This window comes from Cryptomeria japonica, chromosome 3, assembly GCF_030272615.1.
Source record: "Cryptomeria japonica chromosome 3, Sugi_1.0, whole genome shotgun sequence".
NCBI lineage: Eukaryota > Viridiplantae > Streptophyta > Pinopsida > Cupressales > Cupressaceae > Cryptomeria > Cryptomeria japonica.
In genome coordinates, this window is record NC_081407.1 from 255586320 (window position 1) to 255658408 (window position 72089).

Sequence of the window (72089 nt, forward strand, 5' to 3'; positions counted from 1 at the left end):
TTACTTCCTATCGGACCTTTAGGTACTATTCTAGAAAATAGGGCTTCAAGTTGCTCAAACTCTTCATCTTATTTCCTAATTTCCTCTAGTTCCTTAGCATATAAGGCTTTCCAATCACTCTTCCCAATAGATGATGTAGATGCATGAAAAGAAGGTTCAGATTTTGCAACTCTAGAAGAACCAAATTCCTCAAGCTCAAAAGCAGATAGCTTCCCAACCAAGGTATCTCTATTAATAAAGGTGTTGGCCATTATTCTTAACTCATTAATTGTAGTAGCCTTCATCTTGTAAGCCGGTGTAAATGCTCTCAATACTTTGGAAACTATCTCATCTTTGCTTAGAGATCCACCACACCACTCTATTCCCAGAACAATTTCATTAACTCTCTCCATAAAAGTAGTAATTCCTTCATCTTCTTCCATCTTCAAGTTCTTATGTCTCGTCCAGTAACCATCAAGTTTAGCAGTTTTAACAATAGGGTCACCTTCATTCAGAGTCTCCAATTTATCCCATATAGCCTTTGCAGTTGATTTGTCGGTTAGTCCCATGATTTACTGATCAAAAAGTGCACACAAAAGGGCTTATCTAGCTCTACAATCATTTTCAATGTCCTTATCCAAGCTTGCCAGAGGAGGATTGCCTGATGCCAAATTATGAGGTATATATCTTTTCTTAGTGATCTCCCAAATATCCTTGCCAAGACATCTCAGATGAGTCTCAATTCGAATCTTCCATACTCTGTAATTTGTTCCATCAAGCCTAGGAATTTCTCTCCAAAAAATAGCTGTAGATGAACTTGATGAACTTGAACTATTGATGCCATAGGATCTTACTCAAGTAGTTAAGCTTTTGCAGAGAGGGCCAAGCTTTGATACCAATTGTTAGACAGCTCAGATAACCATTGAACAATAGAGAGGGGGGGTGAATCATTTGTTAACAAATTATAGAAATTTAAGCATTAAAAGCTTATTTCTAGAATACATAAACCAAATACCAGAATAACAGATATAACAGTCAAGCACAAATATAATCCACAAAACATTTACCAACCATCCACAAAAGATAACACCAAGATTTGTATGTGGAAAACCCAGTAAAGAAAAAAAACCACTGTGGGAAGCCTACCCATGGTCAGATAATACTTCTATAGTAAGTATGTGATTACATAAAGAGGGGCCTGCACATGTAGGAAGGCCAACAGCCTAGAGTGCACTGCTCATCACAAAAGGAGCCTCACTGAATACAAAATAAATCCAGACTACAATCCGGAAAGAATAATGAACTGCAAGAATAGCATCTCCTATGTCTGAATACAGTTCCGGTTAAGCTTAATACTGGAGGTCTTAAACCTCTTTCACCAACCCAAATCGATCATCTATGATCGACCAAAACCTCTTCATATGGTTACAACCTTATTCAGACACAGATAAACCTATATCCCAAAAACCCACGAATATGCCCATATGCCCATGATCTACAAAGAGATCTTACATCATATTTATACCAACCCAGGACCTAAACAATTAGCTCGGCAACCTAAAAGATAATACAATAAATTCATAACATAAACTCACAATCCAATGATCAACCAAGTCGGCCTAAGACCGAAACAACATAATCCAATCAATATATCCAACCGGAAATGCATCAGGATCATCCACCAACATGCTACATAAATTGGTCCATAACCTAGCCAAATAAGATAGCATTAGGTCCAGACCCAAATCCAACACCACCAATCAACAGGAACATGAACAAGATAACCACCAGCATCCCAAAAGCCATCTAGAAGTTGTGCCAACACCACTTATCACATGCATCAAAAGATCTTCAATAAAGCTTTGCGGGTAGAACCCTTACCGGTGACCAAAAGGCTTACTAGAACAAATGATAGCTCTTGAGTCATCAAATCCTGAACCAACTGATCATGATACATATCTAAATAGCATGAATGATAGATCCAAACCGATTCCACAAACCTAAGCATAACGGAGCATACCGGATCAATATCATAATCCAACCGCTCTATCAAAACCTACCGAAAACCGGTTGTGATGATAAAAATGTGGTATATAAGAGGCATACACATATAATGAGACAATAAAATGTAATTGAAAATCTTAACTTCAAAAATAGATTAGAAATACAAACCACAAACCTTCCTTGAAATGTCTCATTTTCCTCTATTCTTGAGGACCTTGAAGTTGTTGGATTGAAGGGCTCTCAGTAGAGAAATGACCTCCAAAGTGACAACTCAAGAGTTGAGTAGCTATTTGATCATGATTGACTATGGAGATGATATGAAATGCATAATTTAAGAAACTAGATTAACATGCTATGATTAATCCAAAATCTAATTACTAGATAATTGAAATGCAAATTGCCTATAGTAATGATGCCTAAATTGATATGAGATGGGATCCATATTGCTCCAAAATGGGGGATATTTATAGGAATTCCAAGGCCAAAGCTGAGGTGGCAGGAATCGACAGTACAGATTTGATTTGAAGATATCAAGGGCCAAGATTGAGGAAGTTGGAGAAGAGGTTGAAGGAAGGGACACTTGTCATCTCTGTGGTAACAAGTGTCAAGGAGCCTTGCTCATGAGAGGGAAAGTGTCCAAGGGAGGAGACATGTGGCAAAAGTGCCATGTGTCTCAAGGAGAGAATATCCACACCATGGGAGGTTAGGATAAGGAGGTTAGAATGTGCAAGATAGGATAGGGTTAGTTAGACCCAAGATTAGATTGAATGGGTTAAGTTAGGGGATGGTTATATTGGGTGGTTAAAGTTAGGAGCCATGTGCTCATTTGAATTTAGAAATTCAAATAATTGGAAAATGATAATTAATCTCAACAAACTTGGGTTTGTTAATCTTAATTAGGGATTAGAAGAATTGATTAATATGGGGAGACATTAATTAATTGAATTAATTAATCAAAGGGGGATATGAGATGAGCTATATAAATAAATCATTTAGATTTATTTACTAGTAGATGAATAGAGAAATTAATTAAATTGCTTGTGAATTCAGTTAATTGGGAAGGGGAATTAATCAAATAACTGTGTATTTAATTAACTATCTTCAGACCAGTTTTAGGTGTATACATCGGCAAACAACCAAAACTATCGGTGTTGCCATCAATGACAAAACATCAATGAAACACATAATAAATTCCTCCAATTTGCCAATAGTGAATGGGTACCCACATGTCAATGGCCCAAGGACCCAAATTTAGCCACTAATTGTGAAAATATTTTAAATTGCCATAACCTTTTGCTATAATACCTATTTTTAAAAATGATATATCATTAAAATACTAACCTAATGTAATTTGTAATGGAATAAGTTATTTTTCTACATTATAATTTTTTTTTATCATTAATTACTATTTCAAATTAGATTTTTATTTTTTCCTCCCAAACTCATAATGTTTTTCCATAATCTTCTTTTTTTATGTTTTTTTACGATATTGGAAAGGTATTAGGGAGCTATCCAAGCCATCTGTGCACTTTTCTTAGATTCAATCCTAGGGACAACTTATTTAATTATTTTCATATTGATATCCTAAAGGGTAACTTGAACATTTTGCACTTGTGAAGGTGTTTTAATTATCAAATCACTTCATTTCAATCTCAAATCATACATCAATCTCTTGTCACTTCAATTAGATTTTATAAGTTGTTCCATTGAGATTTTCCAAAGTTTTCTTCAGTGAGAGTTTCTAGAGTTTTCTCCAGTGAGAGTTGTTAGTGATTCTTTACAGCAATACAATCAATCCAATATTTTGTTGTTACATCAAATTCTAGAGTTTACTCCAAGGATAGCTTCTAGTGTTTATTTGCAATAGCATATTACACTTTGTGCGGGAACTACATAGTCTCTCTTTTCTTCCTATAGGGGGATAATTGACTATATACTTCTAATGGATCGCACCGTTGGGGGGTATTGTGTCCTCCATTCATCACTCTTTCATCACTTGTTTAAGTTTTTTGGCACCTTGTCTCTCTTTTACAGAAGAGTTTAATCTCATTAGGTTTTCTTCTTTTTTTAATTTGTGATAGATTGAATTGTAAATGGGTATCCAACATTCTCTAGTATTTGGGAACCATATGATAATCTTCATGTTTTACATCATTTATATAATAATCTACTACTTCCTAGGTTACACTTAAGGGGGGCTATTGGTGTGAATTAGATATTTTATTTAACAAGTTCACTAGTAAATCATATTCACATGTTAAGTTTACTTTGGTCATAGGAATATTTTCCAAAGTTTTAGTTGGAAATTAGATCTTATCTTATCTTTTTAAATTTAATTCTCGATTCATAGTTCATTTAATAATTATAAAGTTAGTTGTCTAAAGTTGTCGAATTAAGATGTTAATTGGTAGTCAGTCATGGTAGCTAGACAAATTCTAAATTTATGGTCATCCTTGGAGTATATCTCTTTTAGTCATATCCCTCATGAATGGAATAAAGTTGTGGATTGTTTGGCCAAATGCACCATGGAGAACTCGGGGGGCTGGAATGTTGAAGACCAAGAGCTCCTATCTCCAGAATATTCAAACATTTTGGATAGTTTGATAGAAGATGACCAGGAGAGGTAGTTATTTTTGGGGAGGTTCCTTGGGACCTTTTCCCTTTGGATTGTTTGGATCTATGTGTGGGCTTTCTACCCTAGCTTTGTACTCTTGATATTTTTTTGAATAAATTTTACCCTTTTTTCAAAAAAAAAAAAAAAGTTGGATTAATACACATGTCACAATGTTGTTTAATCCTACCTATCAACCTTACCTCTATAAGAAAGGCCTTATATGTACATTATAATATATATTTAATCTCACATCCATAATTAAGCAAGTTATTCGTGTCATTCTCTCTTTTGGAAGGATAATGTCATTTTGCAGGTGATCCTAAGGTGTGAGGAGTTCAAAATAAACTCCTACAATCAAATGGTTTATGTCTCACATGTTTGAAGCTCATTGTGGTAAGTTTTAATTTTTATGATTATGAGTGAATAAAGAGCATTATTATTTTATTTTTCTCTTGAGTTTATTATTATTCATATAATTGACTACTTTGTTGGATAATTGTTCATTAGACCCTTTGGCCATGACTACATCAACCCTATTTGATTGAGTGTCACTAATTTCCCGTCCTTCTTCCAACAAGAGCTAGTCCCCTTTGTGAGGGTGGCAGTCTAATAGAAGTTAGAATAATTGTGAACATTATGATTCTAATGCTTCCTAACACAACACAAAGCCTGTGACCACAATATAATCTTAGTCATCTTGCAAGTGCTCGTAATCTTCCAAACAACACTTCATAAGAAGAAAATCTCCTTGCTTAGTCTAAGAAATTTCTCCCATTACGGTTGCTATTCAACCACGTAAGAACCACATAAGAATGTGCAAACTAATAAAGATAAATACATGACACTTTCAGTAGCTAGAAACGTACTCTTTATGCACTAGATAATTTGTATATGTAGAAACCGAACAACAATAACCTGCATATGCTATTAATTCCATAGCTCTTTCTCGAGATTTGATGTATATAATTTTTATTATGTTTTGACTTTTCTGCTTGATTATTTCCATATATTTTCTATCGATTTACTGTATTTTCAAAAACCTTTGTACTTAATATAAATGGGTAGATTCTCAACTGTAATATTAAATAAAGTGCTTGAAACTCCGTGTAACAAATATGCCGCAACTTTACCGAGTTAATGAAGAAAATTTTGATGCATGAAAATATCTTTGATTTTAAAGAATGTAGCCAACTTAGTGATAGGTAGGCCAAGAAGGAGTTGCAAACTATTAGGTTCTCACTTCATCTCCCAATGTATTATGAGGGGGTCCTCTTTATTCCTTGTTATTAAAGGTTACAGAACAAAAACTTAAAGTGCCAGTTGGAAGCTGTCCCTTTGAGACATCAGTTGATAAGTCTACAGTTCTTTCTAATCTCCCCCTTCTTTCCGGTGAGAGGTTTGATATTACCCAATTTAATCATTGCAGCTGCGAAATCATTGAAGAAGGTATTTTGATCAGCACTGTATTTAGTAACTTGAGCATCCGCTGAGCCATTATTAAATAATTCCTGGTCAGAGTGGAAAAGACCCTCAAAATTTCTCAGATCTTGGTAGTAGCTATTATCGAATAGAGTGGGAGTTTTGACATCTAAGAACGCGAGATTGTTGTCAGTAGGACCACTATTGCTGGAACAATTTGCTTGAAGAGAAGTTGCAAAATTCTGGTCTATGTTGGTTTCGCTGTAGATACGAAATCTATAGAAAATGCAACGGGATTGACCGATTGTATGGGCACCTATTCATATAAACATACCATCAACAAGTTATCAGATAATCTCATAACAGCAATGAAATTATTTACAGTCCAAATTAAAAAAAAAATATGAATCATGGTTACCAGAAAGTGTAACCATATCGGTGGCATTCATTCCTTGGGCCTTAAATGCTGAGATAAGATTGCGGAGGCTGGAACTAGGGCCTGGAAGGTTCCTGTTTGCAGCGTTTATGCTTGCAGTCGTCGCATCTCGCCTTCCCAGCAGCACTTGCCATGTTCGACCTCCCAACTGCAAATAGTAGGGAATAAAAAATTACAAGGCATAATGTTGAGAAACTTGCATTAGTAAACACGACAACTTTTTATTGCTTTCTGAATAAATATTACATACTGAGTTGTAGAATCTAATTGAAGTCTTCCTTGTAGATTCCGTACTACCCGTTTAAGAATAATAATATCTCAGATTTCCATTAAAACCTATCTTACATAATTGTTAGTATTACTCATCAAAAAAATTCATTAAACCAACGAACCCTAATTCGTAATATATGAAAAGTCTTTAATCATAGTTACAGTAATTTCACTTCACATTTTTTCATTACAAAGAAAGATTATTCCATACGTTGTGCAGTTTAAAATTAGGCTTTAAAAAAAGATTAGAAATCCAAAGGTTTTACCTGTACAACAGAATCGCGAGCGGCTACTGCCACAATATCAGCGCAAGAAACCACGCCGCTGCACGCACTCTCAATTTGCGACTTAATGTTATCAATGACATCGAAACCTCTGAGCGAATTGAAGTTTGGTGCTGCACCTTTCTCTCCTGTGAAATTCGCTGTATCATCCAACAGTACGGACCCATCACAGCCCTGCAATTGGAAAGAAAGATCAGAAACACCATTACAATGCCTGTGCGAAACTAAATAAATGGGAAGGACAGAAACTAATGGTGGAAAAGAAATATATGTTACTTTAACAAAGCAATCGTGAAAAAAGAGGCGAAGTAAGGAAGCGCCCATTCTTGTTTCATTGGCCAAAGCTTGTGCTACTGTTGCATTTATTATCGACAATGCTTTCGGACACTTAGCATCGTAAAAGGTAGAGGTAAGCTTCGCCGCAGACACCCCACTAAAGCAAAACACCAGAGCAGTACAAAAAACAATCATATTTACTGAAGAAGACATGGAAGCCATCGTTTTCAATAGCATACAAACAAGTCTAACGCAGAGAAATTGATGGGTCTTACCAAGCTCGGTGACAGCTTATATAGCACCAGCGATACTCGTCTTTCATGGATTAGGACGTTAGATAGACATATAAATTACTTCAAAATTAAGAGAAGTGCATCTTAAATGTGTTTTGCAGTTGACACCATGGCTTTAAAGGGATAATTTGGAGTTGTCAAAGGTGTAATGATATAGTGATCGTTTGTTTTGAACGCCACTCTCTCCCACGTTCTTATACTGAATATTTAATCTCCTGGGGTTATGGCATTGCTACAATATAAGCTCGCCCTTTACTCAATTCTGGCTTTATCAGTGTGAATGTGTACATAAGTTATCGACTATTTTAGAATTGTATTTATCTGCTCAGCTATGAGGAGAAGATGAGCTGTCACATTGTGCTGGATTTCTAACACTTACAAATACTAAAGAAAGGTAACTTCATTAGAACATTTCCTCGTTCACCAACACATTGTAGTCGAAGTTTATCTCTTTAAATATTACATATTAAACATTTAAGAGAGAAATTTTCGAAGTGGGTGATCACTTAAACGTGTTAAACACTGAACATTTCTAGAGAAAAAAATATAAATTTTGAAGAGGAGCGATAAGTTTGACAAGACGACTCTATCAATCTTTCTATTGTCTTATAGATTAAAAAAATGAATAGTCACCTTGATCGCTAAGTTCTCATAGAGTTCGTATATACAAAGGTTATAGTAGGGTATGTCAACCCCATCATATATTAAATAGGATTCATTTTTAAAAAGTAATTAGAAAAAAAGGTGATTAATTCTTAATGCTTGCCATTTAGGGCAGAAAATATTCATTCATGATTTAAAAACATCTTCATTACTGTTGTAGGAGACTTTGTGCTTTTTATATAACAAGATGGTGTTGTTGCAGAGTTCCTCCCGTCAAATGCTAGTACAACTGTTTTGCAGCATTCTACTACTCTTATTTTTAATATTATATTTCTAAATTTCTCCTTGTACTAGTTTCTAAAGTTTCTAATCTGGTCGGTTCAAGTTATACATGTGGTAGGCGAAATCAAGGTATTCTTGATCCTGTTTTTGAGCTGCTAGAAAAGAATAACTTTTATTATTTCCCTCCCAAATCAATATCTCCTTTACAGCCATACAAGAAGTTATCCTGGAGAAAGATCACCTATTCCTAGCAAAGCATCGAGTGCTCCCAAACCCTTGGTATTATCACAAGTTCATAGGTTTTTTATTCCACCTTTTCAACCAGTGGTCATGGCTACATGAGGTGGTCAACCTACTCAAGGTCCGTGGGGACAAAATTTTGGTCCTCTCAATTTACTTCTTCCACTTTATCCACTTCCATAGGGTTCTAGGAAGAATATTCCTCAATTCTATGGAGATGGAAAACAGCATCCCGACAAGCAAATCATTGCTTCTTACATTGCATGCAATATTCTTGGGGTTGAACATGAAGATGTTTCAGTGAGATTGTTCATTGACATATTACAAGGTCTAGATGCTGATTGATTTTATCATTTCATAACTCAAACCATAACAAATTGGGATACCCTCAAAACTCATTTTGAGGCTAGATTCAAGCCAGCTAAAGATGCTTGCGCCCTCTTGACACAACTTACACCGATGAATAAAGAACCTCATGAGCCTATGCACGATTTTATCATGAAGTTCAACAACTTGCAGAACCGCATTCCCACGGTTGCTCAGCCAACTATTGAGAATCTCAAGTGTTTCTTTGTCAAGCCCCAGTTGCTAGAGCTAAGTTTCCTATTGAGAAGACCACTAGTGATGGGCTTGGCGCATGCACAAAGGGTAGCAACTAAAGTGGAAGATGATCTCATCCTTGCTAGTAAAATCAAGAAAGACCCAAATAAGTCTAAAACTTCTCTTGGTTTGTCTGAATCAACCTCTTCAGGTACTATTGATTTAATGGTGCAACTATTAGCAAATGAGCTTCTTTCCCTTAAGAAATAAATTTCTTAGAATTCTTTCTCTACTCCTTACAAAGATATCCTAAGGAGGCCCTACCCAAACAATGCTAACAATTATGCTATTGAGAATCAAGCTAACCTTCCTCCTCCGCCAGAAAGGTTGGCCCTTGAAGCTCCAACTTCTAATTCAACAGTGGGGTATTTTGAAGCTGAACAAATCAATTTTATATCTTCTAAAGAAGATGTTGCAAATATTTTCCAAGAGCATAAAGAAGATGTTATTCATGACTCTATGATTAGATACATGCATTTTGAAGAATCTCCTGAGGCAATAGATGCAAGCATTAACACAATTCTTACTCATTCTTAGAATTAGCCTGATTATACTAGAGATTATGGGGCGAAGAAGAAGGATCCTCCTCAACTACCAATCGTCATTGCAAAGAGAGTGTGATATTTTGCCAAGCTCATGAGCTCAATGAAAAGTACAATAGAGAGACAAAATATTTATAGGAATAAACTATATTCTATCAAGATGAAAATACTAATCAACTGGATCATCAAACGTTACATACAATGAATGTGAGCCTGCTTATATAGGCAAGGCTATATGGATATGTGAGCACACAAACATGACATGTGGCTCAATAAGAAACAAGGGTAGATAGGAAATAGGTGTGTTAAGTAGGAGAAACAATATAATACTCCACATGAGGTGGATCATCTATTGAAGGTGGAATGTAACAATAAGATAAGACCATAAAAGGTGGGAATTCTCCTACACACACTATCCCAATGTGGCACAATCACCCAAGTGTCTCATACCCAAACTACTATGATATGCATGTACCTAAGTAAACTTAATTAAGGCGTAATAATATCCAACATGAATAATTAATTACACCAACACCCCCCCTTAAGTGCAACTTAGGGGAATGCACTTAAGTGTACAATGCAACTAAGCAATGCAAGATGGGTCCCAGATACATGGCCATGTTAGGTACCCCCATGCACGCAAACCAATGAAATGAAATATCTCACAAAGTGAGAAAAGAGAAGAAAAACCAATGGGAAAAAACCCTCCCCCATAAGAAAGATGAAAACTATACAAGAGAACTCTCATAGAAGTATGTGAAGGACAAAACCCCACGTGAGGAAAAAGTCCCTCCCATATGAGAGAAGAAGAAGAGAGACTAGGTAGCCCCCCCTCAATGTAGAATCTGCACCAATGATAGAAGCTCGATGATGAATGAATAAACTTCTCCATCAACATTGATCAACGTTCCTCCCCTTCGGAATAAACAAAACCAAAGGTGTATCCATGAAGTCTCCCCAATCATGAAGGGAAGATGTAGGAAAAATACTCATGAAGAATGGAATCTTTGAAAAACTGCTCAAGTGTCCCCATGTCGATGCTAAAAGGTACCCCCTCCAAAGGTGGTGAACTGCTCCACACTACTAAAAAAGGCACTCCAAGACCTAGTGGAGAACAATGTAGAAAAAAATCCAAAGATGCCCATGTCTCCTATAAACATAAAGAGACCTCCTCTAGCTGATGTACAAAAGTATCCACAATCATGTCTACCTCTAAAGAATGATCATGTAGAGAATGCACAAGATGGTCAGAGTGTTCCCTCACAACAATCGAAGAAGGTTCATCTTCATCTTCATCAAAGATGAATGTCATCAATGATGTCTCCCAAATCTGCAATGTAGGTCTCCACAAACAAATCCGCAATGTCTGTCAAGTAGTCATCCCAAAGAACTGAAGTTGGAAGATAAGGAATATCCTGTTGCACTGAATCACAAGAAGGCAAAACTGTCGCACTAGCTGCATCATCATGTGCAATAGGTTATGTGATATCAAGAGGAGGAGATGAAATAGAAGGCTCAATAACGGGTTCACATGTGAGAATCCCCAAGTTCAAGTACCCAAAGTTCTCCTCAAAATCTAAATCATCAATAGGACCAAAATGTGAAAAAGAGTACAACTGAGATGCATGATTAACCACCCCAGCCGCAATGATAGCTCTAGTCTCCAAGTCTCTAATGATAATTGAATCAGGTGTGAACTCCATAGTTTTCCTAGTTTCCCCATGTGTGATTTGATAGATGGAAAGAAGATTGTTTGTCAAGTGGGGTACACACAACACATCATTGAAGGAGTTATCCTCAATGGTAATAGATCCTTTCCCAATCACATCCATGTATGTATGATTTCCCATCAAAATCTGGCATGTGGCAAGGCTCAAATGAAGAGAATATAGACTACGAAGATTTCATATGATGAGAAGCCCCTGAATCTAGAAGCCATCTCCTTGAATCATGACTTGTAGTAGCACAAAGAGCTTGTCCCTTTCCTTTATCTATCCCAAAAGAGTGATCCTTTATCCTTTTCTTTGGAAGCTGAAGTAGACATTCTAGAAGGTAGGTTGATTTTGTTCTTCTCAAGAAGATGCTTCACTTCATCAATATCCTTCTTGCAACAATGTTGTTCATCATGTCCCGACTTCTTGTAATATGCACAAAAACGATTTTCCTTATATGATTTCCTCTTAGGTGAGTCACCTTGTTGTGGAGAGGATGATTGTGCTCCATCTTGTTGTTGTTTTGACTTAGGTTTCTTTTGATTCTTGCCTTTTCCTTGATTGCCTTGACTCCCCTTATTAGCCACCAAATCTTGTGACTTTGAAGATTTGAGAATCCCCATCTTGGTCAACTTAGATTGCTCAAGTATCAACATCTCCCTGAATGCATCAAATGAGGGAGAAGTGTAAGAGGAACCTTAAGCTAACCTATGGGTGTGAAAGCTAGATACAAAGGCTGCATACTCTAAAGGAAGCTTGTCCAACAATTTATAAACCAATTGAGCATCTTTTTTGTCAATTCCACAATCCTTTAGCTTTTCTCTTAGCTCAATTGCTTTTCTGACATAATCTTGGATTATATCAAAATCCTTGGGATCCAAAGTTGTGAGTTCAATATCAAGCCTATAGCCCTTAATCTCATCAACTTGGCCATACAATTTCTCATAAATATCTTAAGCCTCTTTGATTGTTGTACACTTCTCAATGTGAAAAATGAGGTCATCTGATGCATAATTTCTCAAATTTCCAAGTGCCATAGCATTCTTAGTGAGCCATTCAATCTAAGCATTAAGATTAGCCTTAGAATCAAGTGGTGTTGTAATAGGTCCATTTACATAGTGAATGAGTCCTCATTTTTAGTTTACTCCAAGACTTAATCTTCCATGAAGCATAATTACGAGGAGTTAAAAGTGAAAATTTAGGAGAACGCATAGCACCAAAATGAAAAAATACAAGATAAAGAGAGGATCAATCACACAAGACACACCCCCCCCCCAAAATGGTGATTTGGCACTTTATACTTAGTGCATATACAATGGGCCACTTGCAAAACAAGGCAAGATGGACATTTGATTTCAATCTTACAACTACCTCAAATAGGCTATAAGAGACTCCAACAAATATTGCAAGTGATCTAAACTGAGATCCAAGCAAAATGCAAGTACCAAATAAGCCAAGAATGGCCAAATACTGAAAGTACAATTTATACTCAAAATCACAGCAAAAAATGGCATATTATGAAAGTAGGCAAAAAAATTATGCACTTTCAAAAAAATGGCACCTGAAAAGGAGGTTGCATGCCCAAATGAAGCCTCTAAAGTTGCAAAATCAAGGATTAGATAGGTACAGTCATGAGAATCTACAAATTCTGAAAAATTCGTTTATCAAAATCAGAAAATTCCTCCACTACTGCAAATAGCATGAAATTCTAGCCTATTTCATATAAATTGCACCAAAAAAGGAGCAAAAATGAGCAAGATATGGCCATTTGAAGTCGGACTGCAAATTCAAAAAATCAAATGAGGGGGGTTAAAAAAATTCAAAATAATGTTGACGTGGCGCTGACGCCAATAAACTATGAGCTTAAAGTTGACGGTCTTCTAGTTGTCAAAATGACCATCGCCGCTTGGCCAGCCGTACAGAAAGATGACATCATCATACCATGTGACTGTACGGACAATTGACTGAGCAGGTTGATATGGCAGTACGGTCGGCAAAGGTGTTCGATGAGGTGTCTCCATGTGGCGATGAGGTGGTGGTATAGTCAAATGCAAACCAGTCACCAGATGAAGGCTTGGGCCAGCAACATGGTTGTCGGAGGCAGCGGTGGAGATGCAGCGGTGGGAGGAGAGTTGCAGGTCATCAATGGAGCAGAACACAAGTCGGGAAACAACATCTGGCAGGCGGCAACTGGAGGAGTTGCGGCGTGGTCCCGAGAGGACGGTATGGTTGGTAGCAGGAGATCCGGCTGATTTCCCGGAATGTACAGTCAACAAGTGTCAGAGGAAGACTTGGCGGTTGTCTGAGGTGGGAGCAACAACCACGGGTGGTGGTCGATAGATTTGTACAGGGTAGTACACCTGCAAAATGCAGGTCTATAGAGTACGATGTTGGGGGGGCCTGTAAAAAAAAACTGTGCATTTTTTTTTTTGAACAAATTGAAATTAAAAATTTTTATTTTATTTCGCAGAAAATAATTTTTTTTTCTTTTTTTGTTTGAAAAATCCATACAAATATCAAGATGAAAATACTAATCAACTAGATCATCAAACATTACATACAATGAATATGAGTCTACTTATATAGGCAAGGCTATATGGATATGTGAGCACACAAACATTACATGTGACTCAATAAGAAACAAATGTAGGTAGGAAATAGGTGTGGTAGGCAGGAGAAACAATATAATATTCCACATGAGGTGGATCATCCACCAAAGGTGGAATGTAACAACAAAATAAGACCACAAAAAGTATAAATTCTCCTACACACACTATCTCAATGTGGCACAAACACCCAAGTGTCTCATACCCAAGCTACTATGATATGCATGTACCTAAGTAAACTTAAGTAAGGTGTAATAATATACAGCACGAATAATTAATTACACCAATAGAGAGGAACCCCTCTTCTAGTGCTACCTAAAAGTACAATGAGTGATAACCAAGCAAGTGCATCTATTTCCCCTCTTATTGTTTCAAATATAGTTAAGATCGGTGCCATAAATCCTAAATCTCAAGAAATTTATTCATCCTCTTTGGCTAGTGTGTACCAACCCTTTGATATAATGGTTCATGCTAGAGAGGCCAAAATTCAAATGTCTGAAGTTGAGTACCTATAGGCCAACCCTGACCAATATCATATTAGGTTGGTCAAGTTTGTAAAGGATAAAGATCCTCGATCAATTGTAAGTCCTCAAAATAATCTTATGTTATGTGAGCCTAGGAACATACTGAATAACCTTGTTACCATTCCTTCATCCATTATGGGGAAGAATAATCATTTTTAATATTTCCTTGTTGATTAATGGCTTTAAGTTAAATCATTGTGTTATTGATTTCAGAGCCTTAGATAATGTCATGCCCCTTAAAGTAGCTAATACACTTGTTCTTACCTTGACCAAGACATTTGGTAACTGTTATTCCATGGAAAATAAACAAGTGGATCTTGTGAGACAAATCAATGATGCACAATTTTCATTTGCGTCCTTCCCTGATAAGAAAATCAAGATGACTATTCTAGTTTGTTGCACTTCATACGTAATGTTATTGGGACATAATTTTTGTAAAGATGTAGGAAGTGATTTACATATGGACATGACTCGAGCCAAAATTCCAATCAAAGAAGTCATGCAAAAGCTCCTTCCTAAAAGAGAAACAAAGTATACTATGCTGAAGTTAGATGATCCTCACGCACAACTCTATTTGAATCAATAGGTATGGGAAACTATTATCTACATGTTGATGAAGTTTCTGAGTTTGTTGAAGATTGGGTAGAGGTTTCTGAGTCAGAAATGTCTTAATCTTCCTATAATCAATACTGAAAAATATGGTTCTTCACATAGATCAGATAGTGATAAGTTTGTTGATGCTTGTGAAGATCAAGAGTTAGCTACTAGTTCCAGTAAATCCTTTATCATGATTGATAAGGGTGAAATCTCTTCCAATGAAGGTGAAATTCATTTACCTCATGACAAAGATACTCCCATAGCCTTTGTTTATAATACTTCCAACAATGTTTGGACCTTGGAGTTTGATGGTAGTTGTGCTTCAGTTGTTCTAGTGTTGGTGTTTTTCTTATTTCTCCTCAAGGATAAGTTATTCCTTATTCTTTTAAGTTGTAGTTTTCTAATACTAATAATATGAAAAAATACGAGCCATTATTATTAGGTATTGAAGTTGCACATAAAAGAAGAATTAATAATCTCCAAGCACAAGGTGATGTCGAATTAGTAGTATGTCAAGTGAGGAATATATATATTAAACAAGAAATGATAGACTCAAGCACTATCATAATCTTCTTTGGGATAATATTGAAGGTATTGATGCATTCAATATTTCAGTGGCTCCAAGAGATTTTAATCACAAGGCAGATTCTTTGGCAACATCTACCACACTTTTGATTCCACATAAGGATTTCAATCAAGAAATGTATACTATTTATGTGGTTTCAATGCCAAGTGTTCCCGAAATTGGGATCATTGACAGATTTTCAATGATGATAAGCATATCATTAATTTCCTTGAAGTTAAGGATGACTGATAGGCCAACACTGGGGTAAGGAATGGAATGAAATTTGATGTTTAATAATGAAATTCAGTTTGGTCTATGTTGAGCTTTTTAATTGCAATAGAGGTTGGAATATTAATTCACAACTTGGGGATTTTTATCCACACTAAGCAACCCTTCATGAACTAGAAGCTACATTTAATTATCAACCCAAGGAAGTGAACTTGAAATGAGACAGCACTGTATATGCACTATGGAAGCCTTCTAAGTTTTTGTATCATTTGTGTATGAAAAATAAACTCAGAATAATAAAGTAAACTGAAAACATGACAATGCTAGAAATAAAACTAACTACACGGCAGTGGTTGCAGGATGACTGGTTATTTGCAACAGTAGTGGTTGCAAGATGACTATTTATTTACAACAGCAGTGGTTACAGGATGACTGGTTATTTGCAATAGCAGTGGGTACAGGACGATTGTTCTAAAACTAGTGAAATCAAATAAACTAAAAACAAAACCTATCATAACCAACTCACTAATTAAAGTAAAGCATAATGAATAAAAATCAAAACTATGATGAAATCACAATTCCTCAAGTGGCCCTTGCTTGAGTTGCTTCAATTTGTCATTAGCATTCCACCTTCAATAGACAAGCTTCAATGCTCAAAAAATATTCTTATTACAAATCAAATATTACATGGACATGTATCAGACTTGCTGATTGAATATGGACACTACTAACAAGACTCAACACTAACTAGATACTCTCTGCACTATTCTTAACACTACTTTCTTACAACTCAACAAAATCTCAGATTTATGCTTGAGGCTTGAGAGTTGAAGTAATTACAAGCTCAACAACTTATTAAAAATGTCATTCTCCTATCATAGAAAGGAGATGACTTATTCTACTCATGAAGGATAATAAAGATTAAACTTACAAGAGTTGAGAGAGTTCTAATCCTCTTCAAACTATACAACTATAAAGCAGAGTCATGGTTGAACATGTATACAAAACATGCTATAATTATTTATGAATCATAAAATATTGTTTCCACAAGCTTCTCCAATGTTCCTTCACTTTAATAACTCCAAATACACAAACTCATGAAGAGGTAGAAGAGTCCAAGTTGAATTAGAACTCAATCCTTAACTGTTGCCTGGAAATCTGCTAGTTTTTCTCAGTCAACTTCTAGTGAATTATACTCATTAACTATTGTGAATACACTCAAACTGTTTAAACCCTTTTTATATCTCCTTTTAATCTTTTGAGATCATTTTAAAAATATGAATTTTGTTAAGAAATGAATGAGATATACCCGTTTTACTGAAACTAGTCTTTTGACTTTTTCTGCACTTTCAGTCAACTACTACATCTGTCAATTGCCAGCTTGCTCCTCCTTTCTTATAGTTGTATGAACGACTCAAACCACTCAAAAACAACATTTTGATATTTCTCAAGTACTTTACCTTGAGTAATAACCATTTGCTATAATATGTTATATTTATTTAGCATCAACTAGCTAGACACACATGTGCATATCAAACACCATTAATCCTAGTTAATGCTTCACAAAACCAAGGTAATGTTTGGAAATTACTTGGAAGGAAATTATAAACATGAGTTAAAGTATCATAAAACATGAAATAATATGGTCAATTTATAGGTTCATCATTGCCCCCAGCTAGAATATTTCTTGTCCTCAAGCAAGGAGTAGGCATTGTTTATGCATGAAATTATTTTACTGCCATATCCTATGTTGTTTTCAAGATTTTCATTGCCTTTTCTTCTCTTTGTATTTGCTTCTACAGAGGTCTGAAAAAATTCCTTTCATGATTTTCTACTTATGGTAATTTCTTGATCTTGTTCCATCATCTCTTTTGTTGTGTATGTTCAATTTGCAGAAACTTCTTTGTTGTTGCACTAATATGCTTCATTCTCATCATTGTCTTCTTGTTAACTTCCTTTTTGTATCTTGTTTTATTTATTTTTTTACTTCTTCATATCATAATATTTTACATTGTTCTTTTATTGTTAATTGTTGCATTAAAACATTTTATAATCTAAATCCCTACTACAATTTGTACTTTGTTATTCCTTTTCACTATCTCAAGAGTGTCATTCTTGTTTGGTCCAACTGCCCTTAAATACTCTTCTATTTTGTCACTTTGAGACAATAATGGAAAAGGAAAATGAATACAAAAACATATCAAATGAAGAAAACATTGTCAGGAATCTAGAAAGTAAGTATGAATATATGAAACTATGGCAAGATCATCTTTTTATGGTGTAGGATAGCAATACAAGGCATGGATATTTCCCCCCAGGTGAGAGGTCATTTATCCTCAAATGATAATGAATGGATGAGGGTGGAAAAATAAATAATTTATGAAGCATGTATCAAGAAAAATGACAATTTGACAAACACATTGTAACGCATAGATAGCCAATTAACCAAAAATGATAAATATTACAAATAAATGGAAATCATAAATGTAAGTACCTTTTGTGATTTGAATAGCTGCAAATGTGGTGAAGATCTAAAAGTACAGGTCCCAAAATAGTTGAATGTACAGGTCCCTTTAATAGTGATGCATATTTGGAATCAATAGTTGTTGTATACTTCTTGGAATATTGTGTAGGTTGACTGTTTAGTCATACTACAACTACTGCTCCATCCAATATGTAAACTCCTTTTTGTGTGACTTATTTGACTCAAACATAAAAATTTCTGCACTTTGCTCTTGCTTCTCATGATTTTTCTCTATAATAGATACTTGTCTAGAAAAATACTTGTAAACTTCTTTTTGTGTGACTTATTTGACTGAAACATAGAAATTTCTGCACTTTTCTCTTGGTTCTCATGATTTTTCTCTATAAAAGATACTTGTCTAAGTCATCCCAAAACATGTCTTCATTAATATCTTCTTTATTTTTTAGCATTAGAGGACTGAATTTAGCTTTATGGTAGCTCTCTTCTTGAAGTAAGAGTTCTGATTTGACATCATGTTCAACAACCTTATGTATGGTAACTTCTTCATTTTTCAAAACAAGTTTATCTTCCTTTACCTTCTCATGAACCAACACCTTGTCATCAATACATGAACAAAATTCCTCTATGATGTTAGAGAACATGTCTTCATTTATTTCCAAACTTGATGCAAATGATATTGACTCTTGGTTATTGTGCTTCATTGACTTCTAAAACAACTTAGTGACTCTCACAACTTGACTCCTCCGCAACAACGGCACCAAAAATGTTGAGCTTTTTAATTTCAATCGAGGTTGGAATATTAATTCACAACTCAAGGATTTTTATCTAAACTAAGAAACCCTTAATGAACTAGAAGCTACATTTAATTATCAACCAAGGGACGTGAACTTGAAATGACACAGCACTGTATATGCACTATGGAAGCCTTCTAAATTTTTGTATCATTTGTGTATGGCAAATAAACTCAAAATAATAAAGTGAACTAAAAACATGACAATGCTAGAAATAAAACTAACTACACAGCAGTGGCTGCAGGAAGACTGATTATTTGCAACAGTAGTGGCTACAGGATGACTGGTTATTTGCAAGAGTAGCGGTTGCAAGATGACTGGTTATTTGCAATAGCAGTGGCTACAGGACGACTATTCTAAAACTAGTGAAATCAATTATGCTGAAAACAAAACCTATAATAACCAGCACACTAATTAAAGTAAAGCATAATGAATTAAAATCTAAACTATGATGAAATCATAGTTCCTCAAGTGGCCCTTGCTTGATTTTCTTCAATATGTCATCAGCATTCAATCTTCAATAGACAAGCTTCAATGCTCAAAAAAATCTTCTTATTGTAAATTAAATATTACCTGGACATGTATCAAACTTGTTGATTGAATATGGACACTAGCTAAAAAAACTCAACACTAACTAGATACTCTCTACACTATTCTTAACACTACTTTCTCACAACTCAACAAAATCTCATATTTATGCTTGAGGATTGAGAGTTGAAGTAATTACAAGCTCAACAACTTATTGAAAATGTCATTTCTCCTATGATAGAAAGTATATGACTTATTCTACTCATGACTGATAATAAATATTAAACTAACAAGAGTTGAGAGAGTTTTAATCCTCTTCGAACTCTACAACTAGAAAGTACAGTCATGGTTGAACATGTGTACAAAACATGCTATAATTATTTATGAATCATCAAATATTATTTCCACAAGATTCTCCAATGTTCCTTCACTTTAATAACTTCAAATACACCAGCTCATGAAGAGGTAGAAGAGTCCAAGTTGAATTAGAACTCAATGCTGCCTAGAAATCTGCGAGTTTGTCTCAGTAAACTTCTGGTGAATTTTTCTCATTAACTATTGTGAATCAGCTCAAATGGTTTAAACCCTTTTTAGATCTCATTTTAATATTTTTATATCATTTTTAAAATGTGAATTTTGTTAATAAACGAGTAAGATATGCCAATTTTACTAAAACTAGTCTTTTGACTTTTTCTGCACTTTCAGTCAACTACTACATCTGTCAATTGCCAACTTGCTCCTCCTTTCTTCTAGTTGTATGAACGACTCCAACCACTAAAAAAAAAAAATTTAATTCTTCTTAAGTACTTTATATTCAATAATAAGCATTTCTTATAATATGTTATATTTATTTAGCATAAACTAGCTAGACACACATATGCATATAAAACACCATTAATCCTAGTTAATGCTTCAAAAAACCAAGGTAATGTTTGGACATGACTTGGAAGGACATTATAAACATGAGTTAAAGTATCATAAAACATGAAATAATATGGTCAATTTATAGGTTCATCAATCTATGCGTGTCAATCTGGGGTGTAAGCTTGTGAAAGGTGTCCAAGCAATATGTCATCAAGGGGTGAGAGTTGTGAGATGAGTTGTTATGAATGCAGCTACGAAAATAAACCTATTACAAAACAAAGTGATTCTGGCGATAAGAACTGTCACTTCCTGACGACAGGATTTGCACAAAAATTGCTATAGGAACTATTAAGGACTAGTAAAATAATAGTTTGATTCAAAGTTTATACTTTAATCCTAGAATACGCAAAAAAAGATAAGTGAATTCAAACAACCTATTAATTTTATAAATGAAATGAATTAAACGCAAGCTTTAATGATAAACTAGGATTGACAATAGACTCACTAAGAAATCTTACAAATAAAATCACACATAGCAAGAATTAAAATACACTAATGCATACCACATAGCAGAAAATAAAAGATCACCGAGTAATCTTGGAGTGGGCCCTGCCTCCTCAATATATCCGATGATGGAATACAAATATCTTCTACACTACTTTGATCATGAAAAAATTTATTCTATTCATCAAAGATATTACAAAGTCTACACACAATATCCTACAATAGAAATCTGTCGCTTCCACTCAAGTCTAACATAATAATCCCGATGTTTATAGTCGACCATCTATATATAGGTAAGGCTTTAACAAAGAATAACTAATTAATAGAAAATAGCTATTGGTTTTTGCCCATGGCCAACAAAATACTATACATGAAACCTTAATCACGCATTCTTCTCTATTTTCTGCTAGCCACAAATAGATGCCAAAAATAGGAGATGAAAAATTTTGGTTTCTTCTGCACAAGTGGTGATAGATTAAAATTGTCTTGTTATAACAGTAGCCAATAATAGCATATAAGAAGAGCTACGGGTTTTTACTCCACCGAAGGTTTTCTAAAAATGCATCTCCACTGTATTTTAGCTGAGTTGGTAGAGGCATTTGAAAATAGTCATTCAATAACTAAATATAATAGCCACACAAAGAGATTAATGCCACACTAGAAGCTGACATTATCTTTCAGAAAGATGATAGAAATAAATTGCTAGTAAAATATGATAGGGAAGTTCCTGATTAGAAAATGACCGGAAGTTTTCTATGATAGAAAGTTTACATGCTATGAAATATATTTTCCAAGGCATAAAACAATACTTATTAGGAAAAACAATCAATAATTAGTTTCCATATTTTACCTCAAAACTAAATTAAATATCACGTATTAATATTTAACCATATGCAACGTAAATGATAAAATGGTATGAAAATGCAACGGAAATCGTAGGCGTAAATGAGTATAAAGATGCTTGAAATAGGCTGACATATGACATAAAATGGGATGTAATTAACTCTCATCAATGACTTCCATAATATTTACTTTGAAGGTAGTAATTGTTTAGATTTGGCTTCTGATAAGGAATCTGAACAAGACAAAAAATTCTTAGATTTAAAAGGTAACAAAATTCCCAAGGGTTTAGTTTTCACTTGAAAAGTTGTTTGACAAACATGATTGTTATATCAAATGGCAGTTCAAGTGAGTCCAGATTATTCTATGGGATACTAAAGATGCAATATTAGATCAAAAGTTGATCCAAAATTTATTAACATAGATAATACATGTACTCTAGAGGAGAAAGATCAGTTTATTCGGTTGTTGTGCCAATACGTTGATGTGTTGGCATATTCATATGATGATCTCAAGCCTTTTCAACCAAAGGAGTTGCAGCATGATAATATCCTCTCAAAGCTAGTGTGGCTCCTTTCAGGCAAATGTAGTGGACGTACAATCCAAAAACATTTAGGTACCATTCTTTCAGAGATTGAGAAAATGTTAAATGCTCAAATTATTTTTCCTATTCGTTATTCAACATGGATAGAAAATATAGTTCTTGTACACAAGAAGAATGGGGAGATCCATATTTGTGTGGATTTCAGGAACCTAAACTAGTTGTCACTAAAGGCTAATTATTCTTTGCCAGTTATGGATCAAGTACTATAGATAGTCACGGGATTGTAAATGATGTCTATGCTTGATGGTTTTTCTAGATATAACCAAATTGAGGTAAGTGAAGCTGATCAACACAAGACTACTTTTACTACTCCATAGGGCACATTTGCATATTGTAGGATGCCTTTTGGATTAATAAATATGGGTGCAACTTTTCAAAGAGCTATGGATATGGCTTTTAGTGGTAGTATTTGTATGTTCATTGTTGTTTATCTTAATGACCTCATGATTTTCTCTAAAAATCATGAGAATTATCTTTATCATCTATAGAAGGTGCTTGAGAGATGTCCAAAACATGGCATTTCCTTCAATCCCAAGAAATCAGTTTTTGGGGTGACAGAAGGAAATTTTTTGGGACACATTGCATCTAAAGAAGTGATTAAGATTGATCCTAAAAGGGTTAAATCTATCCAAAACCTTTCTCTACCCACTAGTACGATGGTTGTTCATTCTTTCTTCAAGAAGGTGAATTTTCTTCATAGAATTATTCTTGACTTTGCAAAAAAGACTTGTCACATTATTGATATGATGAAGGGAAAAGTTGTTTTCTAGTGGAATTACTGAAGGAAAAACTGCTTTTAACGAGATTAAGGAGGCCATTTCTCATGATCCAGTTCTGGTTTGTCCTGATTATACTAAGGATTTTATCATGTACAGTTATTCTTTTGAGCATACGATGTCTACTATCTTGATGCAGAAGAATAAAGAGGGTATTGAATCTTCTATTACTTTCTTGAGTTATCATTTGAAGTCTCATGAGTTGAAATATTCCCAGATGGAGAAAAACCCTTTCCCCATGGTTTAGGCAGTTAAATATTTTAAGTTCTACATCCCCAATTCTCATACACTTGCCTTGGTTCCTGATACAACAATTAAGTCAATTCTCACTCAGCAAGAAATTGACACTAAGAGAGGAAATTGGATTGCCAAAATTTAGGAGTATTACCTTGAGATCAATCTCACAAATCTTGTTCGAGGAAAAGGTTTGTTTCAACTGATGGCCAAAAATGATTCAGTTCATCAAAGTATCAAAGATGAAGAGATTCTAGAAAGCTTTCCGACTGTGTTGTTCGTTAACACTATAAAAGAGTTGTGAAATCTTGCCAAGATCAAGGGAACAATGAAAAGCATAAAGAGAGACAATAGAATGACAAGAAAAAATTGTATTCTCATCAATATACAAATGATCAACTGGATTAACTAATACAATTAATATGAGTTTTCTTATATAGGCAAGTCCATATGGATATACGAGCACACAATTATGACATGTGGCTCAATGAGAAACAAGGGTAGGTAAGAAATACTAGGGGTAGGTAGGAGAAATAATATAATATTACACAAGAGGTGGATGACCCACCGAATGTGGAGTGTAACAACAAGATAAGACCACAAAAGGTGGAATTTCTCCTACAAGATATATCCCTATGTGCACACTTCCCTAAGTGTCTCATATCCAAAGTACGAAGAGATGCATTATCCTAAGTTAACTTACGTAAAGTATAATAATATCCATCATTAATATTTATTTACACCAACACCCCCCCTTAAGTGCAACTTAGGGGAATGAAGAGTCAAGTCAACAATGCATGATAGGTACCCATGTATAATATGAAAATGCAAGAAAAACTATGCGACGCAATCTCTCACAAACGGAGAAAATGAGAAAACCCAGTGGGAAAAAACTCCCCTCCAAAAGAGAGATGAATGTACAAAAGACTCTCAAAGAAGAAGGACAAAACCTCAAAGAGGAAAAATTCCCCCCCATAAGAGAGGGAGGAGAAGTCAACTGACCCCCCCTAATGAGACATCCCACACCCCCAAGAGAGCTCACAACTGTTGGAACTTACTCTCAGTGAAAGGTTTGGTGAATATGTCTACAACCTCTTTCATTGTAGGACAATACTAAAAATCAATGACCTACTCCTGAATCAGCTCTTGGATGTAGTGCATATGGATCTAAATGTGTTTTATCCACTAATGCTGGACTGGGTTCTTCAAGATTGCAATAGCACTCTGATTGTCATAATGTAGAACTATCGGTTGTGGAGTGGTGAACCCAAACTCTGTGAGAATTTGTGAAAGCCAAATGGTCTCAGTCGCTATGTTGACAGCTCCTCGATACTCAACCTCATTCGAAGAGAGAGCAATAGCATGTTTCTTCTTGCTTGACCAACAAATGGGGCCTGAACCAAGGTGAAAGTTGTAACCTAAAGTAGACTTATGATCATCAAGATCGCCAGCCCAATCAGAGTCTATGTAACCAACCAAGTGAAGTCATGTGCCTGTTGCATAGTGAATCCAATAGTGATGTGTACCCTAGATGTAGTGAAGGATACATTTGGCAGCTTTCCAATGAAGCTCATGTGGTTCCTGCATGAAACAATAAACCATGCCAACCGCAAATGAAATATCAGGGCATGTGTGAGTCAAGTAGATGAGACTACCCATAAGATGACGATACAATGTGGCATCAGCTGGTGGAGAAGAGCACTGAGCCTCAAGATTGACTCTTGAAAGAAAGGGATTCAGTGCAGGCTTACAATCAGCCATATAAAAGCATGCAAGTAGATAAAGAGCATACTTGGGCTGCGATAGTGTAATCCCGAAAGGTGACTGTGAAATATTTATCCCAAGAAAGTAGTGCAAAAGACCCAAGTCAGTCATAGCAAATTTTTCATGCAAAGCAGATTTGACCCTACTAATGATGGATGCAGTGCTCCCTATAATGATTAAATCATCAACATAGAGTATAAGTATCAAGTGAGAGTCATCCTATCACAAAATGTAGACATTCAGATCGGATTGACACCTGGTGAACCCTGCTAAGAGAAGAAAGGAATCCATCTTGGCATACCAAGCCTTGGGGGTCTTCTTAAGGCCATAGAGAGATTTCCTTAGTCTGCAAACCAAGGAAGAATCCTGGATGAAACCCAATGGCTGCTCCATATAAATCTCCTCATCAATATCCCCATGAAGAAAGGTACTCTTCACATCCATCTAATATACAACCTAACCATGAGATGTGGCAATAGCAAGTGTCAAGTGAATGGAGTTCATCTTGGCTACAGCCGCAAAGGTCTCAGTATAGTCAACACCTAGAACCTGAGAGAAACCTTTCGCAACAAGCCGAGCCTTATACTTATCCACACTACCATCTGCTGCAAACTTGGTCCAATAGATCCACTTACATTGAACCATCTTTATCCCCTTAGGGAGAGGGACTAACTCCTATATGTTGTTCCACATCAAGGAACTATACTCTTCCTCCATAGAGTGGTCCCACTCAGGAACCCCTGATGCTTCTTGAATTTTTTGTGGATCGAAAGTGGTAGAAATGGATGCATGTGGAAGGTCCTAATGTTGTGATTGAGTCCTCTATGTATCTGAAGGATCCCCAACAAGAGAACACACTGACTCAAGTGTCTATCGATCCCAATGAGGTCTAGGTGGAGAACAAGGCTCATCAACTTCAAGTGGACCCTACGGAGGTGTAGCCCTACGAGTCTGAGTTGAAAGAGTCTCATCATCTGAATCACTAGCATCACTATCCATAATGGAGGAAGATGGAGGAGGTAGAGAGGCTAAGCTAGGAGATCTTTCCTCAAAATGAACACTCCTCTCAATGAACACCTCATTTGTATCAGGATCCATAAATCTATATTCATTAACACCCTCAGGGTATCCAACAAAAATACAAGGCCTACTCTAAGGTTCCAATGCCTTGCATTTCTGCGATGCTATGTGAGCCCATACTGGAGACCCAAAGGCTCTGAAATGTCTCACAATCATTTTTCTATCAGCCCAAGCCTCAAAAGGAGTAATACCTTGCAAATCTTTGTGAGGAACCTGATTTTCGATGTGTGTGGCACAACTGATAGCCTCTTCCCAAAAGGTGGGATCAAGAGAACATGCATGCATCATACAACTAGCCATTTCTTTGAGAGTTCTATTCTTGTGCTCTGCAACTCCATTATGTTGTGGAGTGTATGCAACAAAATTTTGAAGATCAATCCCCTCAAATATACAAAAAAACTCAAGTCTTTTGTTCACATATTCCATTCCATTATCTGTGCAAAGAATATTGACCAATTTCCTACATTGCTTCTCCACACGAGCCTTGAAGTCTTGAAATATGTCAAACACTTCACTCTTATGAATAAGAAAGAAGAACCAAGTGAAGCGGGAGTAGTAATCAATGAAGATGAGGACATAGAAGGCCTTACTAAATGAAGGTGATGGAAATGTACCTACTACATCGTTGTGAACAAGTTGAAGAACTTCCAAAGATCTCCAAGATTTCCCCTTATCAAACTTCTCTTCAGAATGCTTTCCCATGGAACATTATGAATATAAACCCTCTAAAAAACTGATTCGAGGTAGACCTGTGACCATGTCTTTAGTGTTGAGCTACTGAAGATAGGAGTAGTTGAGGTGACCAAACCACTCGTGCCATAGCTTACTTTCTGAATTTGAATGAGTAAGCAAGGCCCTAGAAGGAGAACTTGGCACAAAGTGGGAGAATGAATAAATCCTTGAGTTGTCATTGACTTGTCCCACTACTACCAATGCATCAGCATCAAGTTCCTTTACCACAACTGAATCAAGTGTAAACTCAACCTTTTTCCCATTCCCGTAGTGAGTGATTTGGTAGATAGAGAGAAGGTTGGTAAACAAGTTTGGAACATAAAGAACATTCTCAAATATTCCATCATCCATGTCAACTAAACCTTTCCCTTCAACCTCAATTTGTGTATCATTACCTATGTAAATGTCAGGTACCTTTTATGGCTCCAATAAAGAAAACTACTCTTTTGTAGAACCCATGTGATAAGAGGCACCCGAGTCAAGTATTTACTGCAATGAAGAACCCTGTTGTAGCCACAAATGCTTGCCCTTTTCCCTTAGACTACGAGGAAGAGGAAGGAGATGAATCCTTCTTTGTATAGGTGGATGGCAAGTTGATGTTATTTTTCAACTCATCACCTTTCTTAGCATGGCATTGATGCTCATCATGACCATACTTCTTACAATAAGCACAAGTTGGTTTATCCTTCTTAGGTGGAGTCCCCTTCTTGGAAGAGGATGAAAAATTGCCTTGTGATGGAGAGGATGATTGTCTTTTTTCCTGTTGTTGGAATCTTTGCCTTGACTCCCTTGATTAGCTACCAAAGCCTTGGACTTTGAAGACTTGAGAAGCCTCATGTTCAACAACTTAGATTGTTCCAATATCAACATTTATGTGAAAGCATCAAATGAAGGCATAGTGTAGGAACTCCCCACTGTCAAACAATGAGTTTGGAAGCTTGAAACAAATGTTGCATATTCTAGTGCAAGCTTGTCCAACAAGTTGAATATCAACTGAGCATCCTTTTTGTCAATTCTATAATCCTTAAGCTTAGCTCTTATCTCATTTTCTTTGGTGACATAATCTAGAATTGTATCAAACATTTGGGATCCAAGTTGGTGAGCTCATTGTCAATCTTATAACCTCTGATTTCGTCAACTTGACCATACAATTTCTGAAACATATCCCAAGCCTCTTTGATTATAGAACACTTCTCAATGTGAAAAATGAGGTCATCTGATACATACTTACGCAAAGTTCCAAGAGCCATGCAATTATTAGTGATCCATTCTAACTAAGTATTAGGATCAGCCTTAGGATCAGGCGGTGCTACTATTGTTCCATCTATGTAATGCGTGAGTCTTTTTTCCATTAATTTGCTCCATGTTTTAATTTTCCATGATGCATAATTATGTGGAGTTAAGGGTGGAAATTTATGAGGACTCAATGTAACAAAAATTAAAGAGTACAAGGAAACAGAGGCACAATCACACAAGACACCCCCCAAATTCACTCGATCAAAGAACCCCCCCCCCCCCCCCCCAAAAAAAAATGATGATTTGGCACTTTATACTTAGTGCGTGTGCAATGGGCCACTTGCAAAAAATGGAAAAGTGGACTTTTGATTTCAACTTTACAACTACCTCAATGAGGCCAAAGGAGACTCAAACTGATAATGCAAGAGATCTAAACTAAGATCCAAGAAAATTACAAGTAGCAAGTAGGCCAAAAAAGACCAATATCTGAAAGTAAAATGTCCACTCAATCTCTCTAAAAACTTATCATAGATTATGAAAGTAGATAAAAAAATATGCACTTTCAAAAAAAATGGCACCTAAAAAGGAGGTCGTATGAGCTCAAATGAAGCCTTTGAAGTTGTAAAATTGAGGATTAGATAGGTACAACTGAGAGAATCCAAAAATTCTCAAAAACCTGTGCACCAAAATCAGAAAATAACCACCACTACAAAGAGCACAAAAAATTATCCCAAATAAAAAAAAATTGCACCCAAAAAGGAAATTGAGCAAGTTATGAGCCTCCAAAGTTGACCAAAAAATCCAAACTTCTCAACGGAGAGGGGTCTAAAATTTTCAAAAAATTGCTGACGTCAGCAAAACACTGTGCTAAATTTGACGCTCATATGACTATCAAAATGGTCATCGCATCCCTATACCAGGTTGACTGGGTGGCTGACTGTGCGCAACTAACATGCAATATGGTACTGCTAACTGGGCAGAAAAAGTCGAGTGGCCCTAATGTGGCACCTGACTAGATGGTGACGTGGCTTGGTGACGTGGCAAGCGGAGGTTCGGTTATCGATGGCAGAAGTAGGTCGGTAGTGGAGGTGGTCGATCGGCGGTGGAAATGGCTGACCGACGGTGGCTGTTGCGATGGTCAGCGGGCTGGAGGATGGCAAAGCGGCGGCGGCTGTCGCAGTGGCTGACGGGCCGAGGAGTGCTCGGCAATGTCCGAAGGGCCGACAGTGTTGTCGGTCGGAGGTCACCAATGCTACACGGAGAGATGGTGGGTCGTAGTGGCTGACGGTTGCTGCGAGTCTACATGGCTGTCGGACGGCAGTACAACCTGCAAAAAGCTGCAGTATGGTGAGACAAGGAGAGGTCTATGGACCCCCAAAAAAGCTTTCCTTATATATATATATATATATATTTTCAAAAGAAAACTTTTTTTAAAAAAAGTTGCCCCCACTTTTTTAGAAAATAAAAAAATTTCAGAAACCAAAAAAATATTTTATTTTTTTTGCAAATCAAAAAATTTCGTATTGTACCACCCGAATTGGGTAAAAAAATTCCTCCACACCCAAAATTCGAGTTTCGCCAAAATAGGTCGATTTTATACTCATTTTTTATGGAAATGGCCTCCCGGATGCAATGGTGAGGTCGAAAAAGCTCTAGGATGCCTCCAAAATGCCCAGTACCTCAGATCCGAAAATAGAAGCCTTCCAAGATGTCTCCCAAAACCAATCAATGAAGCCCCAATAGCTCTAATACCATGTGAGATTTTGCCAAAATCAAGGGCATAATGAAAAGCATAAAGAGAGACAATAGAATGAAAAAAAACAAATTGTATTCTCATCAATATACAAATGATCAACTGGATTAACCAATATAATGAATATGAGCCTGCTTATATAAGCAAGGCCATATGGATATATGAGCACACAATCATGACATGTGGCTCAATGAGAAACAAGGGAAGTAAGAAATACTAGGGGTAGGTAGGAGAAATAATATAATATTCCACAAGAGGTGGATGACCCACCAAATGTGGAGTGTAACAACAAGATAAGACCACAAATGGTGGAATTTCTCCTACAAGCTATATCCCTATGTGCACACTTCACTAAATGTCTCATATCCAAACTACAAAGAGATGCATTATCCTAATTTAACTTCAGTAAAGTGTAATAATATTCATAATGAATATTTATTTACACCAACAAGAGTGGCATTCCAATATAGCACATTTCCTTACATATGGTGAATGTCTTTCCTATTTGAGTTATATGGGAAAAAGGAACATTAAACTCAAGGTTGCAAACTTTGTCCTTTGGGATAATTGTTTGTACATAAAAAACATTGATGGTACCTTTTTCAGATGCGTTGACAAAGCGTAACAAGTGATAATGTTGGAGTCTTTCTATAATTTAGCTTATGGTGGACAATTTTCTGCACCTATAACATCTCATAAGATTCTAAGGGTTGGGTATTATTGACCTGCACTATTTCAAAATACATACAAGTGGGTAAATAAATTTGATGTTTGTCAGTTGACAATTTATTGGAAAACAAAAGTTGGTGGCTCTTCCTCTAAAACTAGTTATGATTGAAGAACCTTTTAAGCAATGGGTAATCAATTTCATTGGTGTTATTAATCCATCTTCTAGTGCAGGTCATACTTATGTCTTCACAGCGATAGATTATTTTACTAAGTGGTTAGAAGCTATTCTAGTGAAGCATGCTACTTCAGAAGTGGTATGTCGGTTTTTAAAGGAGAATACAATCTGTAGATTTGGCATCCCTCACAAGGTTGTGTTAGACAATGTAGTTGTATTTTATTCTTATAAAGTAACTTAGTTTTGTTTTACTATGGAATCACCCTTGCACATTCATCTGATTATTATCCTAAAGGCAATTGTCAAGCAGAACCCAGTAATAAAAACTTGGTGAGTATCATTGGGAATGTTGTTGATGAAAATCAAATGCAGTGGTACAAATGTTTGTATGATTCTCTATGGACTGACCACATCACACCCAAGTATGTTATTGGTATGTCTTCATTTTAGTTTTTGTATGGGCTCAATACTGAAATTCCTATTACTTTAGAGTTACCAGCTCTAAAGTTAGCAAGAGCTATTGAAGATGAGACTTATCTAGATTCTCTAGATAAGTGAATCATGTTCCTTACTCAATTGGAGGAACAATGTGCATAGGTGGTAGATCACCTTGTAGAACATCAAAATAAGGTCAAATCCCTCTTTGACAAGAAAAAAAGGCAGAGAAATTTTAAAGTTGGTGATCTTGTTCTTCTCCGGGACAACAGGCGAGAATCAAGGGCATGCATGGAAATTTTGATTCCTTATGGATGGGTCCTTTCATGATTCTTCAAGTATGTGGAGAATCTAGTTACCTGTTAGCATATCAAGATGGAACCCCATTTTCCTCATAGTGGGCAACATCTTAAATTATATACTCAATAAAAAATTTTAAAAAATCTTTGTAAGTATTTGTACGGTTTTGCGTCTAAGTTTTTAGTCGCTTTACTCTATGGCCCAATGGAACAGAAGAAGGCACTTAGAGATCTGAGGTTCTATACCTTCCAATCATTCTCAAGAATGATCAGAAGATGTTTCCCAAGTAGAGCCAATTGTTATCCTTGTTTTGATCATGAAGAAAAAACTGGATAAACCATACGAATTGTATTCGAATTCATTCTCATTTCTTTAAGTTCATTTTTTGAGGCATTTTGTCCTCCTCATTAGTCTTTGGTAATCTTTGTCCCAGTCTTATTTTTGTTGGTTAAATTAAAAAATTAACTTAAACAAGTTTTGTTTTTATTTTGGTGCAAAGTCAGACTTTAAGTTCGATATTACACCACCTTTGGGTCGTTTTGTGCAAGGTTAGAGTTTTACTACGACACGGCACCCTTTTAATCTTTCAATGATGTGATTTAGATTTACAAATCTGAATTACACCATTTTAAGTTTCTTTGTGTGAATCAGACTTATAAGTCCAAATTGCATATTTATGTTGCATGTTTTAGCATATTAATTGCTCAAGGTCTTCGAAATCATTTTGATTTCTTCTCCTTTTATATCTCTCTTGAGTTATTTTTACCCTCATTTGTTTATGATTCGAGGGCTATGGTAATTTTTGGAAGCACATTTAGGGTTTAAGATTTATTTTCGGGTAAGTTCTCTTTCTCTCCTTTCTATTTTCCTTTATTCCTTTTCATTTACAAGGTTTATTTATTTCAATGATTTCTTTCTTTCAGTGTATGTTGGGGATTACAGCCCATCATACACTATTTTTTAGTCGTGAGGATGTATGTCATTCCTTAATCTCAAACATACATTGTCTTCAATACTCTTTGGCAAATTTCATATGGAATGTGGTGGATGTTTGGTTTATAATCCCATCTTACACCATGTTATACATGTGGTGAATGTCATGGTTACCAGCCCAGCATGCATCATTGTTGTATCTTTTTTCTCATAGTGTATGACATGGGTAACGACCCAGACATAGACCAAAGTCATTCCTTATTATGTATGTCAGGATCATATCCTTGTCCTACATTGTCATCATATTATGTGTAGTTTTACCAAGTAGTGTTGCATGGTGTGTGTTGAGGCCGTTACCCCAACCTACACCATAGTTCCTTCCTATGATGTATGGTAGGGTTATAACCCCAACACACACCAAACACAGTGATCTTTTCTTTTTTAATGGTGTCGATCAAGTTTATAATCCGATTGTCACCATTTTTCATTGTTTGATCTCTCTTGGTGTAAATCAGGATTATAAGCCCAATTTATACCATTTGATGTTTTAAATCCTTTCTGATACAAATAGGACTTATAAGTCTTAAATGCACCCTATCTTTCTTTACACCAATTTTAGGTGTAAACCAGGTTTGTAAGCCTAATTTACACCAAATGCACACACATAGATTGGAGTTTCAAACCTGATTTACATTTCAAGACATCCTTGTTCTATCAACAAGTTAGGGTTTTTAAAACCCTAATAAGGTGGTTATGATCTCTTTCAAATGTTGCAGTTGTAATTACAATCAAATGATGGAGCCATCACCAAGAAAAAAATCTATGAAGTTCAAAAAGTAGGACCCTTATTCGATCTTCCCGTCTTCATTTGTATCGTCTGATATTAACAGTATTAGAGATACAAAGATAGGACACATAGATCTAGAATATTTTTTGGAGAGAGTCAAAGAGCCACCATAGTACTACAAAATGGATGTAATCATTAACAGTGGCACTCATTTGGTAGCAAATTTTCCAATTTCAAAATAGAATCTTAAGTTTGTGTTAGCGTTAGCTAATATATATGATCTAGTAAGCAGGTTATTCACAGATGTGAAGGGAAAGAAAACTCTCATTAATTTGGATGAGGATTTCTTTGACACTATCATTAAGTGCCCAAACATTGATCAATATGCTAATATTGATATACAATCAGCACAAGAATACTATGACAACAATTCAAATAAGTGCAAGATAAATATCAATGATAACTGGTTGAAGACTCCAAGGCCTACTATTGCAAGATGGCCTAAGACTATTCATCAGAGTGACTTCATTGAGGAAGTAAATTATTTGATTACTCTTCTCAATAGGGTAAAGGGGCTCCCTATTTTAGATACTTATCATGAGTTCATGTATCAATACATCCATATTATCCAACAAAACAAGAAGAAGATCTATTGTGGTAAGCAGATAAGTGATTATTTATGCGAGTAACTAACCAAGGTTCCTACCGCTTTAAATTTTTATATCAAATTCATACCTAGTATATGCAGTAGCCTCAATGGGGCATTTTCCAAGATTGTCAACCATAGGAGACAGGAGTCAAATTATTGTATATCAATATTACTCACAATTGTGTCTTGAGAACAATTTACATCATTTAAAGAGAGTGAATGATGCTTTCTTTTATCACTATGTGCATGTTTTATAAAGAACTTCAGAATTAGAGAGTGTGAGCTAAAGATTGGAATATGATGAAACAATATGGGTTAATGTTCTTACAATTCCCTAATTTTACCTATCTTAGAGTAGGATGCTATGATGATGAACCTTTCATGCTTCCAAGGTACCCATCAGACAAAATTATGACCATGGAATTAGCTCATCAGATGGTTGCAGTACATGAGCACCAATTAGGGTTAGATAAGACTAGTTTCAAGTTCTCTCACACTATTGGTAGATATTCTATCAATTCTATCTACAAGGCCAGAGCCATGGATGAAGAGATGAGAAGGATAATAATGAGGTTCTTCAAAGCCGAGAAACATTTTGACTACAAAGGTATGAAGAACAAACTTAAGAAGAGTTGCACTCATGTTCATCGAGTAGAGGATATTAGAAGGCTTGACTATAGATGTCTTATTGTGGAACAAATTGAGAACCTAAATCTTATTGACGTCCCTAAGGATCTTGAATATGATGGAGATATTCTTGAACCAATGTATGAAAATAATAAGGTTGCAGGTTCACCCTCTCCTCTCATTCAATGGTCCCAGAAAGAAAATACTTCAATAAGGGATAGATTTTACAATATCCTTGCCAATACCAATGTCTGATTGACACAGAAAAGGATTCAGCAAAAACCTTTCTAAACTGGATCAGAGGAGGACACTACAAGAATAGTTGGAAAAAATTCTGAGTTAAGAACTAAGAACAGGCAAGATCCAGTAACTCCAAAGGCTCCTAAATTTAAATTCACTGTTGGAAAGGGTAAGGATAAGAATCAATGGGAATCCTTAGCCCAAGGTACTCAAAGACAAGTAGAAGTTGAAGAGGATTTGTTTAAGGAAGAGATATAACAAGAAGATGAGGAAGAGGTAGAGAAAGAGGAAGAAGAAGAGTATGAGGAGGAGGGATTACCATAAATTCCTAGTACTTCCCAATCTGAAGGGACATAATAAATCATCCCTCCTACATCTCATGGTGCTCTAGGTACAATTCCCCCTCCAGTTTCAATTTCTAATCATATTCCTTTTGGTTCTACTATTTTGTATACATCTAATACTCCTAGTATATTAATTCACACCATTCCTTCCACGACAACCAGTGAGTGAGCTCTAAATACCCCACATGACAATATTGAAAATGTGTTTCTTGCTAATTTGTTTGAAGTATCATCTTCTATGTTAGAAAATTTTGGTAAATTCATGTCAGAAGTTGAGCTTTCTTACAAGGTTTCAATTGTTGAAAACCCACCTGCAATAGTAACTTCCACCCCTCCTATTGTTACCATAAACATACAAAATCAAGAATTTCATCACAAGTGTTGGCCACAGGATTAGAAGATGGTGCACCTTTACCACCCTATCTAATATCTAATACCCTTAAGAGAAAGAAGTAGGCCATCTCACCATATGGCTTTGACTTTAGCTAGTTAGTTCCTATCAAACCCAAGCATACAAAGAAGGCCAAAAACTTATCCAAGGTAAAGGTGGATAAGTCAAAGAACAAGTATGTAGAATTGGTAGTGCCTCCTCTAGATATAGATATAGATAAGATTCAGCCTATAGATTATGTCATCAATAGGATTAAATTAGGAAGCCAAATTTATGAAGGAACTATATAAGATGCTCAATCATCCTTTGATAATCTTGTGGCAAGGTATAATGAGGAAAAGATAAAGAAAGAAAAACTAAATAAACAAGTGGAATAACTCACTAATGTGTAGATCAAGATAACAAATTCTTTAGATATAATTGAACTAGTCACCTCATCATTTGATGAGTAGGCCATCAAGCATGATGAGAAATTTAATTCATGATGAATATCAATTGGTGAGTGGATGGATAGGATACTGAGCAAAGGAACACATCTCATAAGTTTTGCAGTTGTCCTAATCAACAATTTGGAGGGTGTTAAGTCTGAAATAGATAAAACATTGGACCTACTCTCACAAGAATTAGAAACACAAGAAAAGGACTTCGACTCATGGTTGAAGTTGTAAGATTTTCAATTAGATGTTTTGGTTGATAATGAAGTGCTTCTTTCAAGGTAAATGTACATTGAACAAAGGGAAGTGTTGGAACATCAAATGAACACCCTAGAAAGTCTTATCAAGGATATGAGAAAATCCTGGAAAGGGGATGTAATGATAAAGGAAATGAGATCATTGAAAAGGTATCAGCACTTTCCTATACATTCTTTAATGAAAATAAAAAGCCTCTCCATGAAGAGGTTATTATCAAAGAATTCATCTTGCTCATTGGAGAAGAGGTGGACAAACAAATTTTATCAATATATTCTATTGATAAGTTAATATACATTCAAGTCAATATGGATAATTTGGATTTTCTTCTAAAGAAGAAAAAAAAGTGTTATGTGAGCCTCAGAGATTCCATCGCTCAAGTCAAAGTTATCAAAAATCATACCCAAGATCCTGATGAAGAACAAATGATGGTTTCTCTTCAAAAGTTCAAGTAGTTCATGAAGAAAGATCATAATGGAGTGTTTAGAGACACTAGGTATTTTTAAGTTGTAGGTGAATTTTTGCAGTTAAGATTCGACACTTCAAGTGTCATTTTGTATTCATGTTTTTGCTTCTAGAATATGCACAAGTTCTAAGTCAAGTAGGACTCTTCCTTTTACTTAGTCATAGTTTATTGTAGTTTTCCTAGGTTATCGCATTGCTCCTCACCTATATATATGAGGTTTCTCATTGTAATTATCATCTTTAATTTTATACAATGAAACTCTACCAAAGTGAAAAGCAAAGTGAGACTTTGAGTTCATATTATTATTTTGCAAATTTGATCAAATAAGAAGACATCTTTGGCATTCAGACTTTGTGTTGAATACATTGGGGTATATGGTGAGAATTTTCTCATGCCTTTCTTATTATTACATCTTGTTTTGATCAAATAAAAGCATTGTGGAAAAATAGTATTAAACAGTAGAACAAATTTTGTCATGTGAACTTTGTATTACAATTGAGTGTTTTTGAAATAGAGTTAATGAAAGAGATAACTAATTGAAGACTTTGAGTATCATTTTTTTATTTCAAGAAAATAATTAGATACCAATAAAAAGACTTTGTTCTTTATCTTGTTATCTTAGTAAATATCATGGGTTGCATAAGTTAGTTAAAGGTAGATGGGATTATAGTGATCATACGGCTTTGTTCTTGAACACTGTTTTCAAATCCTCGAGAAGCAATGGAGGATTTTGCACCTTTATGGAAACTTTGTTTCTCTTTATTTGTATTTTTCATTAGTGTACTTTAGAATAATTAAATAGTAATTTAAAAGTTGTATTATTCATTACAACTCCAAAACATAACTTATTTTCTAACAAAAAAAAAAAGAAAGAGAAAAGAATAACATGATTTGTTCACAAAGAGAGAATAAGATGATGTACCGCCCAAGTTTAGATTAGGTTTCATAATTAGTGTTTTGTTCCAAATAGAGAGTAGTAAGAAAAAAGGGGACCCTAACCTTATAATTAGGAGAAATTTAATCTCACATACTATGGCTAAAACCACAATTTTGTGAGCTTCCCCAGTTTACAAAATTTTCACCCAATAGTTTGATTTCAACTATTCAAATTCAACAATTATGTGTCACAATCTTCTCTCTACAATTTTGTAACTTTCTACTATTGGATCTATAACTTGCACACAAAGAAGAGGGAAAAATAGTTGTGCTATATGGGGGCTTTCCTATGTCAAATCTTGGGTAGGTGTTAACCTCCAGTACAGCTATCATTGACTAGAAAAGAGAGCTTGGGGTAGAGACTAAATATGAAATGAAATGTTGAATTGACAAGATTAGACCTTTGTATTAATAATGGTGGTGATGCAATTCTCCTTAGATAATTCTTCTGAGTGTTGATGCAATAATAGGATAACTCATAAGGAATACTTACTCTTTAAATAGAATGATTGATTTGACAGATGGTAAAATGAATTAGAGATGATTCCCCTGTATAGGGTCCTCAAGGTATCTTCACATTTAGGCCAACTTCCAATGGTCATATTGAAATATTATAAACTAATCATATATGGTGGGAACCGACACATCAATATGTTCAAGTTTCAACCCATTTTGGTGAGACTATAGTGCTAGCAACCTTAGTCACTAGGACTATTTTTATAAGCACCATATTCCATCCAAAACATGGAAATTTAAATTTTATTATAGAATGCACAAGCCCAAGATATTGGATCATGTCACCACATGAGTATATGACTATAGTTTTGATGAGAAAAGACAAAAAATAGGCTAAAAGTAACTTGGAAGGAGGCACACTAAAGCAACGACCCAAAAAGGAGTCTTAAATTAAGGGGTTAAAATTTACAACACTACATCACCATGTTCAAAGAAGTAAAAACCATATGTACAAATTGATTGTTTTTTCATTAAAATTTGAGCAGCTGATTTTTTAGGATTTTTTTCTTGAGGGTATCATATCTGAAGCAAGTAATAGGGTTGAGAAAAAATATGATAGATATTGGGGGAAAATAAACTATTCTATTACATCCATAGTAGCCAAAAACCAAAGGATTACCTTTCATTTGATAAAAATTTGATGCTTTAGATTTTTGGGAAAAAAATTCCGGCACAATTTTTGAAACACTCATATTTATAAAGTCATACAAATCTATACAATTGTATATTTTTTTACATCATCTTCAAGCATTTACTATTGACATTGGATTTGTTTATTTATGGGGGTGCACTCTTCTTTTTTCTCTTATTGGAGAGATATGGATTCTACGTATGTGAGTCCTAAATTAATGCCTGGGAGCACATATTAAGTCTTATGTTCTTCGTCACTTGTACTCATTTTATTTCTAAATTTTTAATAGATTAAAATATATCAAGAAAGTGGTTTAAGAAGGATAAAAATTTATTTCTAGACAACCGTAGCTATCATAGCAAGAAAAAAGGAGGAGCCAAACATGGTCTCCCACAAATTTACCAGCTCCAAGAACACAAGACACCAAAAAAAGAAAGAATGAAATTCAAATATTAGTTTACATTATTATAAAGTAGATGTGAAGGCTTATTAAGATGATCAATAGAAAATATCTACTCCTTTTTTTATTGTCATGTCCTTTATGACTAGGAAAAGACATTGATTACTACAATGGATAGAAGATTTAACTTAGCACTATTACTACATTAAAAATATAATTTTGAATGAAGGGAGCACAAGTAGGAGTCATTGAAGCCCTAGGAAATGATGCAGATGGGGAAGATGATGGTGATGGTGATGGTCTTATGCTAGTGTGGTATGTGTAGAGATTCATTTCTCCTTCCTTGGGAGTAGGTATGACTATGTACAAGTGCTTCACTACCAGTTGCATTGTTCTATTAAGGCATTGCTCTAGTTACTCTATTTGGAGAGAGTGTTCACCTAGATACAAGTGTATACTCTATTTTTTGTTTCATGGATAGGACTATGGTGTCTTTTCATTTCTATAGTAGCTTTTCCTTTTCTATGTGATGTTTTTGTGCTCATCTTCGTCTATGGTATGCCTATCCCCTACATTGGGTTTATGGTGAGTATGTCTCTATTTGACTCTAAATTGGGAGCTCTCATTTCTCCATTTTTTCCCCTTTGGTTGTAGTTTTTCCTTGCTTCCATAAATGGTGGTGGGCTATAGGAGGTTAGGGTTTTTAGAGTAGATGGAAAAGGATACGGGGAGACAAACATTGTTGATAATTTTTCTTTCAATCGGAGTGGTCTATGTGAGCCATTTGGCTCTATTCCTCACCTTTTCTATGCTTCTCTAATTTGGAGAGAGAGATCATGGTATTTTGTGGCTATGTGATATTTTCAAGATGATGGTGTCCTTATTGGAGTTGGGTCTTGTAAGGTGGTGAAATAGGACTCACTAGGTTTTTCATACAAACTAAGAATCTTATGTACCTATTCAACTCTTACATTGGAAGGAAGATTAACCACTTATCTCAAGATCCTTGGGAGCTATTGGAATCAATGAACACTGAGAGGAGGGGTGAAACAGTGTTTTAAAATTTTCAAACTCGCTAATCTGATTCTTAAATCATCGGATGCATAAGAAAGAAAGAAAAGTGCAGAAACATAAAGTAAACAACCACACAACCATAACACCAATATTTTTACATGGAAACCTATAAAGAGAAAAACCATAGTTGGATTTAGTACCCACAATATTATTATACTATGACCAATAGTAGAACAATATTACAAAAGGGGAACGCACTTGCATTCAGGCACACTGCCTAGAGCTCACGGCTCAATTACAAAAGGGTTACAACTTGGAGGAAGGCTCGTTGCATTACAGGCTATTACAAAATGTTTACAATGATAAATAAATTGAAGTATAGAATTTAACTATGCCAAAATATAGTTCCGGTTAGGCTCAGATTGTCTCTTGCAACTGATCTAATATATTGCTCTGTTCTTCTACTCTCTCACATACCGGAGCAACAAAATCTTCACCAAACTTACAAATTCACTCACACAAACTACCGGAGCAACAAAATCTTCACCAAACTTACAAATTCACTCACACAAACTTCCTTTGCTCATAACACACTACAAAATGATCAACCAAATAAATCTTATATATTTGCATCAATAAAAAGAGCCAATAACCAAGTCGGCTTCCAAAAACCACATAACACGCAACATGAAACATGTTCCACCAAGTCCACTCAATCCAATTACAAATACAAATGTAGAACAAAACAAGATGATAATATGCTTCCCATAAGTTGGTCCAATCTCCTCAAACATGAAACTTATCACTGAAATTAACCCAATTATTCTACAGCACACGTTACACCAAAACAGCTCTGCCCTAACTGAATTACTGGATACTGGAGATCTAAACTTGTACACAATTCAACATCAAATATCAGGATCATGAGATAATCCGTCTCAAACCTTGAACCAACTAACTTGATCACCGTAACCCAAAATACATCACAATTAAGATGTGCACCATGATCTCATGTTCTATCGGTTACTATGTTCCACCTTCTACACTTATGCCAACTGACTTGATCACCGCAACCCAAAATAAATCACAATTAAGATGTGCACCTTGATCTCATGTTCTATCGGTTACTGTGTTCCACCTTATAGACTTATGCCTATGAACTATATGGATTTTGGTAAACTAAATCTATGTACACCAAATGTGACCTACAAACTGAGTTGCCATCAATGACAATCCCTAAACAGTGTCTCTTGCCAACAATCTCCCCCTTTGGCATTGATGGCAATACTATGAAAAATGAACTGTATGCTCAATACTGTAAAACGTCAAACTCACAAAGAATATACAAGCTCCCCCTAAGAATTTACACCATTTTTCACTATGCTTTCTCCCCCTTTGATAGCAATGCTAAAGATAGGAATCTGCCAAAATTTGTATACAAGGATATGTACAACGACTCACAAAAACTTGAAGATGTCTACAAAAATTATTCTAAGGGACAACAAATGATTATCTTATGCCTTCTTTAAGCTCTCCAAAATGCTTATCATCCCACTAAAAAGGTAGGAATGCATTTCTACTCCTTGTCTATCTACCATAATAGGCTTATTTAGTGCATCTTAGCATCCTGCATGCTACTCATCAAAGAATCTATCTATGTAGTAATAAGACTCCTCACTCCTGACACTCAACCCAAAACTCTATCCTTTTTTTTAATTAAAACTCTTGATCTTATTCAATACACTCAAAAATTGGGGTTTAAAATGTTAACCTAAGATGATTGTGGTGCATATGACTATGATATTCGCACTCATTAGCCTTCACTTTCCCTTATTTTCTTGTCAATATATATAGTGAACTTGGGAAAAATCAGACATGACTTGTATATATTGCCTCCTTCATCAATTGCATCTTGAATACTTTTTAGTGCAATAACTAAACTAACTCTATCATCTTCAAAATTTGTTTTTATTTCATTGTATTTAATTGATTCAAAAATTTAATTTTTGTTTCCTTCTCTAAAGACTCAAAATGGGAATCAACACCATTTAGCAAACCCTTGATCTTATTGGAGGGATCAGATGTGCTTGGTTTGAAAGATGGCATGATTTTCTCCAACATATCTCCTTCCAATAATATTAAATCCTTGTTGCTATAATGGAACTTAGGAAAGTCCTCACTGGCTTTGGCTTGAGTGAGAGTTTCCAATTTTAGTGCTTGAATGGGAGATAAGGAGCTCGAGTCTATAGGTCCTTGATCAAAATCATCTAAATCAATAGAAACTTGTTTCCCTTTACCAGCACCAGTGTCTCTTGCCACTGTTGTTGGAGCTTGATCTGCCTTATCCTCTCCTTTCTCCTTTTCTGCATCCTCTGCACTAACATCCTTCTCACATTTCTCACCATCATCCTCATCCTTATTCACATTCACCGTCTCCTCAACTATTTTCTTTGACACAACTTCTATAACTGGAGGTTCTTGTATAGCTTCACTGGAGGTAATATTTGCACCATCAATATTATCAACTGTGGTTTAGACATTATACTAATCTTCTAGAATGACTTTCTCGGGTGACTGATCCTTTTTCTTATTAGGGACAATGACATGTACTTCTGGAATAGATGTGTCTTGAGATGGTTCTTCCAGATTCACATCAACTCTTTGATCTATCGAAAAATCTCTCAAAATTGTTACAGTCTTCTTTTTCACCTCATCTATCTTCCCTAACATAATCTTATTCACCCTCTTCTTAGTTTTGTATCTCTCCTTGGAAAGCTTCAATAATATAATAACTTCATCCTTAGAAATGATTGAGGATATATTTACCAGCACGTACTCCTTTACTCTCTCATCTTATAAACTTTTTGTGTGCCTTCTCGCATCCAAAATGTCATACAGGCTTGTAGGGATCATAGATACAAGTTCTATTAATTCCTTTTTATCCACCAAAAACCTAATTTTAAGTTATAATAAATTCACAACACTAAAAGCTTCTAGATGCTCTGTTTCTCATGAATTCACTCACCGGAATCCCAAACTGCCATGAAATCTTCTGGATAACAACTGCATAGCTGATCTCAATCATCTTCAACAATCCTTGATCAGCTAAAGATCTCTAAAAGTGGTTTTAAATATCTACATGAAAATATCCCCCCAAGGCATTAGGCCTTAGTAACCAGATGAGGTTCCTACACCAGAATCAGGTGTGGAGCCATTTTGAATAATAAAATCTTCTCTCTTCACCCATATCTTCTTATGTTAATCTTTGATCTCTTCCACCTTAGTATATCCCTTTTCATTTGATTTATTCTTGTCTATCAAAGCATTCCTGATTCTACAATATCTTGCAATATGACCAGGTTTGTTGCATGCATGACAAACAACACTTCTTTATATATGCCTTAATTTCATCTTATTTGATCTCATCCTGCATTGGTTAGAAATATGGCCAAACATACCACAAGCATAACATCTCTTATTCTAAAAGTTGTTCATCATTGTTTTGTGCATGTTTGACTTATGACCAAAGTTGTTGCATATGAAACATCGACTGGTAAAAGTAGGATAATTGTTCATCACTCGCCATGTGACCAAATTTACCACAAAAAAAACATTTACCATTGAATGTATAGGAATTAGGTTGTCTTACCAGAGGTTTCTTGTTCTTTTGTTGATGATTTCTCTGACCAGAATCAGAGGATTCTCCTTTCTCAAATCGAAGTCCTTGCATGTCTTTTTCCATGTCTCTGACTTTCCAGCATCTCATCCAAGTAGGCTGAACTGGCTTTGAATTTTTCTTTGTACTCATTAGCAGTAGTCAACTCTTAATTATGATATGTCTTTCAAGTTCTTGTCCATCATTCTTTGTTTGCACCAATTCAATCTTGAACTGATCATTCTCATATGCCAATCTACAAGATTCATCTGACCTACCCTTCAATGATTGAGTCAATATTTCTTCATTCTTCTTCCGGTCTTCAATCTCCCTAGTCAAATTCATTGTAATAGATTACATCTCATTCTTCAAGACTGCATTCTCCCTAGCCAACTTCTCACATTAATCTATCTTGTCTTTTAGGGCTTGATTGTCTATGCTTTGATCTTCTTTCTCCTTCAGCTTATCCATCAATCCTTTTCTCTTTTCTCTTGATGTGCTAACTTGATCTTTCAATGTCTCGATGAAGTCTTCGTCTGCATTTAGATTTCTTTTCAGGTAACTCACTTCATTTCTAGATACATCAAGATCTTCAAGTTCTACACTAAGTTGTCTCTGCAAACCGGAGTCCATTGATTCAATCTTCCGAATCTTCCTCAAGATGTTATACTTTTTTTGAGGTACTAAGCTTTGATAACAATTGTTAGAAACAATGAACACTAAGAGGGGGGGTGAATCGGTGTTTTACAATTTTCAAATATGCTAATCTAATTCTTAAACCACCAGATGCATAAGAAGGAAAGAAAAGTGCAAAAACATGAAGTAAACAACCACACAATCATAACACCAAGAATATTATGTGGAAACCTAGAAAGGCAAAAACCATGGTAGGATTGAGTACCCACAATATTATTATACTATAGCCAATAGTATAACAATATTACAAAAGGGGAATGCACTTGCATTCAAGCACACTGCCTAAAGCTCACTGCTCAATTATAAAAGGGCTACAACCCGAAGGAAGGCTCACTGCCTTATAGGCTATTACAAAATTCTTACAATAATAAATGAAATGAAGTATAGCATCTAACTATGCCAAAATATAGTTTTGGTTAGGCTCAGATTGTCTCTTGCAACTGATCTGGTATACTGCTCTATTCTTATGCTCTATCATATACCAGAGCAATAAACTCTTCACCAAACTTACAAATTCGCTCACACATACTTCCTTCACTCATAAAACACTATAAAATGATTAACTAAATCAATATTATATATCTGCATCAACAAAAAGAATCAATAACCAAGTCGGCTTCCAAAAATTGCATAACACACAACATGAAACATGCTCCACCAAGTCGTCTCAATCCAATCACCAATCCAAATATGGACCAAAACAAGATGATAATATGTCTCCCATAAGTCGGTCCAATCTCCTTGAACATGAAACTAATCATCGAAATTAACCCAATTATTTCACAACACATGTTACACCAAAACAGCTCTGCCCTAACTGAATTATCGGATATTAGGATCACGAGATAATCTATCTTGAACCTTGAATCAACTTACTTGATCACTGCAACCTAAAATAGATCACCAAAATCAATATGTACACCATGATCTCATGCTCTACCGATTACTGTGTTCCACCTTCCAGACTTATGCCTATGAACAATATGGCTTCCTGTAAACCAAATCTATGTACACCAGATGTGATCTTCAAACTGAGTTACCATCAATCACAACCCCTAAACATCTACCATGAACCAATCATCACCGGAATAGTGTCTCTTGTCAATAGGCACAAGCAATGTTCTTTTGTTGTGAGATGAAAGTGACTATGAAAATTTCTGGGAAGAGTGAGGAGATAAACTAGGTTGGCCACAGATAAAATATACAAAATTACATAAATTTGGCCACCCGAACCTTTAACATTCATTCTGATCCACTCCAAGCAATAGAGGGGACCCAAACACATAACAAAACATCCTTCCCAAGTTATTCCAATGAAATACACACTCTAAGACATCCTCCAAGGTTGCCATAAAATGAATCATGCAGATAAACAATGTAACATGCCAACCAGTTGGCTCAAAACAATCTTCTCATGCACAAAACTCAATTCATATCTTCACACACCATGGAAAGACCCATATCAATGTCCACACACAACCACCAAAGCATACCTAGACCAGAAGGGCATGATCCAGATAGGATACACCACCTCTATCAACCAAAAACCAACCTAGCTAACAACATAGAACTTAGAACACCATAACTTCACTTTCCAATAAAACCATTACAAAAAAATAAATAATAACACTACACAATATAAATAAAAATATCCTCTAAGCCACAACACTTGAATTTTAAAAATGAGAGAACCACCAAAAATTCTCCCAACTAATCCTAGTAGACTGCCACTATCAGAAACAATGACAACAACTAACTCCACCATCTAATCTATAGAGGACATGTATACTTGATAGCACAACATACACAAATCATGAATATTATAGCTAGAACCACACTCCATAATCTTCACATACCAAAGGAATGCAAATCATTCTTCCATTGAGACATTAAAAACTCTTTCCTACATAAATATTGCTTCCTGTGTATTGAAACTTTCACTACAAAAACCTTCCATAAATACCTCAACCTTAATCAATATCATTACTAAACAACACAATAACATCAAAACATACATTTATGAGCCACCTACAATAAATAATGACATCGATGACAACACAAGATAGGTTGATATTAATGACAAAAAAACACAACTTGAGTATCCAATAGTAATCGCCTTAGGCTCTTTTCCTAGTAGGTTTTGGCAAGAGGTTTTCCAAGTGGATGAAAGGAAAAAGGTGGCGATGCCTGACCTCCGATGACATGGAGGAAGGCACCATTTGTCATGTTGAATCACAAAGGGAGAGATTTTTTATATTATATTTTTCCCCCACTTTAGCGAGCATGTCTTTGTCAAGAGATGTGAAGCTAAAGTAGAGGAAGATAGAGAGTCATGATAGGGAGGCAGATTTTTGTTGATCATATGAGGTTTCCCCTAGAGAGATGAAGTTGAGATTTGGAATAGATAGTGCTAATTGATACATCGTAAACATGCTAGCTGCAGTCTAGCATATTGGATGGCAAGATAAAGGATAGATTTTAAGATTGGTAAAATAGCGTAACAGAACAAGCCTCACTTTGGAGGAAAGCCTGTAGTTATGAAAAAGATACAAGATAAGAAGTTGTCGTTATATGAGATGTGTCAATATGGATAACAAAGTGCATTATGTAAGATAGCCATACGATAGGGCAAGATATATTCTAGTATGGATGACCATACGATAGGTTGGTGAGATATGTCGATATAGATAACCATACGATAGGGTGATAAGATAAATAGATTTTTGTCGGCATGGGTAGCGAAATGCAAGATAGCCATGTGATTGGATGATCAAAGATAGATTTGGTAAGTAGTATATTGGCCCCTATCAAGGCAAACAAAAGAGATAGATCAAATGGTTTGGCCCCCATCTAGGCAAAAAAGATCATGTGGTTTGGTGCCCACCTAGGCAAACATGGAAGAAAAAGATCAAGTGGTTCGGCCCCCACCTATGAAAACATGGAAAAGAAAAAGATCAATTGGTTTGGCCCCCACCTTAGCAAATATGGAAATGAAAAAGATCAATTGGTTTGGCCCCCACCTAGGCAAACATGGAAAATTTATCAAAAAAAAATTTAATGCAAGAGATTAAATGGAAAAAGAAGATTATGCATAAATGTAGATTTGATGGCCCCCCCTTAGAATGAGATGCATGAAAGGCATGTCATTCTAAGGAGAGTAGCAATTATGTCACGTCAACATAGCGATATGTTTCTATGGAATGTCACCATTAGCTGGTGACACAAATATGTCCACAACATCAAAAATGAAAGGAAAGAGGACAAGGGGATCCGATAGTTTGGCATCAGAACCCATAATAGTGAGAAGAGATATTCAATACAATTGTGAGATGGGTAAATCATCATAGCGCCAAATTTCTCAGTTCTAAAGAAGAGCACATGAAGATAAGATAAAATAAAAATTTGGATCAACATGGAAGAAGGATAAACATTCTCCCAACTCTTTGCATTGTCCCCAACATCGAAAAAGAAAGATACAACAAATAGAAGAAATAGAGAGACAAATAGAGGAAGATATACGACAAAAAATATCCCATATCCAAGCACCTACAAAGTAACTCAGTTCCTCCCAGAGAGCACAATAGATAAAGACAATCAACCTCTCATATCCAAGTAATTACAAAGCAACCTGGGTCCTCAGGGAGGGAGAAAACATAGAAAGAAATTACGGGGAAACACAATCAAGTGCACACATAAAAAGATGGAGAATAAAAAGTTAAACAATTGAAGAGTCATCTCTCAGGAGATCAACATCCTTCTAATCTATATCATAGGGAGAAAGAGGGCAAGATTGAAGAGGGACCACCATAAGAGCTTCATCGGGTGCCTCACAAGCAGCAAAGGAAAGGGACGAAGCAGCAATAATGATTGCGTCCATAGGCTCGAAAGAGGTGAGGGTCAACGATCGCATGAAGATTGTAGACAAGGTCGGAATGTCTTCCAAGGAGTCGAACATGCAAGCCTCTGTAGAAGAAGTGGGTGACTCACTCAGAGAAGATGAAACAAGGATAGGAGTGTTGGCCTCTGGAAGAGGGGCAGTGATAAACTTAGGAGAAGGCAAGGCCTTCTTAGTCACACACACATAAACAAGCAAAGTGATAGGCACTGAAACAAGCATAGAAGAGGGTGAGGAACATACCTCTGAGGTTTTCTGTCATTGAAACTCTAGAACAGGACTCTGTTCAAGCTTGTATTTGGGGTCCATAGGAGAAATGGGTCTCCTATCAACCGTAGCAGGATGGAGGACTCTAGGTTAGCTCTGATGTTGGAGTGGTCACAAAATAGGGGGAGTAGAAAGAGCTATGCTAGACACCACCTGTCTATGTAGTATATTAATGGGCCAAGACAATGGAGGTATTTTTGGCAAAGAGGTAATGAGGGGTGGCTCTAAAGAAGGAGCAATGAAGACCCGCACCCATTTAGTGGGAGGCTCATCGATGGGCCCCGGAGTGGTGGGAAGAAAAACTCAAGAGGTTGCAGAGATAGGACCATCCAGAGAAACAAACTCTGAGACAACAGAACCAAGTGTCAAAGAGGCACCAGTAGACTACAGAGAAACATCACGTTGTTGAGCCATGGCCCGTCAAAAATGTTTATGCTCATGCGGGCTTTGATTATGATGGAGGTGAGGACCACCAACTGAGGTTCTAGAGGATTCAGGAGCATCATGCTCCATAGGAGAGGCCTCTGAAATCATGTCAGGTTCAAGAGAAGGCCCAACCAATGAAACAAGAGATGCATCTGGGATAGACACCATATTCACAACAACAGGCACCTTACCTCGCTTCACTCGAGGAGCAGTCAAAAGAACGGAGGGTGCCAATGTGGGCTGTGAAGTAGGAGCAAGTAGTGGTGAACGAACTCAAGAGGAACCCTTCCCTTTCTCATAACGAGAGGACCGAGGGATATCGGTCATGATCGAGAACTTGAAGGGAGGGTGGGCCGCAAAATTTGACAACATAGGTGCCTTTCCGTTGTCTGTACTACGTGCAGTCGTAGGAACAGAAGACACCATTGGAATTTGTGTAGTCTTAGGTGAATGCAGAGATATATTTGAGGGAGCAGGCTTAGCCTTGGTCCCCGATGATAAGGAGACATAAGGTACCACCCACTCCAAGACTAAAATAGATGGATCAGAGGCCGATGCAAGAGAGGCAATGAAAATCTCAGTTGTGCTGATTTAGGAGTTGACTCCCCCATCTTATACTAATAGTATGTATGGTACATCAAGCCACCATGGGGAAGCATGGGCCCCACTAGAGTAGGCCAAAAATGGTCTAGCGAGAAACCCCATGGGCTACTAGGGGTCGATATCTAGTATCCTGGATGACATCCACCAAACCCTCATGGGGAAACTTGAGACATTTGTGAATTATGGAAGGAACTGCCTCCATGGAAATTAGCCAGGGTATGCCTATCTTGGCTTGGAATAGATTTGACTCGGGAATGATCACAAATGTGGAAGATATCGTATTGGGTCCTACAAGGACCATCAAGGTGATACTACCCAAAGGAGAGATAGAAAAATTGTCATGTGTTCGTAAGGTTGCCTGACATTCATCATATGTGGGTCTATGCCAACCATTCACAAATAAAGTCTCCTATGTGACAACATCAACTTTGTAGGATGGGTCAACCATCACACCTATAATAGTTTGACCATTCAGCTTAGTAGGGATGTACAAAGGAGCAGGCTCTCCACAATATGGGGCATCCAAAAGAGTCAATAATAAAGATACATCAGATATCTTCTCCTTCTAGATAGGAGGCAAGCAAATAGGATTGATGGTAACCATGTTCACAAATGGACCGTCATCTGAAGAAGGATCTAATGCAGAGATGAAATTTTTTGATTGTGGGGGAAAGTGGTCAATATAGATTTGTAAATACTTGTTAGATTGATCAACAGAATTGTTTGACTTATGTTTCCGCACATCAACTTTTATTGCACCATTATCAATGTGGTCCTGGACAATGTGCTGAAGATGATAACATTGATCAGTGTCATGACTAGGCATGTGATGATAATGGCAAAACTTTGACCCATCATACCATCATGGATAGGGTCTATTATCAGATAATGGTCTAATCTTAGCAAGGGTGATTAAGTTATCTTTCAGCAACCGATGCATTATACTCAAATAAGAGTGATTCAATTTCGTGAAGATCCTATTTTGTTGCGTGCCTTATCCGGTAACTATTGGAGGAATAGCCACAACATTGGCTACTACATTATTCTTCCTAGAGCCTTCCACAAATGTGCCTACTAAGGACCCATCGTGAGGGTTCAAAGTAGAATCTCTGAACTGCGACATGGTGTGTTAGTAGTCTATAAGCGTGGAACACATGTTAGCAAAGTTTTGATATCGATTAAAAGATAACTTTTTCCTTAGTGCTAGCTACAGATTACTAATAAACATCCTCTGCATATCACTATCTGGTAGGGAAAAGGGGATTTTAGTGGAAATTGATTGATATCAAGAAATAAAATTTGTGAGGTCTTCTCATTGGGTTTTTTCTTGAAATGAATAAGGTTAGTGAAAGTGACCCTATTGCCAATGTTAGCCTAGAACCGTCTAAGAAAAAGGTCCATAAGCTAATAAAAGGTGTGGATAGAATGATCTGGCAAAGGGTTGTACCATTCTAACGCGATACCCTTAAAGGACTATGAGAATAGTTTAAGCAACACAAAATCCAAACTTTGATCAAAGCTACACATAGTCATGAAATAATAGATATGCACATTAGGGTCCCCATCACTATTGAACCTATCAAACTTTAGTGATTCAGTTGTAGAAGGATAGTTTTCAAAATGGTGATGTCAAGGGGGCTCTTCCTGTAATACGTGGGCACAGATGACTAACCAGAAGTGAAGGCTAGATTTGTCAGTTGCAACTGCAACTACCCCATGTTCTGCAAGATGGTGTTCAAGACTAGATTAGTAGGCAGAGGACGTGGAGGTGGACCAAATCCGCCACCACCTCCATCAGAACCTCCTAAAGGACCAATGCCACTAGCAGATATATTTCTAGTGCTAACAATAGACATCTGAGCTGCAATGAAGGTGTTGAGACATAGACCAGCTAGGACTTGAACCTAGGACCTTCCATACATTATTGGAGTGCTCTACCATTGAGCTACTGGCCCCTCTTGGACTAGTCCATCATCGGTCTGGGTGTGGCTTATTTCCAACACCAACACCCCACATTAAGCCATACCTCTCGTGTGCTTGGGGCTCCTAGCCTGGACCTAGCTCTAATACCATGTTGAGACATGGACCAGCTAGGACTCAAACCTAGGACCTTCCATACGTTTCCGGAGCACTCTACCATTGATCTACTGGCCCCTCTTGGACTAGTTCATCATGGATCCAGGTGTGGCTTATTTCCAACACCAACAGGAGGTAAAGCTTGAGCCATTAGACATACCCGTATAGCCCCAGGGGGTAGATAAAGCAGTGATAGTAGGAATATTAGACCCAAGGTCAACCATGTGCACTATAACACCAAGCATACCGACACCAAGATGAGGTCCACAGGTAATGGACTAGCCATCCTGAGGATGAGCATTAGCCAAAGGCACATGATTCTTGGCAATCATGGATAATACCCTCTACATCTTCAGACCTCTCATGTCCAAGATAAACATGTCTCTAAGAGTGTTGAGGATATTTCCAACCTAGGGGAGGACATTCTCCCGACTTAGGAAACCCTCAAAATCTCTCAGATTCTAATCAAGCATGTCAATTTTCTCAAAATCAACAGTGAGAGTAGAGTCATGATCAACAGTGGGAGGGGAAGATCGAGTAGAATTTCTCAAAGAATTACTCTAAAAGTTGGATTGTGAACCAGGTGGAGAGGGGGGCCCTATCAAAATGGACTTAAGGGGATGAGAAGCAAAGAGATCATTTGGGTCAGGAATTTGATCGTTCAACATTGTGCTAGGTAAAGGAGGACTATAACGGTCAAGAGGAAAACTCTGCCTAGATGACCTCCTAACTATGGCTCTTGTGGCAGTCTAGGTCATAAAGCTCATTGATGAGTCTTCTGAAGTTGAGACCACACTACAGGGAGACAAGGTGATCTTCCTTCGAATAAAGTCTTTGTTGAAAGATGAAACTAGACTAAGCACAAATGAGCTAGACTATATGCAAGTGCTAAAACAAAGATGTGAACCCCCCCCCCTCCTTTTTTTTTAGCTAAATGAATGCAATGGTCTAAATGAAATATGCACAATGCAAAAGGAAATTTGTTTCACATTGGGTTCACCAAAATGTTACAAAGGAAATTTGTTACTTTACTGATGATGGATCCTAGAGAATGAATTGGCCCTCTGATACCTCACTCGAACTAGCACTAAGGTGAGATAGGGGATGAAAATAACAAATTAGAACAATTGATCATAATATGAGGCTCTGAGAGGAATCTTCCAAGCCTATGTCTAGAGGACAAGTGTGTAGGTCTGGGACACCAGCATGACACATTGTCGTCCTATACAAACACAGTACAGAAGTCATACAGAAAGTCATAGATGCAACTATATTATAATGTAAACAAGAAAAATGATAAAAATAAGCTAGTAATCACATAATATTAAATAGCTAGGATATAATAGAAGAGAAGAGATGAAAGGAACTCACAAATGGTCCATGATTGGAGCCTCCCACAAAGTGACTATTCTTCCATGATTAAGAACCTGCACACAAAAAAGAAGGAAAATGTTGGGGGTTGTGTTTTGGAGCCTGCCTAAGTCAGACCCCCATTTTGTTGTTTCCACCTCCACGGACAACCCAAATAGAACCACAGGAAAATAAATGATAAAGATAATTAGAAGAGAATGCAAGATCGAAAAATGATAATACGTAAAGCAAGTGAAAAAGGAAATGAGTGAACTCCCCTTTTGAGATACTATAAAAATGGTATCATGAGATATCCATAATGTTGCAATAGTGATAGACTTCACAAGAAAGACTGTGAATGTTGTTCAAAGAGATTGCCAAGAGCTTCAACCTACAAAGAGTGATCTCAAAATGCCTTCCAACGGGAGATATATATCCATTGGTGAAAAATTGATGTCGGTGGGCGCATGTAAGGGCATTACGATTCCTTCTAGGCATAGGTGTAGCACTCAAATGGAAACCTGTGAGGTATCAGATTCATGGGATGCTAGCACACCACACAGATGTCTTTGCACTGCACCCTAGTCCCCAAAGGTGACAAGTTGGAGGAGTTGGTGAAATACCTACATGGAGAAAACTGGCACCTGATCTGAGTGGACAAAAGGACAAAGGTGGCGATGACCGACCTTCGATGACATGGAGGAAGGCGCCATTTGTTGTATTGAATCACAAAGGGATAGATTTTTTATATTACACAAAATATCTAAACTGAGTGGAGAGTAACAATGTTCCTCGTTGTAACATTGAGGGTAGGCTCTATGATTTGGAACACTCTTAAAAGTTGTGCTAAATTAATCAAGAAAAGTTTATTATGGATTAGTAATAGAGGCTTAAAGTATTTATTCTAGTTACATTCCTAGTATGTATCCCCTCCCATCATGTCAATTTATTTGCATCTGCAATCTTTGTGCAGCTACTTTCTTGAAGTATGTTAGAGTAAGTTGGATGATTTCAAAACTTCTCATATTTTGGGTTATGTATTAGTGTTCAGATGGAAATAACCTCATGAGTGTCCTCCAAGAGGCTCTAAGGAAGATTATCAGGAGCTTGGAATTTTTTTAGTTGGTAAATTATATAACTTATTTAATAGTCTCATTGGGCCTTGATCCAAAAAGTAAATTCTTGGTCACCATGGGTTATCAAGTGCTAGATAGGTATATTCATAGGATAATTGATGTTCCTTTGTGGAAATAGGTGTGGAAAAATTTTTCTTGACCCAAATACAACTTCTTCATGTGGCTAGTTACTCAAAATAGATGCCTCACCTAGGACAATTTGAGAAAGAGGGGATTTTAGAGGCCTTCTATGTGTTTCCTATGTAATAATACTAAGGAATATAGTCCAAATTTTATTTCAATGCCCCTCCTCTAGAAAATTTTGGAATTGCTAGTGGGGGGTTTGGAATAAGGCTTATTTTCATGTTTCCATCTTTGGTTGAGTTTTCGAGTCTTTCAGGTAATCCCCTAGCTAAGACTCCTTATGTACACATTTCTTGGAACATAGGCCATTCTTTTTTTCTTTGGAAAATATGGTTAGAAAGGAATAGAAGGATTTTCTAATATATGAAAATGTTGAGTCATCAATTATGGATGCAAATTATTAGTGTTCTATAGGAAACCTTGTTAGAAAAATGTGATATGTCTAGTGAGGATGATTTAGGTGATTTGGCGATCATTTAGATATTGGGTTTGGAGGGAGTCAATTTGAAGCCTCTTTCCTCTAGGATGGGTCAACAGGCCAAAGGAAAGGTCTGTGGATATGACTACTAGTCACCCCTTACTTATGATGTGTTAAAGATAAATATCGATGGTTCTTCTAGAGGTAATCCAAAGAATACTATGAATGGTAGAGTTTGTCATGATAACTCTTGAGAAAATTTATTCTCTTGGTTGTATTAAGATCGTCTATGATTCTTATTTATATATTATAATCAATATGTTGAATAAGAACCAAGTGGGGAAAATGAACTGGCAACTGGCATGGCTGGTCAATAAGATTATGAGACTTTGTGGATCTCTAGAGCCTATTACCTTCTATTGCATTCCTCTAGAATGGAACAAGGTAGAAATTTTTTGGAAAAATGAACTTCTAAACAATTGGGAATATGGAATGTCTAAGACTAGGGACAATTATCCACAAAATACTCTTTGTTATTAGAAGATATTGTTATGGGAGACATGAGAAATAATTTGAGAGTTTGAGAGTGCTTCGTTGGGTTGGTTGTCTTCTTCTTTGATGTTGGTTTTGTTGTTGAGTTTGTTGGATGTTGTTACTTTGTAATTATCTTTGTTGATTTATAAATTCTTAACCCTCTTTTCAAAAAAAATAAAAAATGTAGGAAGATAGTGGATGTATAGTTTACATGAGCTTATTTTGTAAGATCATTCAAATTTAATCATTTTTATATTTTTAATCAAAGGTTGAGGAAGAATGTAGGAAGATATTGGAAGTAATATTCGGGATAAGCTTATATTGTGATATCATTTTATAATGTGGGGAAAATTAGGAATTAGGCTTTAAGATAATAAAACCACTAAGTAGCCCAATTAACCCACATTCATTGAAAGAGGATTGAACCCAATAGATCTAGGCTCAATCCTTGTGAGGAAAGAGACTAAGATTTCTAATTGGATTTAATTACAGTTAAGTTTGATTAATCCTCTTTCTAAGTTTAATTTGATTGATTATGAAAATAGGGTAAATTGAGGGATTATTGAAGTAATCTAACAAAAACAACTAGCTACAGATGTCCCATGGATCCACCAACCTGGATCTAAGAAAAAAATTTAAAACCCATCCTTTGAAGTTAGGCTTGATTTTTCAAGAGCGAGTAGCATAGATCCACCCTAGTCCTCTGTATTTTCCATTGTTGAAAGACAGCCTATTTGTCACTATTGACTCTGTTACATTTCCCGAGTATAGCTCTACACCTATTTCCTACATATAGAAAAAAAGGGAAAGATGTTGGGAATAGGGGTTTGCCTTAGGTCAAACCCTGATTTTGGAATTAACCATGAATGAAATAATGCAAATACTGAAAAAAAATGTTAAGAAAATATACCTTGGATCTACAATTGTTGATGATGATGCAATGATCTTTAAATGTAATTATAAATGTTGAATGCAATGGCATGACAAACACATGAACATGAAAAACTCTAATCACACATACATGCTTGCATGGACATTAATATAACTTTGCTCCAGGATACTTGAATGATGAATATGTAGCCTTGAATCTCTCAAGATGCTTGATAATGAATGCTTCATGGATGCATGAATAATAGGGATAGATAACGAATGGAGTCTTCTAGCTCTAAATGAATTGATGGATGCCTTTATATAGGGTTCCTTACGTAATTTATTGACTAGGCTGACCTCCAATTGTCATGTATATCCCAAGGGATCAAATTTTGTCGAGGAGATATAACACCTACCCCATTTAAAATTAGGGCCCCTTTGAGAGGGACCAAGGCATTTTGGGGTGGCCCAGTCCTAACTAGGGCATTCCACACCATGGTCCTTCTTCAAAGTGGACCAAAATAAGTAGCCAAGGGGGTGGGCATCTCATAGTGGGACCCACTAAATGGTGTACATGACATCAAAGTTGAATAATCAGGCCTTAACAGACCTATAGGACTCTAACCATGGGTAGATAATTGGGCATGACACCTCAACTTAGAGACCAGATGTCTTCACTAAGTAACCATAAATCCCATTATTGAAAATCTCATTTATCTATCAATCTAGGGACGTAAATTTTGAAATGGTACAACACTATTTGTGCACTAAGAGTGATGCAGGAGCATCCCCAGTTCACAACAATCTTGCATCAACCAAAAAAAAAACATTTTCTTTTTTGTAGTTTCAGTATTCCTTTCTGTGAGTCCCGGTTTTGGCTCACCAGTTCCTATGGAATTAGATTCTACTTGAAGACTTGATCATCCTTCTTTCTTTCAAACCGCGTCACATCTGGATCACTCTCTGGAAAGATATAGCTACCGATTTCCTTGAGAGCTTCTTGTTACCAGTTGTTTCATTATTACTAGTTCCCTAAGACCTATTTTGATGATCCACCAGAACCCATTCCGAAGCTTGTGGAGCCTTGGGTGTTGATCTCGATGTTTATTGGCATGTGGCTGACCTTTTGTGTTTCATTCTTTGGATTTTCTGGAAGAATCTCTTGGCGGAGGCCGACCTTATTCATATTGCACGTTAGGTCTTGTTCTTCGGGTTTTGATCTTTTTGGGCCAACAAGATCCCTTGGATCGATATATATATTTGTAATCATGCTTTAGAATGTAATCAAATTCAAAATCAAGAAGTATCAGATAGATAGATTGTGCCTAGAAGATAGCTCTTTCACTTTAAGGTCTCGGTGTGACCTATTCTACCAGGCATGTGTGTTGACATGTTGTAACCTAGTTGTTATCGGTTGGATGTAATTCACTTTCATGCAATAAAAACTATCTATTATGCATTGCCTCCATCATATCGGTCTGTTTCCGTTGTGTTTACTCTTTCTAACCAGTTTCGACTGATCTCCTCAAGGTCCCTCCTCACCGATGATTGCTTCAAAGAGTTTATCATATTGTTCTATCCTAATTATAATGATAAGAGATACTGAAAAAATAACATGAAGGGAAATAACAGAAAGAAAATAAACCTGGTAACCATTAACTACCTCCTATTAAAGTAAATTTTGTTGAAACATGTTCTAAAAATAATAAAACTCTAACCAATAAAAGAAAATTGTGTTCTACTCTACCTTGGTTATAGGAACAGTCATAGAATAGAGTTTAAGTGGTTGCAAGAACAATCAAGTACTTAAAGCTATACTATGAATAGAATTGAAAACAATTAAAAACTAAATAAATGGAATCCTCGCCAAGTGGGCCCCCTTGATTGATTCTTCCCAACATTTAACTTCAAACTCAAATACTATGCATTTATAATTTCATCATTCACTCATACAGATAACAAAGATAATAGAAGCTTGTTCTTTATTTCAAAATACTTAGTTTAGCAAAATAGCAAATTATATATCTTTCCACTAGCCCCTTTTTTAGAACAAGCCTAGTGAATTTATAGAAAAGAAAAGATACGATTACCTAACTACTATAGTCGCTCCACTCCTTAAAATCAAGAGGATGTCTTTTATTGAAAGCATGAATAATAGGAACAAAAAAGGGGAAAACAAAGTAGGACTCTATTTATGGAGATTAATCTTCATTATATATATTCTCCTCCTATGTCTACTCTACCAGCGGACATGGTCAGTAAACAAAGGATAATTATTCTTCAATTGAATCAAAGAGTCCTTGATTGCCATAATAGTTGGCTAGTTGTTTCTAACTATTTTGACTCCTTCCTGGTCTGTTGTCTTTGACTTCTTCAATGCTTTGATACAACTTGACAACTAAATATACTACTTCCTAAAAAACTTGAGACACCTTCATAATAGTTGCATTCAAGGGGTTAACGTGAAAAGATCCTTATGTATTAAAAATTACTTAAAACATACCATTTATCATTGAAGTCATAACCAAAACTACATTCATTTAACATTCATGGAATTCATTCAGAAAGGCTTCAAGACACCAAATATTTTCTTAAATTTATGGTTTAAAATAGATATATCATATAATGCCATATCTATTAAAAAAATAAAGAAGTCTTAAACAACATAGCAGGCCTAAATAAAACATCAAAAATGGAGCTCATCAAGACCTAGAGAGGGAATGAGGATAGGACATGCTAAAGTGGAAGCACAAACATGAGGTGTAAATTAGAGTGGTGACAATTTACGACACTACACATTCAAATTTTATTATTTTTCTATTTGAAATAAAAGGTTGAGGTCTAGCATTTTGGAAGCCCATAGTGCCAAGTTCTAGAGGCAAATTCTAATTTTATTGTAATTAGGAATTAATAAAGAATATGTTATTATTTTTATTTTCCATTGATTTTAATATTATTCATGCAATTGGCTTTAGTTGAAAAATCCTTGGTTAAACCCTTTATCCATGACTACATCAATTCTATGTGATTACAAGAGTGTTGCCAACTTCATCTCCTCATAACAAGTTAGAATACATGTGAGCATTTTGATTCTCATGCTTCATGACAAAAATCCCAAGGTCACAATGTTCATAGTTAGACTTGGTCATCTTACTAGTACTCTATTTGTTTTTAACATCACTTCATAGGAGGCAAATCTTGTTGCTTGCCCTAGCAATTTCTCTTCTTGCTAATATATAAAAAATCCTTGAATATTATTAGAAGTCAACAAAGAATGTATAGTTTGGGATGAGCTTATATTGTGATATCATTTAAATTTTATAATTTTTCTATTTGTAATCATAGGTTGAGATCTAGCATGTTGGAAGCCCATACTAAAAAGTTCTATTTGTATATTGATTAGGAGTTAATAAAGAACATTTTCTTATTTTATTTTTCTATTAATTTGAATATTATTCATGCAATTGGATTAAATTTAAAAATCTTCCATTAGACCCTCTAGTCATGACTACATGAAATCTATATGATTGGAAGATTGCCTCCAACTTCATCTCTTCATAACAAGTTAGAATACTTGTGAGTATTATGATTTTCATGCTTCCTAGCACAAAGCCCATGCTCACAATGTGCATAGTTAGACTTAGTCATCTTACTAGTCCTTAAATTATTTTGAATATCACTTTATATGAGGCAAATCTTACTGCTTGTTGTAGCCATTTCTCCTACTAGATTTTCTCACCTCACAGTTGGGAGTGTATATTCTATGCTAATCCTACAACATTTAATTTATTTTTTTTATCTCACTACAAAGGCATAACTTGGCATTTGACCTTCTAATCAAGATTTATCAACTAACACTTCCTAAAGCTAGCAACAATAGGGAAATACATTCTTAGGTACATTGACCCTATAGAACTACAATGTGAATTGAATCAAGATATATTATTCCTACCACGACATTCATTCCAAAAGACTCATTTACATGTTTGGCCAATTTTACATTTCAATAGTCATTGATATTTTGTGTCGAGTTGCACCCAATAGACATTTCTTGTAAGGGTGAATGCCAATATATAAACATCTTAGAAAATCACTAAAAAGTGATGAAGAATGTAAGAAGAAAATGGATGCATAGTTTGAGATGAGCTTATATTGTCATATGATTCAATTTTTATAGTTTGTCTATTTGTAATCAAATGGTTGATGCCTCACATGTTGGAAGCTCATTGTAAAAAGTTCTATTTTTTCTGATTATGAGTGAATAAAGAACATATTATTTCTATTGAGTTTATTATTACTGACCACTTGGTTGCAAAATCACTCATAAACCCTATATGATTGCAAGAGTGCCGCCAACTTCCCCCCCTCCTTCCAATAAGGGATAATCCCCTTTGTGAGGGTGGCGATTTAGTAGAAGTTAGAATACTTGAGGTAATTATTTGACGGCACTGTTACCGGCTCGAGACAACTTCCCGGTCAAGCAGAATATTATGGTGCCATAGATTTTTCCATGAAATGATAATCCTATTAGGTGAATTGTATTATTCAAATGGTGCTCGAGCATTTTCCATTGTGTGTTTGATGATGTTGCATTTTCCTTTGGGATCGTAATAAAAACGCCTTGATGCATGGAAATTATTTTAGTTCGAATAATAGTGCTAATGAAATTGACACTAAATGACCGGGTAATGTAATGGTTCAAGTAAAATGTAAAAGAGCTATAAATGATGGAGCAAATTAAATCATGAAGAGAATGGCTTAGTCTTTTTGTGCAGAGCATATTGCTTGGCTTTGTAAGAGTCCGACGAGTGATAAACGATTAAAGATCTATCAGTACATACAAACAGACAATGTCATCGCCAGGAATGAAGATTTGGCCAATTATATGGTAAGGAATGTATCTTTCTGGTAAAGAATATTTGTGGTTGTATCTTAAATCTGAAGGTCCATTTAAAAGTATTTTCAGTGCTAAATGTTTTTCTAATTGTTTTTTTTTTTTTTGGGTACAAATCACAATATTGATATGGTTATAGTTTTCAAATTTGTACATCTCATCCTGACATTGAAAATAATAGTGATATCATCTTACCCTGATATTGAAAGTAATATTTAAAATAATAGAAATTACTATGAGTCAAATAAATTATTACTATGGGCTTTACCCATTGCATCTCAAAAAGATGCAAGCGCTAGTATAGTATAAAAATAAAAATGCAGAAACTCTATGGATCTAATAAACATGCCGAAGTCTTACGCAGTTAATGGAAAAAAACAGTGGAGGATGAAAATATATTCGATTTTAAAGAATATGGCCAATTTGGTGATAGATAGCGTAGAAAGCTCCAAACCATTAGGTTTTCACTTCATCAATCAATGTATTATGAGGTTTGTCCTCTTTTTGGGTTTTTTTATTAAAGATTACAAGAAAAAAACTTATAATGTCGGATGGAAGCTGCCGCTTTAGAGATCAATTAATAAGCCTACAGTTCCTTGTAATCTCCCCCTTCTTCCCGGTGAGAGGTTTGATATTGCCCAATTTAATCATGGCAGCGGCAAAATCATTGAAGAAGGTATTTTGATCAGCACTGTATTTAGTAACTTGAGCATCCGCTGTGCCGTTATTAAACAATTCCTGGTCGGAGTGGAAAACACCCTTAAAATTTATCAGATCTTGGTAGTAGCCATTATCAAATACAGTAGGAGTTGTGACATCTAAGAACCCAAGATTGTTGTCTGTGGGACCGCTACTTCTCGAACAGTTTGCCTGTAGAGAAGCCGCAAAAGTCTGGTCTATGTTGGATTCACTGTATATTCGAAATCTATAGAACAGGCACCGGGCGTTGCCGATTGTATGGGCACCTATACATAGCCACACACCATTAACAAATTATCAGATGATCTTATAACAACATCGAAATGATTTACAGTCCAAAAATAAATTAAAACATATGAATTGTGGTTACCAGAAAGTGTAACCATATCGGTTGCATTCATTCCTTGGGCTTTAAATGCTGAGATGAGATTGCGGAGGGTGGAAGTGGGGCCTGGAAGGTTCCTGTTTGCAGCGGTTATGCTTGCAGTCCTTGCATCTCGCCTTCCCAGCAGCACGTCCCATGTCGGACCTCTCAACTGCAAAGTGTAGGTAAAAATAATGTCATTTGTCATCGTGTAGAGAAATTCGCATTTGTGGGTAGGACAACTCTTTATTGGTTTTTGTAAAAGTGCATATATGTAAATACCTAATTTGCTAAGGTAAAATGGAAGCAATAAAAATCATGATTACCTGTAAAACAGAATCTCGAGTGGCTACTGCCAGAATATCAGCGCAAGAAACCACGCCGCTGCACACACTTTCAATTTGCGACTTAATGCTATCAATGACTTCGAAACCTCTGAGCGAATTGAAGTTTGCTCCTGCACCCTTCTCTCCTGTGAAATTCGCTGTGTCATCCAACAGTACAGACCCATCACAGCCCCACAATCAGAAAGAAACAACATGCACACATTCACGATGCCTGTTCAAAATGGTAAGTATAGAAAGCAAAGGTGAAAATTAAAGAAATATATGTTACTTGAACAAAGCAATCGTGAAAAAAGAGGCGGAGTAAGGATGCGCCCATTCTTGATTCATTGGCCAAAGCTTGCGCTACTGTTGAATTTATTATCGACAATGCTTGCGGACACTTAGTATCGTAAAAGGTAGGGCTAAGCTTCGCCGCAGACACCCCACTCCAGCAAAACGCCAGAGCAATACAAAAAACAATCATCTTTCCTGAAGAGGTCATAGAAGCCATCGTCTTCAATAGCATACAAACAAGTCTGACGCAGATAAATTGATGGGTCTTATGAAGCTTTGTGACAGCTTATATAACACCAGCGATACATGCATTTCATGGATTGAGACTTTAAATATTTAAACTACTTAAAATTAAGGAAAGTCAATGCAGAGAAGCGCATCTGAAATGTCAATGGCAGCTGTCTCCATGGCTTTGATGGGATAATTTGGAGTTGCCATGGGGGTATATTCATATAGTGATCGTTTGTTTTAAATGCCACACTCTCCCGCGTTATTAATACTGAATATTTAATCTCTTTTGCGCGTGCTCTGCATATGCATCGCTGCAATTTGTTAGAAATATAAGCTCGCCCATTACTCAAATGTCGCCTGCACCAAACCAATGTGGGTTGTATTCTGTATATATATCTATATGTTTAGAAGTTATCAACTATTTTCGAATTGTGTATATAATTGTATATGTATATTATATAAAAGTAGACTTTGTGGTGGAATTTTAGAAATTAAATATATTAGACGAAGTCAATTTTATTAGAATATGTTGTGCCAACACATTGTAGTAGAAGTTTATCTCTTCGGACATCAACACATTGTAGTGCAATGTTATCTCTTCAAACATTAAATATTAAACTTTTTAAAGAGAAATGGAAATTCTCAAGGGGATAATGTCATTATCACTTACACATGTTAAACATTGAACTTTCCTAGAGATTAAAATTATAAATTTTTAATTAAGTTAAAGGTTTGAGAAGACCCGTCAAAAGAATATAATAAACCTTTCCAAATTAATATTAGATCAAATATGATGTAATGAAAAAAAAAAATTAAGAATTAATTTACAATGGTTAATATGAGCAGTAATTTTATTTAATTGTCACTTCTATGTTGTTAATCATATGAAAATGAGTGAGAAAATATTGATGATCAAAAAGTAGTGAAAAAAATATATATGAGTCTATTGGGAAGGTTAGCTTTCATTATTATTGTCCTTGAAAAATCAAAAGATTTGTCAACATTCTCTAGGAATAATTAATGGATTCTCTATAAATTCATGAGAAAAGGTTAATGCAAATTATGTTAATATAGGGTGAATGATACAATTAAATATTAACAATTAATCTAATTAAATATGTGATAAACCATGTACTATTAATCAAATAGTAGAGAAGCAATTACAAATCTAAAAACTATATGAATACCAAATAAACATGAAAAAATATTTGTGAGAAAATTTTCACCAATAAAAAGACCTAAGCTTGTATCAATCTCTAAAATAGATAATAAAAAATAATCGAGTTATCCCTCTATCTAATACAACATTAAAGTATGTACAAAATAACTTTATAGTCTCTATCACATAACTCCAATATATAAAAAAAAAATGAAAACAAGAAATCATCAAGTGGTATCCCAAAACTATTAGCCATAACAAAAATCCAACACCTTCATAATCATGGTCAAGAAACCTAGAATAGCTAGTAACTCCTTTTACACCTCTCTTACACATTATCAATTCTATCATAAAGCTCGAATTTGACCAATTTCCTAAATCTAGGTGCTCCATGAGGATAATCAATGTTATGTCATAACATCCAAATTGAGAAGATGCACTATAAACCCTAATTTCAATATTACCAATGTAACCTTAATATTCCTTATTACACAATGTATAAAGAAATCTATAATATCTTATGTAAAGGCTTAATTCTCACCACCTTATAATGTTGTTTCTAATATTTTATCATATTATCATGTTCATATTTCCTCATTATCATGTTAAATATCGTGTTCATTTACCACCACTAATTAATTAAACAACTCATATTAATTAGTTGATTAGACTAATGATCATTCATTTATTCTAAAATAAATAAATAAATCTATTTGCACTTGTTTCTCCATAGATAATAAAAAGTAGCTAATGAAAAGTAGCTATCCCCTCATATTCTAGCATAACTCATCTATGATTCTATCCAACTTTTAGTCCATACACAAGTAATTAGTTAATAAAAATGATGAATTGTCCTCACTCATTCAAGAGCCCTTTAAGAACCTTGCATAACTTTCTCTTAACAATAATTAGTCAATGAATATTCTCCACTTCTCTCAATCAATATCTATTACTCATGGAAGACCAAATCCTTATTGTTCACATCGCAGCTCAAATATTTATAAAGCTAATCCAATCCTCCACCAAGTCAATCTATGAACTTCAAAGCTTAACAAATAAATACAATTAAAATATTAGATGTATCTATGACAAACCACAATCAATCCTATCTTGATAAATCTACTTTGACACAAAGGGTTTATAATGGTAAAATTAGCATGTATCTACTTTGTATTTAAATTTATTTAGCTTAATTAGAGGTATGATTTTATTTGGAATACAATATTTAATATTATTTTAATATCTTTGTATTTATTCTAAATTAGGCTCAAAAGGACATGTTTTTTCTCTATGGAGTCATTATGTTATATTTTTATAGGCATTAGAATGTTGGCTCTAAGCACTTCACAGTGATATAGGTGATTTTTTATTTTACCTCTAGTATCAAATATTTTAATTTGAAATTAAGTTTTACTTATTTTCTTATGACAAACATAAATTTTATAAAAATTACTATTTAATAATTATTTTATTTTAATTAATCAATATATTACAAGAAAAACACTTTTTGATTAAGGTAAGTTGGGTTTTCAATAGGACCCAAAGCCTATTACAAAATTATAGTAAAGAAATAGCCACATTGTAGTGGTGAAAAATTAGGGTTTCCATAGTTAGATATATGAAAACCGCTAATTTTTGGCCTTAGAAATCTAATAGATCTGGACACAAATCAGCAAGGATAAGGACTAAGAGTTCTATTAGATTTACCAAGGATTTGATTAAATTGCCCTCTTTTGAGTTAAATTGCAAAAAAAGGTTGAAATTAGGGTAAATGTGTTGGAATTGATATAAAAACCCATGAACAGTAAGCTACAATCGTCAGATCGAGCTACAAACCTAGATCTGAGGATTGTAAGAGGATTTAGATCTGTTCCCAAAAGGAGCTCCTGATTTGTCTAGATCGATGTGGAGATCGCTCTGGTCTTTCGCACTTTTTGCACTCCAATGGGGGAATGATTTGTCTCTGTAAATAAAGCTTATCCTAAAGATCTCAACTCCATACTTGTTCATGTGCACACTAGAGAAGGGAAATAGTTTGGGAATAGGGATTTTCCTTGAGTCAAACCTCGGTTTTGGAATTAACCATGAAATAGAAATGAAATTTGATTGAATTGCAGTAATAGAAATGTTCTCCTTTTAAGGGAGATGGTGAATAATAACTAAAACACTAATGTTGTACCTCCTTGTGAATTTTTATTTGTCTCCACACTAAATTAAGGTTTCATGGAGTCTTCAATAATATAGAACATGAATATCAACTCCAATGCTTGAATCTTGACTTTATCTCTACTCTAATGCTTGAAAGAAGACTAATTTCTTGCTTACTTGAACTTGAATTATTGATTGATTGAATTGATTGGTCAATACGATTGTTGAAGGATCAAATGAGAGGGGTAGACCTCCTTTTATACTTGTCCATCGAAAAATAATTTAAATTTTCCGACATGAGCCAACACAAAGCTGGAATTCCTACTCATATTTTATGACCATTAAGGGGCCCAAATTTGGGTCCTAATTGGGAGGACTAGGGTGTTGGGCGCTCTGGTCCAAAGGGGACTAGGGCGCTACGCCATGTTCCTACCCAATCAAAGACCATAATTTAAGGGTAGGATGGGATGTGCATTGAAAATGGTGATAAATTTGCATAGCATGAGAAAAAATAAGTCCCTTCCAGGCCTTAGAACACGAACACCAAGGTGAGGGCCCAAATGCAAACAAAATTAAAAGGGAGTACAATTTAGGACACTACATTTAGCTCCCACTTAGTAGGAGTATCAGACTAAGCATACTCTTGGTAAAGTACAAAGGTTCACATTGAAAAGCCCTTATCAAGATGCTAAGTAGGCAAGACACACCAAGCCCCCAATGGACTTTAGACCTATCTTACTACTTCCAAAATCAAGATAAAAGAGACATCATAGGCAAGAGAAAAAGATAACTATGACTACTTAGCCTAGTAAGGTTCACTTACAATGAGTCATGAAAATAAAAATGCCTAAATTACAAAGCAAAAGACTAAGTTCGCTAAGTAACTTTAGTATCAAGATGTGCAAAAGAGAGAAACATTGAGTAGAGTGTATGCCCCCACGTTAAAGAGATTACATACACCTTATCAGGAAAAATTGATTTAAGCTAGTATACATTCATCCAAAAGAGAATCACGTGATCTCAATGGTATGCCCCCTAGAAGAGAGAAAATCAAAGGATAATGCTCACAAAACATAAAACACATAAGGGTTCTACTTAGCTCTAGGGTCAGTATGCTCTTCTGATAAATAATGTATATCATGTATATATTTGCATTTAATTGTCTTCATCCCCTAAAGAAATAGAACCACAATGGAACAAGGGCACATGTGTCTTTTGATTCAATATGGGAGAGACCAAAGGAGATCTCAATGCTTTGCATTGTCCTCAAGTAGATAAACTCTAGGGACAACAAATAGAAGAATTGAGAAACAAATAGAAGAAGTTTATGAACAAACAAGAGAGGAGAGAGAGAGAATCTATGGCACAAAAGAAGCTAATCAAGCAAGTCATCTACCTCTTATTCTTGCTCGACACTATTTTGGTAAGGTGGAAACTATGAAAGAGGAGCCACTTTGAGCACAGTAGATGGAGCTACCACAAGTTCCAAACAAGGACCATGCTCTAATGATGGATCACTTTGTTTGTTACTAGGAGCTAGGATTAATGCTTTTGAAAACCATTTAAATAAATCATTGTAAACATCAACATATTAATATTCATCACTTGAATCAACATTGTTAGCATGAACATCATTTTCATCCATCTCTTCATCAAGATTAATAAAAATAGGATTTTTAATTGGAATAGAACATGAATCTTCATTTTTCTTAAGCATTTTATTGTAAAGTTCTGATGCCAATAGCTAGTAAGATGAGAGGGGGGGGTGAATCATACAAACTTAATCTTCCATAAAATCAACAGATTCAACCTCTGTAACTTATACTTCAGCAATATAACCAAAAACTGCTAAGCATGTTAACTCATAAACACATAATCATCATAACACATATAACACCATATTTAACATGGAAACCCAAATAGGGAAAAACCACTGTGGGAATTTGGACCCACTAAGAAATATACTCTTTTAGAGTATGTTCGGTTAAAAGAAAATCATGTTAAAGATTACAAACACATTGCTAGATGTGACCCAGTTAAGGGATTTCCCTCAGATCTGTTAGGATCTTCACTTTTTTAGAAGTGACCTTGTCAAAGGATTTCAAGCACTCATTTAGAATGTTACCTTGCTAAAGGGTTTACAAATAAGACTGTTAGGTCCACTCGATTAAGAGATTTTCTGTCACTTACAAAATAAACAACAGTAATAAAATATATCTACAACTTCACATCTAAAATGCTAAAGCAAATTCTTATTTGCTCAACACTGTCTAGTCATAGGACTTATCTTGTCCCTCTGCTGGGCTCCCTACTTTGTTATTCAAACAGGTCTTCAAGCTTTTGTGTTCGGTAATCACTATGTAGCATCCTTGTGCTTACACTTGCCCGCATACATTGTTTATCAACAATTGCTTATTATAAACAATTTCTAGCCACTTAATCTCCTTGATCACATTTCCTATGATCAATCTTAGCCATCAGATCATCAATCTTGACTAGGTTCAATGTATCCTTCGATCTGAAAATGTTTTACCTCGCCTTGGAACTTGCATTCCTTCCTAGGAACTTGTGCTTGGTTATTGTGGTTCAATCTGTGTTGTAGATCTTCCTTTTGATTTTCCATTACCGTAGATCCTTAACAAACTTCATGCGCGGCATACCAATCATTTATTCATCTCCAGCTCATCAACATCCCTCATTAAATAATGCTTTTATCCATCCAATACGATCTATTATAACTCGGTTGTTACTCGGTAAATACTAAACTTCACTCGGTAGACATTTTGCCTTCTTTAACCGATATCGATAACCTTAGGGTTTACCGACTAGGTTCTTTGCTCGGTGACATAGTATAGTATTAACCTTACAATCAACAACATATGTAGGATATCAAAACAATCAAAACAACATGATCTCATCATTGTCTAACTCGGTAATAGTTGCCCATTGAATAACTTATTATTCCCCTTCATTATCACATTCTTTCTGTGTCACTTACCGACATCTTAATTCTCATCAATACATACTTCTCAAGATATGGCAACATCATACTGAATCAGAGAATCAATTTCTTGACATCAATGACAAAATAATATTATAAAGACAGTAATCATCCTTCTTCAGTTATATCAATAATCTCCAACAACCTTCCCAATATCCTTATTGAAATGCCAACAATCTCCTTTCTATTGTAATGCCAACAATGTCTTGGAGATTTATGTTGAACTTCCTCACTAGGGTTAGGCAAAGGTTGGAAAAATGGGATAGTGTCAACATTTGGAGTCTTCGAGGAGGAAATGGATTGAGAGACAAGTTCACAACCCTTAGCACAACATTTTTGTTGGCGTTCTCTCACACATCGATTTCTTTTAGTTTTAGTTGAAGGTTTAGGGTCAATAGGAATAGACTTATTCTCTTCCTTTAAATAAGGATGCATAGGGGAAGGTTTTTTAGGTTGAAAGATAGGAGATGTTGGGCACTTCCCTTTGTAATATTTAGGAGGCGGAACCACAACATATAAAGGAGGAATAGACGGGGTAGGAAGGAGACCAGGTCCATCATAAGGTGAAGGAATAGGTATATCATGAAGAAGAGGAATTGGATTAGGATCTCTAGGATTACCTAAGGATAATATCATCTCATTCTTCCACCTTTGATAAGATTGATTAACAAAATCACTTCGAGGCTAAAGAGGTTCAAATTGTTTAGACCAAAAGTAATCAAGTTTAACATTTCCATGCCTCACCATGGGTTGGTACATGCTATAATTAATTGTTATGATTTTTTCATTAAGAGGGAATTTTAAACACTTATGAATAGTATAAGGGATCGTTTTCATGGAAGAGAGCCAAGGATGTCCCAACTTCCCACGAAATTGATCCAATGTAGGAATGCTAGTAAAATTGACATCTAAGAACTTAGTACCAACATCAATGGAAATATTAATAGAACCAATAGCAGAACAATAGAAACCATCAAAGATCTTAATTACTAGATCAAATTTATCATATGTAACTTGATGCAATTGTAAGGTATAAACATATTCTTTAGTTATCACATTCACCATACATACAGGATCAATGAGCACCCCTCATGAGAGCATGTCTTTGATCTTCATAGTGATATATAGTGGTCCATCAGGTGCCTCAATAGTCTTGCTAGGATCAAATTTAATACATAGGTCCCTAGGAGGTGTAGGTTTATCAATAAGATTCACCACATTATTAGACTCAAGGCCAAGATCATTAGGATAAAAAGCAAGATGCTCAAACTCAATCACTTTAGTAGAATGAGAAGGCAAAGGATTGGTAAATATTTGTAGGTTTTGATTAGGATGAGCTAAAGATTTGTTTCCTATGTCATTCACACCAACTACAGATATGATATTATTATCAATAAGGTCTTGAATTTTACTCCTTAGGGAATAACATTTTTTAGTGTCATGACCGGGTTGATGATGATATTGGCAAAAGGCTTTGGCATCATGATAAGGTGGAAAAGGTTTGGTTGTGTCAATTGGTTTGATGTGAGGAAGTTTCAACACATTCTTTTTCAACAATTGTGTCATAATTTTATGCAAAGATTCAGAAAGGAAAGTAAATTATTTTCTAAAATACTTGGATAAAGGAGGCATGCCTGTTGTTGTGGATGCTACCTGGGTATTGTTGTTGTAATTTAACTTTATGAATCCCTTGTTCGGTTTAAACTTCGCAAAAGGTTGTTGAGAAATTTCATTATTATCAACTGGAGCCATTGAAGGAGATTGTTCAAATTGACTCACTTGAACCTGATAGTTATGAAGTATTGTGCACAACTGCATAAAGGAAGTAAACTTAGAAAAGAGAAGTTTATCCCTAATGTCTTTTTGTGAATTAAAAATAAAAAATATTTAAACATCTTGATCAGTCATAGGATAAGAAATTTGAAAATTCAATTGCTTATATCTATAAATAAAATCAGTTACTTTTTCTTCAACTCCTTTCTTACAATGCATCAAATCAATCAAAGTAATTGAATGAAAGCATTAGCCAATTGTTGAAATGATGTAATTGAATAAGGAGGAAAAGAAAAATACCATTGCAAACCTTTATCTCTAAATGTTCTTGTAAATAATTTAGCCAAAAGTCTTTGATCATAAGAAAAATCACTACACAAAGTTTAAAATGTTTTTACATGAGTCACGAGATGACCTTTTCTATTATAAAGTTCCAATTGAGGGAATTCCACATGTTTAGGTGGGACATCGTGAACAATATCATTAGATAATGGGCTTGCTACAACAAATGTGGGTACATTAAACTTTGATTGGTTCATAGAAGCTATTTGTTGTTGCAAGGATGACACGGTTTGAGCTAGGCTATTAATGGTTGCTTCAGTGGATGGTTTGAAATTAGACATGTTGGATTGGGATGGAGGAGTAACATTGTTAAAGGAAGGAGGGGGTTGAGAATAAGGAGGT

At 35.6% G+C, this 72089-nt stretch overlaps 2 protein-coding genes across 2 annotated transcripts; both read right to left on the reverse strand.

Moving 5' to 3' along the window:
- Positions 1-5940: 5940 nt before the first annotated feature.
- On the reverse strand, positions 5941-52309 carry LOC131064140 (peroxidase P7-like). The gene is made up of 7 exons (XM_059217307.1): positions 52246-52309; positions 42525-42992; positions 9607-9676; positions 7283-7439; positions 6989-7180; positions 6435-6600; positions 5941-6332 (listed from the first exon to the last, which is right to left on the reverse strand). The coding sequence occupies exons 1-7, from the start codon at positions 52307-52309 to the stop codon at positions 5941-5943; spliced, it is 1509 nt and encodes a 502-aa protein (XP_059073290.1).
- A 9674-nt stretch (positions 52310-61983) lies between these two features.
- LOC131874078 (cationic peroxidase 1-like) lies at positions 61984-63310 on the reverse strand. The gene is made up of 4 exons (XM_059217308.1): positions 63091-63310; positions 62800-62993; positions 62480-62645; positions 61984-62375 (listed from the first exon to the last, which is right to left on the reverse strand). The coding sequence occupies exons 1-4, from the start codon at positions 63308-63310 to the stop codon at positions 61984-61986; spliced, it is 972 nt and encodes a 323-aa protein (XP_059073291.1).
- Positions 63311-72089: the final 8779 nt, after the last annotated feature.

What these genes read in the sequence shown, in the direction of transcription:
- LOC131064140 (XM_059217307.1), bottom strand. Translation starts at nt 52,309, where the DNA reads ATGGTTGACCTTGGGTCTAATATTCCTACTATCACTGCTTTATCTACC. An exon ending in CTTTCTGGCGGAGGAGGAAG is followed by an intron (nt 7,440 to 9,606) that starts GTTAGCTTGATT and finishes GTTTTGCTTTAG; the next exon opens with TGGGGTGTCTGCGGCGAAGC. An exon ending in CGATATGGTTACACTTTCTG is followed by an intron (nt 6,333 to 6,434) that starts GTAACCATGATT and finishes TTATATGAATAG; the next exon opens with GTGCCCATACAATCGGTCAA.
- LOC131874078 (XM_059217308.1), bottom strand. Translation starts at nt 63,310, where the DNA reads ATGGCTTCTATGACCTCTTCAGGAAAGATGATTGTTTTTTGTATTGCT. An exon ending in TTTTCACGATTGCTTTGTTC is followed by an intron (nt 62,994 to 63,090) that starts AAGTAACATATA and finishes CTTTCTGATTGT; the next exon opens with GGGGCTGTGATGGGTCTGTA. An exon ending in CGATATGGTTACACTTTCTG is followed by an intron (nt 62,376 to 62,479) that starts GTAACCACAATT and finishes GGCTATGTATAG; the next exon opens with GTGCCCATACAATCGGCAAC.